At 40.9% G+C, this 63,992-nt stretch overlaps 2 long non-coding RNA genes across 2 annotated transcripts; one reads left to right on the top strand and one right to left on the bottom strand.

Moving 5' to 3' along the window:
* The first annotated feature begins 7,739 nt into the window (after nt 1-7,739).
* On the top strand, nt 7,740-12,765 carry LOC129651592 (uncharacterized). The gene is made up of 3 exons (XR_008714225.1): nt 7,740-7,845; nt 8,622-8,665; nt 12,389-12,765. It is a non-coding gene; the product is annotated as an uncharacterized LOC129651592 (long non-coding RNA).
* A 24,429-nt stretch (nt 12,766-37,194) lies between these two features.
* Nucleotides 37,195-43,768, bottom strand: LOC129651591 (uncharacterized). The gene is made up of 3 exons (XR_008714224.1): nt 43,677-43,768; nt 38,055-38,166; nt 37,195-37,703 (listed from the first exon to the last, which is right to left on the bottom strand). It is a non-coding gene; the product is annotated as an uncharacterized LOC129651591 (long non-coding RNA).
* Nucleotides 43,769-63,992: the final 20,224 nt, after the last annotated feature.

The following is a 63,992-nucleotide window of genomic DNA, read 5'->3' as shown; positions in this document are numbered from 1 at the left end:
AGTAGGGAAAACCACTAGACCATTCAGATATGACCTAAATCAGATCCCTTATGATTATACAGTAGAAGTGAGAAATAGACATAAGGGACTAGATCTGATAAAAAGAGTGCCTAATGAACTATGGACGGAGGTTTGTGACATTGTACAGGAGACAGGGATCAAGATCATGAGACAGCAAAAGAGACACAGATGTATAGAACAGTCTTTTGGACTCTGTGGGAGAGGGAGAGGGTGGGATGATTTGGGAGAATGGCATTGAAACATGTATAATATCATATATGAAACGAGTCGCCAGTCCAGGTTCGATGCATGATACTGGATGCTTGGGGCTGGTGCACTGGGATGACCCAGATCAATGGTATGGGGAGGGAGGAGGGAGGGGGTTTCGGGATGGGGAACACGTGTATACCTGTGGCGGATTCATGTTGATGTATGGCAAAACCAATACAATATTGTAAAGTAATTAACCTCCAATTAAAATAAATAAATTTATATTTTAAAAAAAAGATCATCCCCATGGAAAAGAAATGTAAAAAAGCAAAATGGCTGTCTGGGGAGGCCTTACAAATAGCTGTGAAAAGAAGAGAAGCGAAAAGCAAAGGAGAAAAGGAAAGATATAAGCATCTGAATGCAGAGTTCCAAAGAATAGCAACGAGAGATAAGAAAGCCTTCCTCAGCGATCAATGCAAAGAAACAGAGGAAAACAACAGAATGGGAAAGACTAGAGATGTCTTCAAGAAAATTAGAGATACCAAGGGAACATTTCATTCAAAGATGGGCTCAATAAAGGACAGAAATGGTATGGACCTAACAGAAGCAGAAGATATTAAGAAGAGGTGGCAAGAATACATGGAAGAACCGTACAAAAAAAAATCTTCACGACCCAGATAATCACGATGGTGTGATCACAAATGTTACAGCTGTTATCAAAAAGACGAAGCACAGACTGCCAAAAGAGCACATGAGAGAGGCACCAAATTCATCCCCAGGTAATCAGAGAACGGTGAGTATCAGTAGAAATCAACTTGGCAAGGCTAAGGCCAGGGAGATAGGTAGGCAAAGAAAGAGAAAATAGTTCAGAGCAGAAACATTTGCAAAGGCCCAGAGTCAAACAAGGTCAAGGCGTATTGATGAACTGCATGTCACTCAGGAAGGCTGAGACTAGAAAGTAGAGTGGTGGCAAAATTCAAGAGTCGAGCTCTAAAGAGAATCTAGATCATGATGGGCCTCAGCACCAGCATGGAGAATTCGGAGGACTTTGGCAGGACCAACACAAAGGAGGTGGTGGTGAAGTGGGGATGATGATTAGGGCATGCCAGAGATGAGTTTGGAAACAGGGAGAAGCCCAATCAGAGAGGGCTTAGGATGTCATGTTTAGGAGTTAGACTTTTTACTACAGGTGGTATGGAGCTACTAAAGAGCTTTAAGTGGGCCAATGGCCACTCCAGCATGGAGGAAAAATGGAGGAAGACAAAATAAGGGACTCAGAGTTGTTTATGAAACTGAGAGAAATAATGGGTGGCTTGAATTAAGAGTAATGAAGTTGATGAATCAAAGAGATGCTTAGGAGAGAGAACTGATTGAGTGTCAAACCATGTTTGGAGAGGGGCAGGGATCAGCATGTTGAGGGATTCCACTGTTAAGTGTTTAGTAATAGCAGTCTTTCTAACTCAGAAAAAAGAGAATTAATAGGGCAGATTTCCTTAATATTAAGATGGTCTATACATTTTCCCTAAATTTTAGATTCTGTCTCCGATTATTTGTAAATACCTGGCTCAATAGAATTGTATGCTTAGTGATTGTTTGAGATGGGTTGTCCAGGAAGCAGACTCTAAGACAGTTTAGTGTGCAGGATGTTTATTAAGGAGTGTCCTTGGGATTAACACCTGTGGAAGGGAAGTGGACTCAGGACTGAATGAGGCAGAAATCAAGCACAATATAGGCTCCATGACAACCTTGGATAATCTCACAAGGAACTCTGGAGCTAAACTGGCCTTCCAGAGTTGTCCCATGTTGGACTGAAATGGCCAGACCTTTATGTCTGTCTCAATCAGTCACTGGAATGTTTGCTGCAGGTCAGGTAGTCCCTGAAGCGGTTAGTAACTAAGAGTGGGTGCAGCTGAGCAGCTGAGTCAGTAGGTTCTTCGCTGAAGGGAGACGTGGGCAGGCACCTGCATGTCACAGGTGATTGTAAGTCTGTTATTTCAATCCATCGAGGCCCTCAGAGGATACCCTGACAGCTCAGAAATATGCCACCCTGAGCAAGTATGAGAACTTCTTCCCTTCCTATACTCTTTGAATATGTATTTATTGAAGATATCATTTGTGTCTAGCACAGTGTTAGGCATCGGTTCAGCAAGTGAAAAACACAGGAACAGCCTTCATGGAAGTGATAATGCAATGAGGGAAACAGTTTTTTAGTAAGAAAAATATTGTACAATTAAACAGTGTACTTTTCCAAAGAGAATGGAAATGAAAGAAAGTGGAAAACATGGGTAACTGGAAGGAGTCTCATTACATGGAGGGGCCAGGGAAAGCCCCTCTACAGGCCACCTACGTTCCTTGGTTTGTGGCCCTTTCATCTTGAGTCTCCAGTGTGGCCTTCTTACTTCTCTGACCTCCGCTTCTGTCCTGTTAGCTTCTTACTCTGACTCTGTTTCTGTCCCATTCATATTAAGGCCCTGTTATTACCTCTAGCCCACACAGATAATCCAAGATAACCTTCCCATTGGAAAATTCTTAACCTAATTCCATCTGCAAAGTCTCTTTTGCTATGCAGTGTAACAGATTCACAGGTTCAGGGGTTAGAGTGTGGACAGGCTTGGGTGGGGGGCAGAAAGGGCCATTACTCTGCCTACCATACTCAACTTCCTCACCTTTAAAATGGGTATAATAATAGGACCGCTTTAGACAATTGTTGAGGAAATGAAATTCATATCAAATGTTAAGGGCACTGCCTACAACAAAGAAAACTCTCAATAAATGGGAGTGGCTATTTGAATCATGCAGATTTCCTTATCTATGCTATCTTCTTCCTCCCTAGTATTTCTGCCTTAGTTCAGCCCCTCCTCATTTTTACTTTCCATAATCATTTCCTGTGTTCAGTTCTGCCTTCTTATACATACATCCCAGGCATCCCTTGTGACTCAGACAGTAAATAATCCACCTGCAATGCAGGAGACCTGGGTTCAATACCTGAGTTGAGAACATCCTCTGGAGGAAGGCATGGCAACCCACTCCAGTATTCTTGCCTGGAGAAGCCCCATAGACAGAGGAGCCTGGGGGGCTACAGTCCATGGGATCGCAAGGAGTCAGGCACGATTGAGCGACCAAGCACAGTATACATACATCACTACACACCCACAAATCCAAGCCAGGCTTCAGCAGTACGTGAACTATGAACTTCCAGATGTTCAAGCTGGATTTAGAAAAGGCAGAGGAACCAGAGATCAAATTGCCAGCATCCGTTGGATCATCAAAAAAGCAAGAGAATTCCAGAAAAACATCTACTTCTGCTTTATTAACTACGCCAAAGCCTTTGACTGTGTGGATCACAACAAACTGTGGAAAATTCTTAAAGAGATGGGAATACTGGACCACCTGACCTGTCTCCTGAGAAATCTGTATGCAGGTCAAGAAGCAACAGTGAGAACTGGACATGGAACAAAGATTGGTTCCAAATCTGGAAAAGAGTACGTCAAGGCTGTATATTGTCACCCTGCTTATTTAACTTACATGCAGAGTATATCATGCGAAATTCTGGGCTGCATGAAGCACAAGCTGGAATCAAGATTGCTGGGAGAAATATCAGTAACCTCAGATACGCAGATGACACCACCCTTATGGCAGAAAGCAAATAAGAACTAAAGAGCCTCTTGATGAAAGTGAAAGAGGAGAGTGAAAAAGTTGGCTTAAAACTTAACATTCAGAAAACTAAGTTCATGGCATCTGGTCCCATCACTTCACAGCAAATAGATGGAGAAACAACGGAAACAATGAGAGACTTTATTTTTCTGGGCTCCAAAATCACTGAAGATGGTGACTGCAGCCATGAAATTAAAGGACACTTGCTCCTTGGAAGAAAAGCTATGACCAGCCTAGACAGCATATTGAAAGGCAGAGACATTACTTTGTCATCAAAGGTCTGTCTAGTCAAAGCTATGGTTTTTCCAGTAATCATGTATGGATGTGAGAGTTGGACTATAAAGAAAGCTGAGTGCTGAAGAATTGATGCTTTTGAACAGTGGTGTTGCAGAAGACTCTTGAGAATCCCTTGGACTGCAAGGAGACCCAACCAGTCATTCCTAAAGGAAATCAGCCCTGAATATTATTGAAAGGACTGATATTGAAGTTGAAACTCCAATACTTTGGCCACCTGATGTGAAGAACTGACTCATTGGAAAAGACCCTGATGCTGGGAAAGATTAAGGGCAGGAGGAGAAGCGGACGACAGAGGATGAGATGGTTGGATGGCATCATTGACTCCATGGACATGAGTTTTAGCAAGCTCCGGGAGTTGGTGATGGGAAGGGAACCCAAGCACACTGCTGCAGTCCATTGGGTCACAAAGATTCGGACATGATTGAGTGACTGAACTGAAAACTGACTGACATACCCACACAGACCAGCCTCCATACCACCACCAGAAGGGAACCACAGTGATTGTATTTCATGGACTCAGTCACTTAGTAGAGATGTATGGGGTATCCACTAAGAACCATGCACCTACCATCGTTGTCTCCATGGCCAATTCCTATGTCAGCAGGACATCTTGAGCCAGGTATTGAGTCTTGTTTACCTATTTAATAGTCCTGGGCTGCCACAGGTGCTCCCAAGGCCTGTTGAGTTAATAGGCTCATCTAGTTAAAGCACTCTATAGTTCTATGATTCTATAAGGATAGAAGTCCTATTAAATTCTCATCAGAGGAACATATTTGAATTATTTTTAAAGCTGTTGAGGTGCTGTAAAAATTTATGACTGTAGCTCAGTGCATCCCCAAGAAGCCTATACCTCCCCACCTCCAGAGGCCTCCTTAGCAGAAATGCACTGGGACAGTGGGGCGGAGAGGGCATGGGTAAACTGTCAGATAAGCAGACTTCAGAGCAGATGCTTCTCTGCAGCTTTTAGAAAGGAAAATTAAGTGACCCCGTGATGTGGCTACTATTTTGGTTAAGATATATTTTCTTTCTTTCAGTGTAATCTCATTTCCTCTCCACCACCAAAGGGGGAAATAAAAACCCACACAAGATACCAAGAAGGGCCCTTCTCTATGCTTCCCATTCAAGAGTGTCTGCCAAACCAATTAATACCTTCTGAATGTTATCTCCCTGCTATGTTAATGTTATGTTAATAAATGCAATTAAGATAACATTCAGGAGGTGTTAATTGGTTTGGCAGATGTACATGAATAAGAAGCACAGATATTTTGCTTTCCCTATTTATGGAGGCAGGAAGTGACACAAAGTTGGACAAAAGGAAACTTAATTTGCCTCCGGTCTCTTCTGATGCCACTTAGGCCTTTTCTGTTAAGTAATATATGGGACTCTTAAAATGCTTATTTAGATGGCATTACAAAGATGAAGTGATTGTCAAATGTTGCAAAAACACTGAACTTGTCTTTGGCCACAGGAATTAACTACATGGTATTTACTCTCGGTAAAACATTGAATATGCCATATATGTTATATATATATGTATATATACATACTCTTTGTTTCGTGTGTCTATAGCATATATGCAAATAAGCTCTCATGTTAATCTATAAAGCAGATTGCTCCAGAGGACTAATGCCTAGACTATTCTTGATATAATTAGTTATTTAATATATTTCAGTGACTTAATGTTCTTTTATTCTAATTTACAATAAGATGGTAGCTTTTACTTTCAGTGTTTAGAAATTATATACATATACATACATTAATGTACCTTACTTGGCAAAATAGAGGTTTTCTCTGAAATTTATATTTATATAAATTTATACAAGTATAATCCCTGGTGGCTCAGACCTGGGTTCGATCCCTGGGTTGGGAAGATTCCCTGGAGAAGGAAATGGCAACCCACTCCAGTACTCTTGCCTTGAAAATCCCATGGAAGGAGGAGCTTGGTGCAGGCTAATATCCATGGGGTCACAAAGAGTCAGCACGACTGAGCGACTTCACTTTCACTTTCACACAAATATTTATATTTATTTATAAATTTGTACAGTCTTGAAGCAAAGAGATGTTCCCTTGTGTTACATTATATCACCATCAGGGTCTCTGTGTTCATTTCTGGAGCTTGGCATTTGTCAGCACATCACACGGCCTTTGGCAGACTTAGTCTTCCCAGGACCTTATCAGGACACACCTCAGACAAGAGCCAGCCCTCTAAGAGCTGAGATCTGAGAGGATGTCAAAGCACATTAGGGTTTCCATTAGGGTTCCTTCCGGTCCCGAAGGGCAAATTATCAGAGTCCACTTTGTGAACCAATTGGGCAGAACTAAATTAAAACTAGTCTTCAACCTGGACTTCAAAACAAATTGGAGGTAAATTAACTCCATTCTAAGGCATCATCTATAAAAAGCACCAGCTCGTTAATAAGGATTTTCCAGAGAGGTGGGGGAAGGAAAAGAGGAAAGAAAATGAAAGGAAGGAGAAAGATTCCATGAAATTTTATATTTATTGCAAGACTGAAGTCCAGTTCCAGAAATGCTAAAGTGTGCATCTCAAATTAGAGTGTCAGATAACCTCTTGAAAAACAGGTAACAGTAGGTAGCTAGAACATAGCCACTGCTTTGTTTCCAGTGGATTGTTTAGAGCCAATATCTGTTTCATAATTCCATGATTCTTTGATATGTGCCTATCTATAGTCCTGAATTGTCCCTCATCACTTTTCTCAATGTAATTTTCTTGGATCTTACATATGGAATAATGGGACTGTTCCTAGCTTTCAATCTGTGAGTATGGGTAATTTCTTAAGCAATAAAGGGTCATGACTGTTCTCCAGTGAAAATAACTGAAGATTGTTATGAAATATGCATCTAACCTGTGTGCATGTTGCAAAAATATGTTTGTGATAGAATCAGTGTGGCTCAAATTCTCTAGGTTTTAAAATCTTGCCCCCTGCCCCCGTCCTAAGGCTAAGGAGGTGGAGGAACTCTCCTGACTGCGGTGGCACTGACTGAGTGATGTGGGACAGTCTGGTGAGGCCCTAGGCTTTGGGTGACTCTGGAGTGGCAGTGAAGCCTCGACACAGATTTAACTAAGAAGTGATTTCTGGATGATTCTGCTGTACCTTTAAGGTGAGGGTTGCTCACAGTGGGCACCTTCAGGCACACTGCCTGAAGAGCTCAGAAGGCCACTCAAAGATGGGATCCTGCAATAAAATCTCATTCTCAAAGCAGTGTACTCTGGTCCAGGGTTGACAAACATTTTCAGTTAAAAAAATAAAAGCAGATTATACTCACTTTAAATTATTTCTGGGTAAAATTATTGCATTTATACTATGTGGCAGAGATTGCAAATACATTCTATCTGAGGATAATAGGCTGAATTGTGTCCTTCCAAAATTCATACTTTGAAGCCTAACCCCCGATATCTCAAAATGTGACTATTATTTGAAGATAGGGTCTTTAAAGAGATAATTAAGCTAAAATGAGGCCATTAGGGTAGACCCTAATCCAATCTGACTAGTGTCCCTGTAAAAGAGGAAATCTGAACCCACAAAAGAAGTACCAGGGATGTACATGCACAGATGGAAGGCCACATGAGGACACAGAAAGAAGGTAGCCATATGTGAGCCAAGGCAAGAGGTCTCAGAAGAAACCAAACTTGGACTTCATCTTGGACTTGCATTCTCCAGAACTGTGAGAAATAAACTTCTGTTGCTTAAGTCATGAAGTCAGTGGAATTTGTGATGGCTGCTCTAGCAAACTAACACGCTGAATGATTGCTATTGGCTGCCTTAAGCACAAAGTTAAAAAGGATTCTGTTGTGGCAAACATGGGCATGGGAAAGGGAAGAGTGGAACACATGCTAGATTTTTAGCCATCCTTACTCCATGGGGAGGAATTGAGACATTTGACTACCTGTAAAATGCTTATCATCACTCACGACACATGGTAACCAATGAATAATTTTAACTATAATCATTATTATTTTAAGTTTAAACATTTCTTTAATGAATAGGTCATTCAATGAATAGCATGTAAATCTTCAACTCCAAGGCTACTTGGTCAGTGAGAAAAAAATCACACACACAGGCACACACTCATTCCTGCAGGCTGCCTGCTTTAGTCAACCATTCCACCACTAATCCTGAAAAATCACTGCTCTGTTCTCCATCGCTATAGCTTTAGCTTATAGCTTATCCAGAATGACATATATAAATGGAATCGCATCATATGTAACTTCTTGAATTTGGCTTCTTTCACTTAGCAAAATGACTGCGATCCATCCAAGTTGTTGCATGTATTGCATGTATCAAATAATTCATTGTTTTTATGCTCAGTAGTGTTCCATTGCATGAAATGTACCACAGTTTGATTATCCATTCACTCATTAAAGGATATTTGGGTTGTTTTAGATTTGAGCAATTTTGAATAAGGCTGCAACAGGTTTTTGTGTGAACTTAAGTCTTCAGTTCTCTAGGGTAAATACCCAGGAGTGGGATAGCTGGATCATATGGTAAGTATATGTTTACTTTTATAAGAAACTGCCAAACTGTGTTTCAGAGTGGCTGTATCATTTTGCATTCTCATAGCAATGCAGGAAAGTTTCAGTTGCTCCACATAAGACCTAGTATTGTCAGTTGTTTGTTTTTAATTTTAGTAATTCTAATAGGTGTGCAGTTTATATCATGATTTTAATTTGTCTTTCTCTAATGACTAATGCCTAGTGATGCTGAGACTCTTTCCCTACACTTACCTGCCACCAATGTGTCTCTTTTCTGAAATATCTGTTGAAGTTTTTTGCTCTTTTGAAAACTAGCTTGCTCCTTTCTTATTGTTGACTTTGGAAAGTTCTTTATATATCCTCAGTCCAAGGTCTTTGTCAGACATATGATTTGCAAATATTTTTCTCCCAACCTTGGACTTGTCTTTTCATTCTCTTAACAGCAATTTGATAATGCATAAGTCTCAATTGTGATAAAGTCTAATTTAACAACTTTTCTTATGAAAATCTTGCTTTTAGTATCATATTTAAGAATTCTCTAGCTACCTTAAGCCTACAAAGATTTTTTTCCTAGGTTTTCTTTGAAAAGCTTTATAACTTTATGATTTGCATTCAGTTTTGTTACCCATTTGGGGTTAATTTTGTACAAAACGTGAAGTTTAGGTCAAGATTAAATTTTTTTGCACATGGGATTTCAGCTGTTTGGCACAATTTTTTGAAGAGACTATCTTTTCTCCATGGAATGGCCTTTGTATCTTTTTCAAAACTCAACTGATCACAATTCTATGAGTTCATTTCCAAAGTCTCTATTCCACTCCACTGATTTGTATATTTATATTTTCATCAACATCTCATTGTTTTAATAACAGTAGCTTTACAGTAAGTATTGATATGAACAAAGTCTTCCAACTTTGTTCATTTGCAAATTTCACTGAATATGCTCCTTTGCCTTTCCATATAAAATTTAAAATCACTCTGCCAATAAATGCAAACATGCTTGCTAGGATTTTTTATTGGAATTGCTCCAAATATATAGATCAAATTAAGGAGAATTGACATCTTAAGTATATTGAGTCACTGAATCTTCTAATCCATGAATAGTCTTTTTATTCATTTTATCAGTGTTTTTTAAATTCATTTTATCAGTTTTAAGCATACAGATCCTGATAAATTTATATATAAATATTTACTGATTGATTTGGGGTGCTATTCTAAATGGTACTAATTTTCAATTTTTGTTTATTGTCATTACAGGCATACCTCAGCAATATTGTGGGTTTTGTTCCAGACTAACCAAAGCCAATGTCAAAATAAAGCAAGTCACATCATGGTTTTTTTTTGTTTCCCAGTGTATATAAAAGTTATATTTATATTAAACTGTAATCTATTAGGTTGTCAATAACATTATGTTTAAAAAAAACAAGTATATACCTTAATTTAAAAATATATTTTGCTAAAGAAAGCCAACCATCATCTGAGCCTTCAGCAAGTCTTAACAGTGACATCAAAAATCACTAATCACAGATTACCCTAACAAATGCAATAATGAAAAAGTGTGAAATATTGTGAGAATTACCAAAATGAGACACAGAAACATGAAGTGAGCAAATGTTACTGGAAAATGGAGCTGATAGACTTGCTCAACACAGGGATGCCATAAACCTTCAATCTGTAGAAAACCCATCCATGAAGCACAATTAAGTGAAGCCCAATAAAACAAAGTATTCCTGTATATAGAAATACAATTGTTTTGGTATTTTAATCTCATAGCTTGAGACCTTATCAAATTCACTCTTAAGTTCTAGGAACATTTTTGTAGATTCTTTGAGACCTTCTTCTTGGGCAATAAGTTCATCTAAAAAGTTTTATTTTCCATTCTGAATGCATTTTCTTTTTCTTGCCTTGTTACATAGACTAGGAATTCCATTATGAATGTTCAGTAGAAGTGGCAAGGCAGACATCCTTACCTCATTAAATATAAAGTTAGCTACAAGAACCCATGGCCCAGGTTAATCCCTCATCAGGGAACTAAGATACTGAAAGCCACGTGGTGCAGGAAAAAATTAATTAAAAAAAAAAAATTTTCCCCTTGAAAAAATAAAATCCTGTATTTTACATTATGTAGAGAGGAAAAATGTAATTTCTAAAACCTTTCCACTAGTCAAGTTTAGTGTAATAAAAAAAAATTTAATCTCCAGCACTGGAGACATCATGCTGCTATGCTGCTGTGTATGTGTTCAGTCATGTCTGACTCTTTATAACGCTATGGGCTGTAGCCCACCAGGCTCCTCCATTCATGGGATTTTCCAGGCAAGCATACTGGAGTGCATAGCTATTTCCTTCTCCAGGGGATCTTCCTGACCCAGAGATTGAACCTGCATCTCCTGCATTGGCAGGCAGATTCTTTACCACTAGCACCACCTGAGAAGCCCTGGAGCCATCATATTTTCATTTTGTAGTCAACTGCTTAAATTTTCTTTCATTCCACCTCTCAGAATTTTGTTCTTTTGAAGCAAGCATACAACCCAGGCTTGACAATGTTGTCTCTCATTTAACAATCAATTTCAGACTTATTCTTGGCAGTTAACAATGACCTTGCATTGCTGACACATTTCAGTGTGTGTGGCTGTGTATGAAATATTGCTATTTTCCTATATTGCTCTCCCCTTTGATCATCAACCTTGTCTTGTCTCTTGCTCTGCCTTGCAGCTCTGATTGTTTTTACTCCTTTGAAACCATCTGAGAAAAGTAGGTCCTAAAAGAACAGTCTACCTTTCATTGCCAACTTAGAAAATTTCCAGTTTCTTCCTACCTGAATATTTTTTTTGTTTTGTTAAGATATTATTAATATTTTCTTCCCATCTAGCCTAGACTAATCAAGACAGATCCACCAAATCGTCTTCCAGGAGGAACACCCCAGGGCTTTTGAATGCCATAATGGAAGACAGTGCCTATGAGCTCAGTCATGTCCAATTCTTTGCAATCCCATGGACTATAGCCCACCAGGTTCCTCTGTCCATGGGATTTTCCAGGCAAGAATACTGGAGTGGTTGCCATTTCCTCCTCCAGGGGACCTTCCCAACCCAGGAATCGAAGCTGTCTCTTATGTCTCCTGCATTGACAGGTGGATTCTTTACCACTGTGCCACCTAGGAAGCCCAATGGAAGAGCATGAGGTTTTAAATAAGAACCACTGCTCAACCCTGGCCCCAGCCCACATTTTGCATCTGCCACACTGTGGCAAGCCCTAGAAATGCAAAGAAAAATATCTGGTGTGTGATGGATTTTGCAATGCGCTGCCATACTCCCTTTCAGGAAAGGAGGTGCTGTCCCAGCTGTAGAAAGTGATGTCAGCAAATGGCCTTCAGCTGCCAATCTCTGCAAGGACTGCTGCAGTGATGGATCTGCCTCCTCCAATGTCATGCCCCTTTCTGGGGCAGCCCATGCCCAAAGACCCAAGAATCACCAGCAATTTGCTTCAAATAAAACTTACTAGAACTAAAAGAACCTAAGAGAACTAATAGAACTTAAATTGAAGACTTTTCTTCCTAGCTCTTTGGAACTTGTTCTTTCTTTCCTCCAACAAGGTAAACGATGCTCAGCCACCCCATGCCAATTGAGAACAACTCTGAAAGGGCATTCAGCCCCAGAGCTCTTTGTGGTATTGAATGAGGCAGCTGGGTTTGCAACAGGATTTCTCCCTTGACCCACTCCTGTTTCCTCCTCCTTTCCACAGGTGTTGATCCCAAGGATGCTCCTGAATAAACATCTTGTACACTAAAAAGAAGACTCTTGACAGTCCCTTGGACTGCAAGGAGAGCAGACCAGTCAATCCTAAAGGCAATCAATCCTGAATATTCATTGAAAGGACTGATCCTGCAGCTGAAGCTCCAATACTTTGGCCACCTGATACAAAGAACAGACTCATTGGAAAAGATCCTGATGCTGGGAAAGATTGAGGACAGGAGGAGAAGAGGGTGACAGACAATGAGATGGTTGGATGGCATCATCAACTCAATGGACATGAGTTTGAGCAAACTCCAGGGGATAGTGAAGGACAGGGAAGCCTGGTGTGCTGCAGTCCATGGGATCCCAAAGAGTCAGACACGACTGAGTGACTGAGCAACAACAAAACTAAAAAAAGAAGTCTGTCTCAGAATCTGCTTCTTGGAGAATCCAACCTGTAGCACAATTCTTGAAGCCATGAAACAATTTTTAAGGTACATTAGGTAAACAGATGATTTCAATATCATGTGATAAACACAGGGATAAATATGGGCTTCCCTGGTGGCTCAGTGGTAAAGAATACGCCTGCCAGTGCAGGAGACACAGGAGACGTGGATTCGATCCCTGGGTTGGGAAGATCCCCTGGAGGAGGAAATGGCAATCCATTCCCAGTGTTCTTGCCTGGGAAATTCCATGGAAGAGGAGCCTGGCAGGCTACAGTCCATAGGGTCACAAAGAGTCAGACATGACTTAGTGACTAAACAACACCTACACACAAAAGCTATGGAAAGGAAGGAGGGAAGGGACAGGTAGTTCAACCAAGTGGACTCAAGTCCTACCAGAGCAGAAAATCTCGAGATCATTTATAAAGGCTAATTAGGCTGTAACCAAATATTGAAGAGGGAACAAATATTCCAGGTAGAGAAAGAAAATGCTAAAAGCAAACAGCAGACAGATATCCAAGGAATCTGGATACCCAGGCACCCATGAAGAACCACCAGCAACTTGGATCTAATAAAACTAATAGAACCTAAGAGAACAAACAGAACTTAAATTGTGAACTAGGGATTAGCGTGAGATAAAGTTAGAGAGAAAGTAATTTAAGAGCTTGGTCTTGATCCAGTAGATAATGGAGATTTTTCTTCCTAGCTCTTTGGAACTTGTTCTATTCCTTCAACAAGCTTTACATGTTGGTCCTTCATGAAACTTACTTTCATTCAGTAGGAATGCCTTGAGAAACCTTGTGTCTTATCATAATTCAGAATCTAGATATGAACATCCAACTCAGCATCTCCACTTCAATTGGCCTACAGGAATCACAAACTCAGTGCGTCCAAAATTAAGTTCATTACCTGACATTCCAACACCTCATCTTTCTGAATTCTCTACCTTGGTGAATGTTAGCTCTGTCTACCCAGTTGCCCAAACTAGAGTTCTAGGCATCAGTCTTGATTTCTTTCTCTTCTTCATCCTCCTAGTTCAATTCTTCAATGTCTCCTATAAATAATATCACTTTAATACATTTTGGATCATTCTGTGTCTACCACTACTTCCTGAGTTCAGTAACAACTGGCTAATCTGTCTCCAATCTTACCCCTTTCAAATCTATTTTCAAACAACTACAAGAGTAATCATTCCAAAACGCAAATCTGCTCATGCCAATCCTTGGCTTAAAGTTCTCCAGGGTCCCCATAATCTTTGAGATGAAGTTCAAAGTCCTTAAAACTCTTCATCATCTGACCAGTGATTTCACAGTTTCTGCTTCACCCACACTAAGTTACTTTAAATTCTTCCAGCTCTTATACTCCGACTTGCTTTCAGAATGTGCACTGGGTTTCACTCAGAGCCTGTCTTATTTTCCTGTCTGTCTCTCCTCTTCTCCTTCCTTTTACCTGACCATCTTCTATCAGGTCTTTGGGGCTAAGCTAGGTGTTAATTTCTCCATGGACTTTCCTCTGCCACTCTTATTCCTATCATGAGATAAGTGCCTGGTTCACAATTTTATTAATTTGGTTCACAATTCTATCAACTCATACTTCTCTCTATCACGAAATTATACTGAAGGCAGAGAACATGTTTTATTCATTTCTGAATTCCCAACGTTTAGCATAATATATAGCACACAATGGGACTTCCTGGGTGGCTTAACTGGTAAAGAGTCCACCTGCAATGTGGGAGACTCTGGTTTGATTCCTAGGTTGGGAAGCTCCTCTGGGAAGGGATAGGCTACCCACTCCAGTATTCTTGGGCTTCCTGGTGACTCAGATGGTAAAGAATATGCCTCCAATGTGGAAGACCTGGGCTCCATCCCTGGGTTAGGAAGATCCCCTGGAGGAGGGCATGGCAACCCACTCCAGTATTCTTGCCTGGAGAATCCCCATGGACAGAGGAACCTGGCGGCTTACAGTCCATGGGATCACAAAGAGTTGGACCCTACTGAGTCATTAAGCACAGCACAGCATGACACATAATAGTTCACAATAAATATTTTTCAAATGAGTGAATGAAACAGAATTTGATTTTTAAATACACATTCTGATGGCAATGTGGGTTACAGTTTCAAGAGGGAACTTACTGGAGGCTAGGAGACAGGTTTCAAGAAGTAGTAATGACCTAAACCCGAAAAGTGGGAGCAGAAATAAAGAAAAAAGAAGCTAGAGAGAGAAACACCTTGGAGGCAGAATCAGGAGAATTGGTGATGGGGTGTTGGGGGTGAGAGAAAGAGTATGGTACAAAATGATGTCTAGATTTCTGACGTGGCCATTAAAATAGTGATATGTTAACTGATTTTATAAGATAATAAAGGGCATAAAGATGTGAGTGTGATAAATTCATTTAGGGTATGTTGAGGGTGAGGTATCTAGGGGAGATTCAGGTGGAGTGGTGGAGTTATTTGGACATCAACCTATAGGATGAAGGGAGGAGTAGAAAGCATACATGGGATGGCACATAGGAACAGTGCGGGCAAGGAGGTGGAGCAGAGTAGGAACTCCCATTTTGCTACAGTTTGTGCCGAATCTCTTCCTTTTGCCCTTTCAGATCCACTCTCTGCCCAGTCCCAGGAGACTGACTTATATTGAGGACTCTAGTGGGCTTCTATGTCCTCTGGTTTTGTTTGGATTTAGTCAATATGGGAGCCCAGTAGTATATACAAGGTGAGACGAGTGAAGGCTGGATGTTCATTCTCCAGCTCGCTCCTTGCTTCATCACTCCACTAAATGTCACAGCAGCTTTCAGGGAGCTTCCTTATGCAACTAACTCACCAGGATCTAGGAGGTGCCCCTCACCCCATCAGACCCAGGAGTGCTAATAAGTCACATGTTCTTAGCAAGGGCCATTCCTAGGCCACACACACTTTGTAAACAGCCCCTTCATTAAATTCTCCTCAATTACCAGCTTGAATGTGTCATCCATTTCCCAAACAGACCCTGAGTAATACACAGGAGATCCTAGGAAAGAAAAGGACAAATGAACTAATCTGATAAACTAACTAAATGCAAGTGATTTAGTGGATTACCTTTCTGAAAGAGTCTTCTCTGAAAACTAAGGGAATAACCCTAACAGCAGAAATTCAGGTACCTAAGGCAAATGAGTAAGTGGTTGGTAGCTAGGATGACTGGAATGGGAAAATAAGTCAGAGAGTCCCCCAAATTAAATTTCAAGGAGGCACCTTTCAAACGGCTAAACAGCTGTATAGATGCATCACTTGTAGGTATCCCTGGTGACATGGGATCATATTATAATAAACTGTGAGACTTAATAATGGCAGGGGTTACAAATAAATGGGTATAAAATGCTGGTGGGTTAGGGAATGGATCTAAATGCACTACATTCTTGCCAACTTAGTGACACCCACCCAACCTGAGTCCAATAGCTGGGCATCAAAATAGAGCAAAAGAAATGTAGAAATTTTAGGAGCAATTCAGCTGTCTACTCCTGTGGAACCACAGATTAATAACACATATACCTTGCATTAAAGAAGGGATTTTGATAAATACATATGGCTTCAACATTATTTTTTTGAAAGCCAGACAATGGCCTTTCTTGAGGCTCCTCAAATGTATAATACAGGCCACTGCCAACTCTGCCTCAGTTCTGTGGCATCTTCTTTCGCGTCTGAGTGCTCTTGGCCATCTTCACTGCTCCACAGTTCATGAGAACCCTCTGAAGCAATTCCACGTGACTCAAGGCAGCTATTGTCAAAACTGCAACCACTCAGCAGTCCTTACATGGCTAGCTTATTTACACAAAGTGGCCAGATTGCAAATTTAATTTTTTTTCTATAGTTTATCCAATCAATCCTGCCAAAATGCAGGGAGAAAGAAATAATGGCGGCTACTCAAGAACAATTAAAACATTAACAGGTTTGGAAAGAGACCTATTAGTAACACAAATATGAAATACTTTTGATATTGACATTCAGGTCATTAGAACCTAGTGTTAATCAGGCCATTAGAACTTTACATCAACTTACTAGTTAGGCAAAGAGGGACAGTAGACCCAGGGCTGTGGGCTGATTATCTCAAATCAACAATCTAAATAAAAAAGAAAAATTCCAAACTCAGCAATAACCCAAGAGTTCATCTCTTCTAAATAGGAAAAGGAGTAAGTCAAGGCTGTATATTGTCACCCTGCTTATTTAACTTATATGCAGAGTACATCATGAGAAACTCTGGGCTGGAAGAAGCACAAGCTGGAATCAAGTTTCCCAGGAGAAATATCAATAACCTCAGATATGCAGATGATACCACCTTTATGGCAGAAAGTGAAGAGGAACTAAAAAGCCTCTTGATGAAGGTGAAAAAGAAGAGTGAAAAAGTTGGCTTAAAACTCAACATTCAGAAAACTAAGATCATGGCATCTGGTCCCATCACTTCATGGGAAATAAATGGGTAAATAGTGGAAACAGTGTCAGACTTTGTTTTTTCTAGGCTCCAAAATCACTGCAGATGGTGACTGCAGCCATGAAATTCAAAGACGCTTACTCCTTGGAAGGAAAGTTATGACCAACCTAGATAGCATATTCAAAAGCAGAGACATTACTTTGCCAACAAAGGTTCGTCTAGTCAAGGCTATGGTTTTTCCAGTGGTCATGTATGGATGTGAGAGTTGGACTGTGAAGAAAGCTGAGCGCCAAAGAATTGATGCTTTTGAACTGTGGTGTTGGAGAAGACTCTTGAGAGTCCCTTGGACTGCAAGGAGATCCAACCAGTCCATCCTAAAGGAGATCAGCCCTGGGATTTCTTTGGAAGGAATGATGCTAAAGCTGAAACTCCAATACTTTGGCCACCTCATGCGAAGAGTTGACTCATTGGAAAAGACTCTGATGCTGGGAGGGATTGGGTGCAGGAGGAAAAGGGGACGACAGAGGATGAGATGGCTGGATGGCATCACTGACTCGATGGACATGAGTCTCAGTGAACTCTGGGAGTTGGTGATGGACAGGGAGGCCTGGCATGCTGCAATTCATGGGGTTGCAAAGAGTCGGACATGACTGAGCGACTGAACTGAACTGAACTGAAACTGCTTCTTAATTCACTAATTTCTTATATGATGTCCCTGACAAAGTCACTTGTTAGCACAGTCAACATAAACAAATTGAGCACCTGCCAAGCATCATTTAATTCCAAAGAACTTTGGTTGCTACTTCCAAGGAACTCACAACACACCTGTTCTTGAATGCTGACTTTCTAACATAAATCATTAACATCAAGGTCTCTTGAATAGGTGGCGCTAGTGGTAAAGAACCTGCCTGGCAAAGCAGGAGACATAAGAGACACAGGTTTGATCCCTGGGTTGGGAGGATCTCCTGGAAAAGGAAATGACAACTCCCTCCAGTATTCTTGCCTGGAGAATCCCATGAACTGCAGAGCCCTGCAGCTATGGTCCATAGGGTTGCAAAGAGTCAGACACGATTGAAGCGACTTAGCACACACTCTTGAACAAATCTGCCTCCATACAAGTTCCAGAAGAGAGAATAGTTCTGTTTTCGAATATTTTTCATAAGTAGTTATACTTCTGTGCCACCCATTTCAATCTAAGTCTCTCTTAGGCAAAATATACCAAGTTTTTTCCATCACTTCTATGCCTTAGTGTCCAAACCACTCATGACCCTGGTGATACTCCTCTGTGCACGTTTGTTTATCATATCCCCACTTGGGACTTCCTTGGTAGTCCGGTGGTTAAGAGTCTGTGCTTCCATTGGAGGGAGCATGGGTTCAATCCTTGGTTGGGGGATTAGGATCTCACATACCTCAGGGTGCTGGAAAAAAAAAATCCCCTCTAATGTGAAGAGCTCAAACTGGGAGATACATCCAAGGTTTCTTCTGCTACAGCATGGGCACTGTATTTTCACTAATGCAGCTACAACCCCTTGACTTTTAAAAAATTCTCCTGTGATTCTATTATATGAGTATGGCTTTGGAGTCAGACCCCAATTTATATTGATAGATAATTTTACAATCTTAGATAAGTTACTTCACATCTCTAAACCCTAAAAAAAAAAAATCATCTGTGAGACATACACAAGGTACTTTTTTGTGGGTGAAAATGTATGACATATGTAAAGTCCCTGGCACGGTATCCAATACCTAATAAATGCTCAAAAACCATTAACTAGCGCTTTTAACATGACTTCTACTTTCACAGGTGCATTCACTGTTTTCCTTTTTCCCCCTAATAAATTGACACCAAATCTAGTGCCATCTATCCTGTATTTAACTGATTTTCTTCCTGTAATTTGACTTCACAATTTCCCATCATAACAATTCATGTTTTCATCTTCTTGTCCCAGTTTATTAAGATTTTCTCTAACTTTTGAATTCTATTGTGTTGCACACAGATTCGATAAGCCTGACCTTTAAGTCCTCATCCAAGTCACTGATAAAGCTGTGACTAAAGAAGGACCAAGGACAAAAAGCCCTGTGACACGCGAGATGCCTTTCATCCAGGTTTACATCCATTTCCACTTTTCATCAGTTGTTTAATGAGTTGTGAATAGAGCTTACTGCACTGACATCTGACACACATTCCTTCATCTTTCCACAAGAACATCCTGAGAGAAAAACTGAGCTGATAAATTTGTGCCTGGCATCCCCACATCTATTTGCCGAGTAACTCCATTAAATAAGAAAATGAAATTTGCTATGACTTAGTGAATTATTACTGGCTCTTGATGCTCATTTTCTTTCCCAATTATCTGTAAGTCATCTCTTTAATAATCCATAATTTTTCTTTTTCTCTTTCTCCCTCTTTGTGGTAGGCCAAATAATGCCCTTCCCCACAAGTATGTGTGTGCGTGTTGTTACTCAGTGGTGTCAGTTACTCAGCGGTGTCCAGTTCTTTGTGACCGCATGGACTATAGCCCGCCAGGCTCCTCTGTCCATGGAATTCTCCAGGCTAGAATACTGGAATGGGTAGCCATTCCCCTCTCTAGGGGACCTTCCTGACCCAGGGATCGAAATCAGGTCTCCTGCATTGCAGGCAGATTTTTACCATCTGAGCCACCAGGGAATCCCCTGCCCCCCAACCACCCGCTCCCCTGCCCCAATCCCCCAAGTATGTCCATGTCCTAATCCCAGAACCTGTGAATTTGTTACTATACATGGCAAAGGTGTGATTAAGGTTAAGGATCTTGAGATAAAGAGATAATCCTAGATTGACCCGGGTGCACCCAATCTAATCACATAAGTCCTTAAAAGCAGAGAACCTCTTTTTCTGGGTGTGGTCAGAGGGAGATCAGATTTTCTAATAATTAGATAAAGAGTCAGAGGGGTGCAGTGTTGCTGGTTTTGAATATGGAGGAATGGGGCCACAAGGCAAGAGAACAAGGCAGCCTCCAGAAGCTAGAAAAAGCAGGAAACAAGTGCTTCTCTGGAGTCTCCAAAAAGGATTTTTAGTTTAGCTAACACCTTGATTTTAGCCCATTGAGAACTGTGTTGGACTTCAGACCTTGAGAAGTTTAAAACAGTACACTTGGTACTGTTTTAAGTCAGATGTGTGTGGGAATTCATTACAGCTACAATAGGAAGTGAATACCTCCTTCTTCTCTGTTGTAAATGTATACTTTGAGTCAACATAAATTTTTCTTCAGATTCACTTTTGGCCAGTTGGGGCTTAATCTGTCCAAGGCATTGGAGCTCAGTATGTTTGGTGAATTACAGGAAATCATCAATCTCCTAATAATGAACTATCTTTATAGCTTTATTAATGCAGGTAACAATGAAATGTCTCCACATCAAAACCCAGAATGCTTATCATCACCATGACTAGCAACTGTATCTCTTGTTGAAAAAAACCTAAAGTTCTTCTTGTCTTTACTCCCTTGCTCCTCTAATGTAATTTAATAAAATCAGGTGCAGTTTTACTGAACATATTCTATCCTTAAAACATGTATAATAGTGTTATCATGGAAACTACCTTTGTGAGCCATAGCCCAACTCTCACTTAAGAGTTTTGTGACTTCCAGGAAATTCCCTAGTGGTCTGACAGTTAGGACTCCATGCTTTCACTATGGAGGGCCCGGGTTGGATCCCTGGTTGGGAAACTAAGATTCCACAGACCACACCACCTAAAAAGAGTTTTGTAACTTTCAATAGTCACTTCCATCTCTCTGCACTCTGGTTCTCATATCTAGAAAAATAAGGACATTAGACAGGATAGTCTCTGAGGTCTCTTTCTTCCTCTCAATTGCTATGTTCTATCAGAGTACAGACCCCCCAAAAAAGAAGTCCCTGTTTCTTTGCTGAAGGATAAACTAATTGAAGTTCAGTACTTCAATCCTTTGTTCATGCCAGTCCTCTACATGAAATGCACTCTTTTCTCCTTTATTTTCTCTTACCATTTATATCTCCAGCTAGTACCATCCTACTCTGCTTTCAAGTTCCAAATCAAATGCCACTTCTCCTGAAGTCTTCCTTGATCACAGCATCAGGAGCTCATCTCACTCTCCTCCCAAACGCCACAGCACTCATTGCCTGCCAGCTTATCACAGAGTATTATTCTTTTCTGTTGCAATGTCTTGCCACTCCAACTGGACTGTCGCTTCTCGAGGATGGGGATCATGCTCCTTGTTGTTTCCTCACAGCAGGTGTTGAGTATATATCCTGCCTTCTCTCCTATCAGAATAGAAGCAGTAGCCTACTCTTTCTGAACCCTTTCTCCCCATCTCCCAATTCCACCCCTCTGACTTCTCACAGACTTAGTGACATCCATTATCCTCCATCTCTCTTTTTCCTTCAACTTCTCTCCCAGCCTCAGTCCATTAGCTCAACTATCTTCTATTTAAAAAAAAGAAAAAGTTCTTTTCTCAGCTCCATATCCAACTCTAGCTACATCCTTGCCGAATTTCAGGAAGGAGTTAAGTCATTCACAATTACTGCTTCAGCTTCTTCCTCTCTCATGACTCTCTGTGTCCACTCCAGGCTTGTTTCCATCCCATCATTTCAATGAAGCACACTTCCCCCAAGATTACCAGTGTCCTCCAAGTCATTACAACCATTAGATACTATATTTATCTTCTAGGCAGCATTTATACTATTCACTCTGACCTCCTTTTTAAAACACTATCTTCCAATATCTTCCCATGATTTTATACTCCTCTTTCTGCTTAGATGTTCCTTTGGTCTGCACTACCAGCTTCCTTCTACTATTCACCTCTTAAATACTTAACTCTCTTAGAGTTATGTCCTACACCCTCTTATGGACTTTGTCTACAAGGTCTCTGTAAATTCTTTCAATCCCCAAGATTCCAAATGTCATGAAAAAGCAAATTATAGAGAAGCCAAGTCTTTGCTCTCCAGAAGTTTATATTCTATTGTGAAAAAAAAACAAAAAACAAAAAACAGATAATAGATAAGCAGACTAATAAATTAGAAGATAATTTCATATGGTGAAAAACTAGACATAAAGAATGTTTGCTTACAGAGATTATACAACAATAATTTTGTGTGTGCATGTGTGGCCATGTCCCATGGCTTGTGGGATCATAGTTCCCCCACCAGGGATCAAACCTGGGGCCCTGGAAATGGAAGTATGGAATCCTACCCACTGGACCACCAGGGAATACCCATAAAAAAATAAAATTAAAATTAAGTTGCTAATCAACAAATGTAGGACTCTTAAAATTCAAATTGACAATTTTAATTTAATGGGACATGTACAGATCTCCACTCTATCCCACAACCTGAATGCGTTCTTGTTGTGCAGGCTCCTCTGAGTCCACTGTGTTGATGACCACATGCTGTGTAATGACTCAGTGCTTCCGCCTCTTGTCTCCATTCAACTACGCAGAGCCTTCCTTCATACATCCTGTGATGAAGTCATCTGGCCTTCACTTGGTGAGAACAATCTTCACATATTAACTGCCTCTGTGTTTTCCAAATCATTTGTCTCCAACAATTAAAGTGGCACTCCCTGGCACCTACAGAAATCTCAAACATAGACAAAAATACAGGCCCTGATAGCACACAGCAGCTCTCTGTTAAGTTGATCATCTAGAGGAATGAAAATATGTTGATAGTCATTTATTATTATTACCAAAATGAAAACACAAAATTAAATTCTTGCAGAGAACTCAAGGCCCCTTGAAAATACAACTGCAGACTTTCAAGGATCTTCAGACCCTAATTTCAGAAATATGAATGATGAGAAAGGTCCTTGACTTAAAATCAAAAATTGCAAATACATATTCCAGCCTTGTCATTTATAACGAGTGGGCCTAGGCTATTTACATTACAGATTTGTTAGAAAGATTAGATAAAATCATAGTGCCAAGATTATTTGTGAAACCATGTTTACAGCATTTTAGAAAATATCTTAGCCAGGTCTTCTGAAGACAGGATGAGAGTAAGCAGTGGGCTAACACTTTACGGGGAGTGATGGAAAGCAGAGGAGGAAAGTAAAGCAGAAAGGTTATAGCCGTTGTTTTGCAATAACTTTAAATAGAGTATCACCTATAAAAATACTGAATCACAATGTTGTACACTTGAAACTAATATAATAGTAAATCAACTATTCTTCAATTTAAAAAAATAAAGAAAAGCAGAAAGGTCTGTTGTTCAGCAATCACAGATAGGAATCCTGCAACCTTCTTTGTCTTGTTAGCTGTTTAGGTTACAATCAGAAAATATTATACTACATTTTTGCATTTAAATTATTTATTTTTGGCTGCACTGAGTCTTCGTTGCTGTGTGGGGGCTACTCTCTGGTTTCAGTGCACAGGCTTCTCATTGCAGTGGCTTTTCTTGTTGAGGAGCACAGGCTCTAGAGCTTGATGGCTCTGTAGTTTCATCACACGGGCTTAACTGCGCAGTGACACGTAGGATCTTCCCAGACCAGGGATTGAACCTGTGTACCCCGCATTGGCAGGTGGATTTTTAACCACTGGGCCATCAGGGAAGTCTGCTATATACTGAATTTTATTATTTTAAAAATAAAGCTATTCTCTCCCTCTCCCCAAATTCTTCCTATAAATAGAAAGCATAAAACCTTTTACTCTTAAAGACTATTTGGGGGGTTTGTTTTAGTATAGTCTTATATTTCAATTATGGTCATGTGTACACGAAAGTGTATTTGCTGGAATTTGTTGCCTGACTTGACAGGCAAACCTTGAGAAATGCAAACATGCAAACACGATGGCACACACGTAATGCAAGACATCTTATGCAAATGGCCCCAATCAAGGCGAAGCCCCGTTAAATTAAAGAAATAAAACAGATTTTGGAAAAAGCTAAAAAATATAACATCTGACGTGTCTAATTGCCCTTGGTTCACCATGTGTATTAATCTTATTTAACCTGGAAAAGATAACCACAGTGAAAAATATCAAAAGGCCTGGTCTGTGTCCCATCATTTTTTCCACCCAGCCATTTTGCAATTTTCACTTCCAGGCTCTGTGCCTATTTTTAGACATTTAATAACACCTAGTATAAGCCACTGCATGTTAGGCATGAATTAATGAACAGTAATATCTAGGCTGCTGGCAACATATTGTGGCAGGGAGAGTCAGGCAAGATGGGTGGTGGAAAGAAAGGAGTATTTTGTGCAGAAGACTACACCAGAGACCTGCGTAAAGGAGCAATCTCTTAATGTGATTTTCAGACACCAGTCAGGAGAAGAAGGCTCATCCTGCCTAAGGGGCTTAGAACATTCCACCCACCATCAGCACCTGGAGAGGCAGTCACTTCAGCAGGATGATAATGGTGCCCTTGAGCCTGTACAGAGGGAACTGCATCAGGCCAGGGGCCACTGTGAACACAACTGTCCTAGTGGGTTAGCAGAGGCAACATTCAGAAATAAGAGCTTTAAGGTAAAAAGTGGATGTCTCACACCAAACCAAATAAAATGAAAACATTGGAGAGTATGCAGAAAAAAATCCAGTCCAGACAAGCACAGAAAATTCCCTTAGACACATGAATTTACAGTGGTCACAGCGTCTTCTAGGAGGAACCAGAGGTAAACAAAAAATTCACTAAAATCCCTTACACAATACTGTATATAAATAAGAGTGTAAACTACTATGTATTTGGTTTACTTAAGAATGTGAGTTGAGTCATTCTCAATATTTTGCATTCTTAGAAGTCCCAAGTTAAAATGAATGAATGAATGAATCCTATAGTTTTTGCCATATGTCCATATCTGGATTAGGTTTTTAATTTCTGGCTTATATCAAGACTCTGGTTGCCAAGAATCAGATAAGGATTCTTTTCAGATCTCTGTGGAGTTATATTATATATAATATAATTATATATATTATATATATATATAATTGTAGGAGGGAGGCAACAGCATGGAAGACCCCTCTGCTGGGTTCCTTCCTGCCTCCCACCACCAAACCCACATATAATTAATTATATTATTGATTATAACAATGTTATATTAATATTATATAATATTAACCCCCCCTTCCTCCTTCCAAGAAAGAAACTCCCTTCTTGAAACTGCTGCTTTACACATTCCAAACATGGGGTTCAAGAGAGCTGAACCATGTTCTTAGCTGATCCCATCCCACTGACACAATTAACTGGACCAGGCTGGGTCCCTGCCTAAAGTCAGGACAATCCTCTCCTTCCCTAAAATATTTCTATCTGGAATTAAGAAATAAAGTCAAGGCCCCTTTCGTGCTCTATCCGACAACACTGAAACTCAAGGTCTACTCAGAGAGAGGGATATGGACACAACCACAAGGAGCAGAGAGGAAGGCAGAGGGAGAGAATCCCCATAGCGCTTTGGCTCCCAGTTTTATTGTTTTGTTTTGCATTAAATTTGACTGCTTCCTTGTCTTTCCCAAAGGTTGACTTTTGATCCTGCCTTCAATTTACTTAAAACACCTCAATATTCTCCCAATAAACCCTTCCTTTCTGCTATACAAGTTCAATTTGGATTTCGGTTGCCAGTAACCAAGGGGATCCTGAGTAACAAGACAATATATTATTATCTCACTCTTCAAAGGGTGAACATGAAAATGTACAATAGCTAAAGGACTGGTGGTATTCCCAGTTACACCTTTCTTTTCTCTAACCTTGATAGGTGGCTTGCCGTAAGCTTAATCTCAAGAATTAGGCTGATATCAAAGTGAAAAAAAAAACCCTTCACATTGTTATAGCACACTAATGAAAGGACAATCGCTGGAGGCAATAGCAGGAAACAGTAAGGGCTTTCAGAGGTCTTCTTTCTTTCATTCTTTTTATATCATTATATTTTTAAAAATCCTTTGCTTCTGAACTTTTTGCTCCACAGGCAGTGCAGCTGGGAAGCCATGGGTGGTCCCTTCCCCTCTCCCCAGGACAGCCACAGATGACTTGTCTCTTGGTCAGTGCCCCTAACGAAGCAGGGTCCGAGGCTGGGAGAAATCAAAGGAGCTATTTTTACAAAACAGGGGGTTTTTGTGCATGCTGTGCAGAGACAATCTAGGACTGTCTGGCTGGAGCTGGGACATCTGAAACAATTGTAGGAGGGAGGCAACAGCATGGAAGACCCCTCTGCTGAGTTCCTTCCTGCCTCCCACTACCAAACCCACAAATCAGAGGAGCACAGAGACATCAGTGCCCAGCTGGTTCAGAACAGCCTTTGGATCTTCCCTGGGAGACAGATTTGGGAAGCAGAAAGTTTTCGCTTTATTGGTGGTAGCTGTTATTGTTGCTGTTGTTTTTAGGAAACCTTAAGACAACACAGCACCACTTGACACTCCGCACTGGGTCAGTGCTTGGGAGGTAAGGACAAAGCACCAATCAAGGTGAAAGTGCTAGTTGCTTAGTTGTGTCCAATTCTGACTCCTCCGGACGGTGGCCCGCCAGGCTCCTCTGTCCATGGGATTTCCCAGGCTAGAATACTGGGGTGAATAGCCATTCCCTTCTCCAGGGAATCTTCCTGACCAAGGGATTGAACCCAGGTCTCCTGCATTGCAAGCGGATTCTTCACCGTCTGAGCCACCAGGGAAGATTTGGTTGACCTAACATCCCCTGACCTGGCTCCTAACACAGAGACCCATCCATGGTGAATGGGTCTGTGGGACTAAGTGCCACCCAGCAGGGCAGGCACCACCCTATCTGCTACTGAGGCCCACACAGCAAACTATTATTTTAAAAAAGAAAATCTGAAATCTTCACCACTTCTCTCGCCAAGCCAGTCACATGCACCCCACCTCCTCCTCACAATCTATACCATTGTCCCTCCCTCGCTGTTTGGTGGGGAAGAAGTATAAAGGCATTGCAATTCAGGGCCTGTTCCCCTTTCTTTGTCGTTGCTGGTGGGCGTTAGCGGCAGTCTGAAGACTGGCCTGAGGTTAGCCAAGTGAACTCTAGTGGGTGAGATTTCTAGCTATTGTGTGTGTGTGTGTTGGGGTGGGGTGGGGGGGGTGGTTGGGGGTGGGGTGGGGCGGGGTGGTCCTTAACAAATACACACTAAGAATCATGGAAAGAAATGCCCAGAAAGAGCCCCTTCACAAGCAGGCCCTCTCTTCTGCACACTGGCAGAAAGCATCATGCCTACACAGACAGCGTGGCTGCGTTTACGGTTACACAAGCCAGGCTAATTTTACAATGTGTCACTGAGTTAGTAGAGTGAGGATTATGATTATTTTTTATCATTAAAAATACTTTTGCTGAGTATGAAAATCAGTGAAGGTGTTTTATGACTTGAGCTGTAGTTAGATCCACTGTGTATTGCTTTTCACTGCTTTTAAACCCTTAATCAAAGATTTCATAGCCTTTGGGCAGAATCTTGTGGGTTATTTCACAAATGGGCTCCTGGATATGTTAACTGTGACTTTTAAAAGCTGGAATTTATAGTCAGGTGTATATTGTTTCCCTTAAAGCAGTTTCCTGAGGAGACAACAGTAATGCTGAAATTGTTTAAAGTCTTCTGGTTCCTCCCTAAGCACTGCCTAGAGGAAGAGCGTGTGCTTTAGAGAGAACTAGAGCTAGGTTTGAATTCTCACTTTACCGCTCACGTGCTGTCTTATCTGATAATTAACTTTTCAGCCTGCGCTTTCATCTGTAAAACAAGGTTACTAAAACCTACCTTTCAGGATTGTTGAGAGATTTAAAGAAGATAGTTAATGCAAAGCCCTGGTATAACTTGGGAAACGTATAAAAGCTAAATAAATAGTTACTCTAAAGCTTGCCTTTAGAGCTGGCAATGCTTTTAAAAATATCCCCAGTGGTTACAAGCTTGGTTTTCTGGATTTTGAAATGGACAAAACTTCTTTAAATTTTTTATTTAATTCCAAGTCTGTTCCCATGTGGAAGGTGATCACCCTCCATACTGATTTTGGTCAGACATAAAGTTGACCTCTTATGTAATAAGGCTGCCTTGGTTGTATTACTTGGAAATTGGTTCTGAAGAAAACTGCCAAAGAGAATTTCTAAAAGTGGTGGCATGGCATGTCCTTCCATGGTGATTATTAGCTTCTACTTCAAGTCTACACGGCTTCATCTGCTACGGCCCCTTGATCCCACCTAGAGTCTCAGATGCACAGTCAGTCCCAATCAAGGCCACTTGGCTTACCATTCATTTGGAGGCCTAACATTCCATATCCACATTTACAAGGGTTGGATTCCTGAATGGGCCCTGCAGTCACTCTGCTGGCAACCAGATCAGGTGCCCAAGAGTGATAAATGTTCCCTTCTTAAGAAGCTGCTCTTACCTTCCTCTCAACATTGACCCAATTTCAACCAGATTCTTCCCAGTTCCCTGTCCTGAGAACTCAACTTGCTGAGACCTTTCTGTTCCCCCCAGTCCCCTGATCTCCCTCATGCATGTCAATTCTCCTGCCATTTGAAATAGGTCCTGCTATATAAAGGGGAGAATTCCTGCATGGAAATTTACCAAGTTCTTTTTTTGCAAGCAGTAGAATCAAACTCTGGCTTGTTTCAACAGAGTAATTTATTAAAGGATATCGAGACTTGACAGGGGATCAGAGAAGGCTGGACAAACAGGCTCAAGAAATGGGAAAGAATAAGACATTGACCAGACAGAGCCCTCCTGGTGGGAACACTGCTGCCACCATCACCGAATGCTGGGCGTCATGGCTTGAGCCCACCTCAGCACAGAGTATCAGAGGCTGACTTGCTCTAGGTGACTGTCACTATACACCCCAGAAGGATCTCCACTCTGCCCAATTCTTTTCATAAATGATTTCAGTCTCAGAGTCTGAAGGTGGTCAATTTGACAGTTAATCCCTGGTTACAAGCTGATGGCTTAGCTTGGAAGAAGCCCGAGAAGGTATCTTTGGCATTTTCACTTTTTACCACAGGTGCTGCTGCTGCTGCTAAGTTGCTTCAGTCGTGTCCGACTCTGTGCGACCCCATAGACGGCAGCCCACCAGGGTCCCCCATCCCTGGGATTCTCCAGGCAAGAACACTGGAGTGGGTTGCCATTTCCTTCTCCAATGCATGAAAGTGACAAGTGAAAGTGAAATCACTCAGTCGTGTCCGACTCTTAGCAACCCTGTGGACTGCAGCCTATCAGGCTCCTCCATACATGGGATTTTCCAGGCAAGAGTACTGGAGTGGGGTGCCATTGCCTGCAAAGGACAATTATCCACTATAGGTGTATGGTAACTAATTATCCATAATAACTAAATATCTACAATAAGTAATTACCCATGCACTGTCTGCTTTGAAGAAGACATCCTTTCTAATGCCATAAGCTTTGACACACTGGGATTATTAACATTTGAAACACATTCCTGGAAAGCCTTAAAAGAGTTTATACCTTTAGTCTTAGAATGTTCATTTCTCAGCCACTATAATGAGCACATAATGTGAAACAGACTAAGATTTCTTCAAAATTCAGAAATAGATAAATATAACAGGAAGGTAGTAATGCTCACAATTGGTAGAAGGCAGAAAAGTATTTTTTCATTTCTACTTTCTAGCTTTTTCAGATTATTATTACAAATGAGATGTATTACTATATATTATATATATGTGTATATATATATATATAGTCATGTACATATACATATATATATGTAACCCTTAAAATATCCATTTCATTTCCTTATGGTCACTCATAATATAAGAGTATATCAATTAAGTTAGCTCATTCTAGATTTTGAAAGACTAAGAGCCACATAGTCAAATGCAATGACCCACACAGTTATCAAAGTCACCTTAGAAATAACTGTGGGTCTTAGAGTATGGGCTGGGTATTAAATGATATTAGGTGATTATTTGGAGAAATGTATACTGAAGTCACAATGTCTACAATTTAATTTTAAAAGATGAGCAAAAATTGTGTAAAGGAAATATAGCAAAATATTAAGGGGAGACATAAGTGAAGTATTAAAAAGATCAAGAATAATCAGACAGAAAAGGGAAAAGGATGATATAAGGATGTGAATATTAACCAGAAGAAACACAGCGTAGCTATATTAGTATCAAAGTAGTCTCTGAAGCTGGAGAAGGAAATGGCAACCCACTCCAGTATTCTTGCCTGGAGAACCCCGTGGACAGAGGAGCCTGCTGGGCTGCTGTCCTTGGGGTCGCACAGAATTGGACACAACTGAAGCGACTTAGCATGCATGCATGCATTGTAGAAGGAAGTGGTAACCCACTCCAGTATTCTCGCCTGGAGAATCCCAGGGACAGAGGAGCCTGGTGGGCTGCCATCTATGAGGTCGCACAGAGTTGGACACGACTGAAGCGACTTAGCAGCAGCAGCAGCATTCTCTGAAGCAGAAAGAATTCCTAGAGACAAATGACACTTCATTATGAGAAAAAGGTTACATTCACAAAACAGAACAATTCTAAGTTTGTATACACCTAATAACTTTGCCTCCAAAAATATATACATAGCAAAAACTGAAGAGAGAAATGAATCCATACTTTTAGTGAGAGATTTTAGCACACATTTTAACCCTCGGGAAATAACAGGGTAAGCAAACAGTCAAACCAAAAAAAAATCAGCATATCAGCAAATACATATGATTTGAGCAAGATTAACACACAGTGTGACTGATATACAAGGAACATTCCCACCAACAGCTACAGAAAACGTTTCCTTCTTCAAGTGCACTTGTAGCACTTGTAAAATCAATGAATGCTGGACAGCAAAGCAAGTCTCAGCTGCTTTCCCAAGGCTGAAATCTCACAGAATCTGTTCCCTGGATGTTGCAAAGTTGTGCTAAAACACCAGTAAGACTGTGGACATAGAGGGGGAAGGAGAAAGTGGGACAAATTGAGAGAGTAGCATTGAAATATATACATTACCACGTATAAAATAGATAGCTAGTGGGAAGCTGTTGCATAACGCAGGGAGCTCAGCCCAGTGCTCTGTGATGACCTAGAGGGGTGGGATGGGGGAGGGGGGTGGTGGGATAGAGACTCAAGAGGGAGGGGATATATGTTTACTTACAGCTGATTCATACGTTGTATGGCAGAAACCAATACAACACTGTAAAGTAATTATCCTCCAACAAAAAAAGAAAAACATTAATATGAATAGAAATATAGATACCATTAATAAGTTAACTAGAAAGTCCACAAATATTGGAAATTAAAAAATACAACTCTAACTATCTTGGGATATGAAGAAGAAATCACAAAAGAAACTAGAAAATACCTTGAACTGAATAATAAAGAATAAATCAACTCCTCTAAGATGTTTCATGCCACACTAGGCTGCTAAACAAAAGATAGTCAGTTTTTGTTTAGAACAGTAATATTTCTCTTATCCGAAAGAGAGATATACATGACCAGGTAAAAAATATCAAGGTCAACACTAAGAAACATGAATTCAAACTGCTTCAAAAAACAAGGGCCTAAAATTTAAAAAAAAAAAAAAAAAAGGGCCGGGGGGAGACTATCTTTGGACAAGTCTTTAATTTGCCTAATGTCAAACAGTACCAAAGAGGTGGACATGATTTAGTGACTAAACAGCAACAAGACAGTATTAGGAAGGAAATTAGTCTGGCTGAAAGGTTCAAATGCATTTTTAATATGCATCTGATGGTGTTAATTCAGATTCACTAACCAGTACTTCTCTCTGTCAGAGCAAAGAGCAAGGAATAACTAAAGCTCTCTGGCTGAGTAACAACACACAACAGTACCGGAAATGTCACCCAGTGTAGATAAAATACGACAGAAGAGGCTGTAAGTCTGAAATAGACTCAGAGAGCTTTAAACTAAGCATTTCAATAACCTGCACCATAAGGAATGAGTCCCTTGGTCAGGAATTTAGAAAAGAGACATTTGGTGTCTGTTTCAGGCTGCACATTTTCAGGGAAGAAGTCTGTTCTACAATCAGAACTCCTAATTTGAGCTCCCCCACAGATTACATGGCTTCCCTTGTGGCTCAGCTGGTAAAGAATCTACCTGCAATGTGGGAGACCTGGGTTCGACCCCTCGGTTGGGAAGATCCCCTGGAGAAGGGAAGGGCTTACCCTCTCCAGTATTCTACCCTAGAGAATTCTATGGACTACAGTCTATGGGGTCGCAAAGAGTTGGACATGACTGAGCGACTTTCACTTTCACTTTCACAGATTACACTGTGTCCTTGGGCAAAGCATTACACATAGCTGATCTTCGTGAAAGAGGATGTATATCAAACATAATAACATATGTGGATGTGCTTTGTAAACTGTAAAGGGCTGCATAAATGTTAGTGATTACTCTGTTATAGTACTGTCCCAGCTGAACTTTTATTTAGGTCACTGCACAAGCACAAACATTCTTAGAAAGTTTTTTGAAGTAACCGCTTGGAAACTGAACACTCCTCTCTTCTGTACTATACCACTTCCTGTCCCTTTTCAAATTCTCTCTCTCTCTTCTTTGCATTACTTCTAATGACACTAACATGGTGGGTGAACGGAGCATATAATAATGTTGCAGACTCTGTGCTGTGTACTTTATACATATTATTATCTTTATATACATTAAACATACATAATATTATATATCTCCAACTCTTAAGATAATCTTTCAAGATAGAGACTTCAATTGGTAGCATTTAAGCCTGGGGTAGGGGTGAGAAGGGTGGCCTGAGGAAAAGAGGTGGTGTAAACTACTCCTCTTTTTAAAAAAATACCAGGGAGTGGAGAGGTGGGACAAGCACACACATTTCAAGAAGGTTCCTGGAGTAATCTGTCTTCTCTGGTCTTTTGTGAAAGGTTAAATTACTAGGTTAGTTAATCTGGTCAAACTGCTAGAGAGAATCGAATTTGCACTCATATCCAGGCCTCTGCTAGCAAACTCATGCTTTCTGTACTATGTCTCAACAAATTATATAATATAAATTTAAATTTATTTCTACTTCTTCATCATTAGGTAAATGATCTTTGTAGAAAACTTCAACTAGATAGCATAATTCCATCTGTAAATCAAACGTTAAGATCTAACTCCCAGATTACAATAAATAGGCAGAATAACAGAAATAAGTTACATGACATCATAAGGAATCAGACAAATCTATCAATAGAATTTTATATGTTCTATAAGATGATGAGCCTCTGCTTTTCAAAAAGTCAATGTCATTAAAAAAGAAAAATTAGGGGAATAGTTCTATATTAAAAGAGACATGGGGGAATTCTTTGGTGGTCCAGAGGTCAGGACTCCTCACTCTCACTGCCGAGGGCCCAGGCTTACATACACCCTGATGTGGGAACTAAGATCCCACAAGACGTGCATCGAGGCCAAAAAAAAAGAAAGACAAAAATCAAATTAATGTGTGAACCTTTGTCTGAAGAACCAGGATTTGGTGAAGAGGGCATTAAAAGACATTCTTGGGGTAATTAAAGCAACCTGAATGTGAAGCAGACATTGTATGATTCTATAGGATTGGTACTAATTTGGGGGCAGCTCAACTAAGTTAGGTGTGATAATGGTGTTATGGTATCTATGAGAGTGCACTGATTCTTGGAGATGCACGTTCAGTTACTTAGAGGCGAAGCATGAAGTCTGCAACTTTTAAATGGTGCAGAAAAATGCATGTGTGTATACATAAACATATGCACATATACACACACAGACATAATCACACAGAACAAAAAATGTTAACAGTTGGTAAATCTAGTAGATATGAACGTTCATGCTACTGTTCATTCATGTTCTATTGTAATTAGCCTCTAATTAAAATAAATAAATTTAAATTTTTTTAAAAAAGGAAAAAATAAATAGACAAAAAGACTATTAGCTTCATCAATGCAGGACTGAAATATGCCAGTGCCCAGGTAGAGTGACTGGCTCATGGAAGATGCTATAAATAATTGTTGAAAGAAGAAGTAAGTGGGGAAGGAAGGAAAGAAGGGAAGGAGATGGGGAAGGAAGAAAAGAGGGAGAGACGGGGGAGAAAAGAATGCCCTCCCTCCTACCATCACCCTGGCACCCCCAGCATGAGTGTGATGGTATACATCTTTCAGGACTTTCTTCATCCCAGGGATAAATCCATTTTTTAAAGTGCTACATTTGTAGAATCATCAGATTTTAAAACCCAAAGCACCCTGGAGGCCATCCACACCCTAGTACAGTTGAATAAACTGAAGCCTCAAAGCAAAGTCACTAAGGTCACCTGGCAGGGCAGTCACCGAGCCAGAGTCCTTTGTCTCACAACCAAATTCACACTGGGCTGTCTTGCTCCCATCATTGGCAAGACTCTTAATCTACCTATTACAATTTAAATGCAAACCCTACAAAGAGCCGTACTTATTTACCCATAGGCTTTCATTTCACTAAAGGAGAAGTTTTACACAGAATAGCAGTTTTGAGGGCCTATCAAGCTTGTGGAGGGCTTCCCAGGTAACCCTAATGGTAAAGAACCTGCCTGCCAATGCAGGAAACAAAAGAGACGTAAGTTCGATCCCTGGGTCAGGAAGACCCCCTGGAGGAGGTTATGGCAACTCATTCCAGTATTCTTGCCTAGAGAATCCCACGGACAGAGGAGCCTGGCAGGCCATAGTCCATAGGGTCTCACAGAGTCAGACACGATGGAAGCAACTTAGCAGGAGCAGCAGCAAGCTTGTGGAAGTACAATTTCTTAAATGTTTAAAAAGTAAAAACTGATGTCATGCAGTGTGCTAAGAGCTTCCATATGCATTTTATTGTGTTTAGTTCTCCTAATCGTGCCATGAGGCAGGCATTATATTTTATAAAATTTATTCCCTATGACCTGCCTCTTAGGTTAAAAGGTAAAGATAATCTCAAAGTAGAAAAAGCAAGAAAAGAGAAGAGAAAGGAAAAAAAGAATAACAAACAATTGGATATGTCCATGAACCTATGAGCATTTAATAACTGTATCTTGGTAAAACAGAATAATTATGCATATAGTCTTGTGATGATGAAAATTAATAAAAAGAAAGGCAAATTCACATGTCCAATAATAAACTGGCTTAGTAAAGTGACAAATCCTATGATAAATTATTTGATATGAAAAGAAGTTTGGAACGCCAGTTAGAATGTAAGTATTCAGAAGTTAAAACTTTCTAATAGATAAGCATATATATGCACCATAATTTATTAGATAAAAGATAGCAATGCTAATGTAATTCATTTTAGGCTCAATAATAATATGTGTTTCATTCATTATGTTTAGCACGTCCTTTAAAAAAAAAAAAAGAAAAACTCTCGCAAAATGAGCAAAAGGGGAAAAATGACAATAAAAATTGAGAGGAATGCTTTCTAACTGGTTTCCTTTTTTAAAATACAAATATTGGGGCTTCTCTGGAGCACCAGTGGTTAAGACTCCATGCTTCCACTGCAGGGGGCAGCGGCTGAATCCCTGGTCAGGGAACTAAGATCTTGCATGCCATGCAGCATGGCCATGGCCAAAGAGATAATAATAATAAATAAAATAAAATGCAAGCATTCCTAAGAAAGGTAATGCAATGCAATCCTTCCCAAACAACTTTAAGGCAGATGAATTTATCAGAATTTCCTAACTACAGATACTAAAAATCATGGTTTCAGTAGGGACTCATAGGACAAGTTACTAAAAGGTGAAGAGAAAGGGGGAGGGGCAGACACAAAAGATAAATTTGATTTTCTTAGCAAAATTCACCTGGGGGCTCATGGGAGAAATGGTTAATTCCAGGGAGGGGGCAGAGGAAGCACAAGATGAGTCATTTGCTATAGAAAGTAAGGTAGTACTTCAAAACATCATAAAAACATGTCAAAAAAATAAAATAAAAACAGATCGAAGGGGCTGGCCAAATCAGAAAATTTGAGCATCAAAATCCAAAAGGACAGAAATAGATCATAACCCATTGAATACCATAAGAATCCATGAATTTGGACTTAAATAAGGAAAAAAATAAAATGTGAAGAAGGAAAGCTCTTCTTTATAGCAAAATGACAACTAATAAATCTAGAAGTAACATCACTAAACAGTGCAAAGTAGTCAAAGAGAAATTTTACAGACAGAATATTGACATAGTCTCAAAATACCTCCCCACAAAACACTTGTAATTTACCAGGAGAAAAGCTGTAACTTCACAGTGGAGAAAGCACCTGAACCAAGTGATCCAAGTTAACATTAATGGACTTCGGGTACCCCTGTTATGGTACATTGACAAGGACAGGGCTTCTTCACCTCAGTGGTATCTCTGCCAAAAATATATAACACAGGTCTAAACATGAAGATAAACCCAGTCAAACCCAGAATGAAGAGCCTTCCCCTGCACCCTAACAAGAAGGACAAAGAAAAATAATGAGGTATTGATCTGCTCTTTTTAAAAGTGTCAAGTTAGGAAGACAAAGGCTTAGAAACTTTCCCAGACTACAGGAAACAAAGGAGATATTACAACTCAGTACAATGCACTCTCCTGGACTGGATCTTGGTCTGGGGAAAAAAAAATTAACTTGTAAAAAATTATTGGGACATCACTGAGATAATTGAGAAAATCTGAATTAAAATTTGGACTATGGCTTATATCATGTTAAAATATCTTATTTTGATAGCAACCATAGTTATTAAAGAGAATGTTATTCTTAGACAAATACCAAAATGTTTCAGAGTAAAGGGTAGGGTGTCTTCAATTTACTCTCAAATGGGTCAGGAAAGAAACAGAGTGTGCAATATAAATAGATCTGTAGAAACAGAGGTAGTGAGTGCAGCAAGATATAAATAAATATGAATCTCAGTAAAGGGGATTTCTTGTACAATTCTTGAAACTTTTATAGAAATTTGAAACTATGTCAAAATAAAAGTTACCAAAATGCTAAAATAAAAAGTTTTCTGGGATTGACTTGACCATCCACAATTCCCTAAATCTCAACTTAAGTGACTGATAGGACCAAGTAGGAACTTGTTGTTGTTTAGTCACTAAGTTGTGTCCAAATCTTTTGTGACCCGATGGACTGTAGCCTGCCAGGTTCTTCTGTCCATAGGATTTCTCAGGCAAGAATACTGGATGGGTTGCCATTTCCTTCTCTAGGGGATATTCCTGAACCAGGGATTGAACCTGCATCTCCTGCATTGGCAGGTGGATTCTTTACCACTGATCTACCAGGGAAGCCCAAGTAGGAAGCACAGGATGTAAAAATAATGTCAGTTCAGTTCAGTCTCTCAGTCATGTCTGACTCTTTGCGACCCCATGAATTACAGCATGCCAGGCCTCCCTGTCCATCACCAACTCCCGGAGTTCACTGAGACTCACGTCCATCGAGTCAGTGATGCCATCCAGCCATCTCATCCTCTGTCGTCCCCTTCTCATCCTGCCCCCAATCCCTCCCAGCATCAGAGTCTTTTCCAAGGAGTCAACTCTTCACATGAGGTGGCCAAAGTACTGGAGTTTCAGCTTCAGCATCATTCCTTCCAAAGAAATCCCAGGGCTGATCTCCTTCAGAATGGACTGGTTGGATCTCCTTGCAGTCCACCTGCCAAACCAAACACTGCTTGACAGATAAGGTAAAGCTGATGTTAACAGAAATACTGTTAAAAGTTCTAAGGTAGAACTTTAATAAAGTTAAAAGTTCTTTTAAGGTAAAAGTTCTGTACTAACTTTTTAGACCCAGGTTTTCTTGACATGAAAGGGAATAACTGTTCCCGAACCATCACAATGAAATGGGTAGGAATAAACTCAGCCATGTTTCTTTTTGGCCTTTTAATTTAAAGTCAATAGTTTAATAACTTCTTTGACTCTCCAGTTGGTTGCTCTCAAGCTACAAATGGATCACCACCAATATGTAATTAAAGGAGAATAACAAATAGTTTGAATCTAGATTACACAGGTGCTGACTTACAAAAGCAAATGTTGTAGCAGAAGATTAAGCTCCCAGGAGGCTGGAGGTGTGCGTCTCTGCTTATTGTCATCATAATTCATTAGTGGTCAAAGTAACACTGAGATCAATATTCCTGCAGTCACAGGAATGAGAAAAAATGATTAGCACCAAAATAAGCAACAAAGACAGTCTCAAAATATTTCTCCTTACATAATTAACTAACCAGTCATTGTCATGAATTTTAAAACTGAGATTTTCTTAGCTGTTCCATGTTTAAGAAGTGGCACAGCTTAAGGGATCTTGAAAAGAACTATTATTCCCCTAGATAAGATCATATGCAAAAAGAATGTGTGAGGTCATCTTTTATCCCTTCATCTTCGTGGTACAGAAATGGAAGGGAGGATGCTGGGATATGGTAAATAGCACAGAAGGCCATACAGCATGTGATGGTTTCACAACAAGTTCAGTCCTGAAATACACCTGAAGAAGATGTACAAGTAAGCCTTTGGTAAGATCTGTGTCTCGACCACTGGTTCCAATGCAGATTCCTGGGTCCCAGTTGAGGGGCTCAACTTCATTAGGACTGTGTTTGGAACCAGGGACTCTGCATTTGTAACAAGTATTGCAGGGACCAGTCCTTGAGAAATATTAAGAGAGACAACTAAAAGAAAAAAGAGAGAGAGAGAGAACTGTAACTGTTTTTATGAATTTAATTACTGTAAACCAATACTTACCGTGTTAGGGTAGTAAATACACCTTCAATAAATTGACCAGTATAGATAAAACGATACAGAGAAGCTTATGGTGATTCCTAACCCCCACCCCCAATTCCACCTCTTATGAAAGTTGTTCTAAAGATTTTTAAAAATTTATTTATTTATTTATTTATCTATTTTTACTTTTGGCTGTGCTAGGCTTTTATTGCAGTGTGGGCTTCTCATTGCAGTGGCTTCTCTTGTAGCAGAACATAGGCTCTAGGGTGTGGAGTTTCGTTGCTCTGTGGTATGTGAAATCTTCCTGGACAAGGAATCGAATATGTGTCCCTTGCACTGGCAGGCGGATTCTTAACTACTGGACCACCATGGAAGTCCTAAAGACTTTTGCTTTTCGTTCCTCTGGTTGTAAACACCCCCCTGACTTCCCCTAATTTAAAAAAGTAAATACTGTTCTTTTACAATAAACTCATATTTTAGAAAAATTAGAATAATGCATATTTGAAGTAGTGTAATTGGCCTATTAGGTAAGTATCAATTTTGTGCAAAATTTGAAAAAGTTTAACTCTTGCCAAGAGTAATCAAGAATTGCATAATTTAAAGCTAGCAAGCAACGTGTATGGCAACTGTGTTTATCTGTGTGGCCATGTGGCATGCCACTCTAGCCAGTAATCAGAAGTACAGTGGAACTTGTAATTACACACTCCTTGATAATGGAAATTTGTATATGACAATTTTGGTGATTGGCTCCTGTCTTTCTGCAGCCGGCTCACGTTGGTCATTTCATTAACTCTGCACTAAGTTGGTCCCACGCATTACAAGACTGGATGTTTTGTACCTCAGTTACGAAGTTACAGCAGAGTTTTACTTGCATCTGCCATGTTTTAACAGGAGCCTGTAAACCATGCTGCTATACAAGCGTCTAGAAGTAATTCAAGGGATTTTATATTATTTTTAAGGATTAATTTTAAAATAGTTTTTATCCTATAACAAGGTCATCTAAGCTTTCATCTAATGGGAGCAAAATCCCAATTCTGAGAATATATTCTTGGGGAAGAGAAATTAGATATAATAAAATACCATCAAGAGACCACATGGCCATATACTATGCTATGACTTTTGGAAAGAGTACTCTGTGGAATAATAGAGATAATTCTGAGAAAAAATTTAAAAAGCATTAAAGCAGATATGACTTTGTTTGCAAATAAAATCTTATAACTGGGCATGGATAATGGAATGGGAAAAAATGCCATGACTACAAGATCATCGGCACTATAATGTGTCCTTAACATTGTTGATGCCTATGAAAAATCACTCCTGAATTACTCATTCTTTGAATATATGGGGTATTTGGAAATTGATTCCTGTTTTCAATTTCTTGGTTATGAATGGCCTCCAGTTACAAAAGATAATCATTTAGCTCATTCACATTATCGTCTTCCTCCTGCCAACTCCTCCCAGTTTGGGGCAGTTGTCATTATTTTTAAGTTTTGTTTTGGTTACCCTTGTAACTTTAAATATTATGTCATGCCTCAATTTCTCTTTCTAAAAACTTGAATATCTTTGTCTTATTCCTGATCTTAGGGGGAATGCTTTCAGTTTTTCACCATTGAGAATAATGTTTGCTGTAGGCTTATCATATTCTTCAGCAATATTTGAACCGTGAACTTCCTGATGTTCAAGCTGGTTTTAGAAAAGGCAGAGGAACCAGAGATCAAATTGCCAACATTCGCTGGATCACGGAAAAAGCAAGAAGTTCCAGAAAAACATCTATTTCTGCTTTATTGACTATGCCAAAGCCTTTGACCGTGTGGATCACAATAAACTGTGGAAAATTCTGAAAGAGATGGGAATACCAGACCACCTGATCTGCCTCTTGAGAAATTTGTATGCAGGTCAGGAAGCAACAGTTAGAACTGGACATGGAACAACAGACTGGTTCCAAATAGGAAAAGGAGTACGTCAAGGCTGTATATTGTCACCCTGTTTATTTAACTTATATGCAGAGTACATCATGAGAGATGCTGGACTGGAAGAAACACAAGCTGGAATCAAGATTGCCGGGAGAAATATCAATAAACTCAGATATGCATATGACACCACCCTTATGGCAGAAAGTGAAGAGGAACTCAAAAGCCTCTTGATGAAAGTGAAAGTGGAGAGTGAAAAAGTTGGCTTAAAGCTCAACATTCAGAAAACGAAGATCATGGCATCAGGTCCCACCACTTCATGGGAAATAGATGGGGAAACAGTGGAAACAGTGTCAGACTTTATTTTTCTGGACTCCAAAATCACTGCAGATGGTGACTGCAGCCATAAAATTAAAAGATGCTTACTCCTTGGAAGGAAAGTTATGACCAACCTAGACAGCATATTCAAAAGCAGAGACATTACTTTGCCAACAAAGGTTCGTCTAGTCAAGGCTATGGTTTTTCCTGTGGTCATGTATGGATGTGAGAGTTGGACTGTGAAGAAGGCTGAGCGCCGAAGAATGGATGCTTTTGAGCTGTGGTGTTGGGGAAGACTCTTGAGAGTCCCTTGGACTGCAAGGAGATCCCACCAGTCCATTCTGAAGGAGATCAGCCCTGGGTGTTCTTTGGAAGGAATGATGCTAAAGCTGAAACTCCAGTACTTTGGCCACCTCATGCGAAGAGTTGACTCATTGGAAAAGACTCTGATGCTGGGAGGGATTGGGGCAAGAGGAGAAGGGGACGACAGAGGATGAGATGGCTGGATGGCATCACTGACTCGATGGACATGAGTCTGAGTGAACTCCGGGAGTTGGTGATGGACAGGGAGGCCTGGCGTGCTGCGATTCATGGGGTCGCAAAGAGTCGGACATGACAGAGCGACTAATCTGATCTGATCTGATGTTGAGGTAGGTTCCTTCTACCCTTGTCTTGTTATAGAAGACTTGACTTCTCGTTATAGAAGTTGATGATGTCAATGATACTATTCTTCTCTTCATATTTCCTTCAGTTTGCACTTCCCACTTTCTGTGAGCTTCATAGTATAAAGTTTAATGTGCTTTTTTTTTTTTTGGCAACATAACCAAGATCTTCCTTACTCTGTCCTTAGGTTGACCGCAAGGGTTTAAAGCCAAAATACTTATTAAGATTATGTCAACACCGTGCACTGCCAGGCTAAGGAGCATGTTAGAGTTATCAACATTGTCCTCCTGCTCTAAAATGGAAGATTTTGTATTATACTCTAGTTCCATTTCCTGTATTAAGACCCTTGCCACCTTCTTTCTTGGATAATGTCCTCATTCTCTTTAATATATATTCAAGTAACTCTTAAGAAAGGAGTCCTGGGAAGTAAACTTTCCAAATGCTGGTTTATGTGAAATTTCTATATTCTACTCTCACAGTTGAACTACAGGTTGGCCGAATATACAAATTATTTTAAACTCAACTTCCCCCAGAGTTAAAAGGACCACTCTATTGTCTTCTAGCAGCCAGAGATATTAATGAGAATGTGGCTGCTCAATTTTAATTCCTGAGTTGGTGGCCTAATTTTTCTCTCTAGAAACTTTTAGAAATTTAATTTATTCTTAGAGTTCTAAATTTTTACAAAGCTGTGTCCAAGTAGGTAATCTTCTCCGTTGGCTGCAGTTGGTCCTCAGTGGGCTCTTTTAATGTAAACATATATGTCCTTTTATGGGAAAATTTTAAATATTTTATCTCTAGTCATTTCCCTGTTATCATTTTCTCCATTCCTGAATCTTATAATATTTAGCTGCTGTATTTCCTAGACTGGTTTTTATATCTCCTCTTTCTTTCATACTTCCCCTCTGTAGTGGAGAATGTTATTTGTATCTCAACACCTTCTTTACCACAGTCATCTTCTTTGTCCACATCAGCTGATTAAAATAAGAATACCTGTTACTAACAACTGTGTCAGCCTGGAGCAGAACCTTAGTTTTTACGACTCTGAGTGCCTCATTGGAATCGTGTCCACCCAACTGTTGATCTAGGTGGCATCCTCTTGGAGTGTTGATGCTGAAAATGTCAGGGGATGGAATTTTTTAAAAAAGAAAACAAACAAATACAAAAAATCTTAGTAAAGTCCAATTGTAGGTATTGCTTTCCCCTCTTCCGACGGGCTCATCACTCTCTGCTGGTAAAATTAAATTGGTCTAGCATAATTTGTAGTTCACAAAATTATGTTGATTACTATGCAGAACCTTGTACTCTTCTAGATGTTTGCAAATTGATTGTTTGATGATTTGCTCCTGTATCTTCCCAGGTATCCAAGATAAACTGAATAGTCTATAATTACTACAGTTGTGCTTTTCTCTGTTTTAAAAAAAAAAAAAAAAAACTCCATCTGCAGATTCCACTTGTTAGGACTTTCTCCTGTCCAACCTTCGTTTTCTAAAATAAAGGCTAGTGGTCTTGCAATTACATTTGCCAATTCCTTAAGTGCCCTGGGTTGTAAGTAATCAGGCCCTGCTGATTTGAATGTACTGAGCTTTCTGAAGAGCTCTTCAATCACTTCTTTCCCCTTGTTTGCCTTTGTATCTCCAATAAGATAGCACTTAATCTGGTGTAGTTTTCTTATCATTGCTGATTAAAAAGGGAAAAAAAAGACTAAAAGCACAGTGAAAGCCTCTGCTATTACAGTTAGTTGTTAATAGATTTTGTTTAGCAGTACTTGTTAATAATTTTGCTAATAGTTCAGTGGTCCAATTTGCATCCTATACATTCCTTCTGTATTCTTCCTTCCTTTCAACCCTCCTTCCCTTGCTATTTCTTTCCTTCTTTCCTCCCTCTCTCTTCCCACCCTTTCATTAAACTCTCTTTTTCTTAAATTTCTTATAGAGGGTGAGGTAGGGGAAAGGAAAGGGAGGAAAAACAAAAAAGGCAAAGAATTCCACATAACTTTATGACAGAGACATTTACTAATCCCCATATATCCATGTGCTTACCCCAAATTTTCCAGCATCCTTATAGTTGGGGCAAGAGGCATACGACTAGTTCTGGCCACTAGGTACTTAAAAGTCATGGGTTCCCCTTGCCCTCTCTCCTCCGGCCCAGGTGATCTGGAAGCCAAATGTTCCTAATGACAGACCAACAAAATGCAAGTGGCCTATAAGTCATTGCTTGGTGACCAAGACCGCTGAGTCATCACTGGAAGGCAGCAGTCCTGGAGAGCCATCAGCCCCCCAGAGGCTCACACATTAAGCTGCTAAGACTTGGGGAGGGGGGAGTATTTTTGCAGCACCATCTACCTTATCTTCACTAATACAGTACCAATTTCTGGATTAGTCAGATTAGGTTTTGCCAAGGGAACAAATTAACCCTGAAATCTAAGTGGCTTAACATAACAAAGGCTTACTTCTTACTTGTGGTATGTGATTAGCTAGTCTCCAAAGAGGGCTCCCACTGACTCTTACCTCCTGGTAGTCACACCCTTATCTTAGTCACCTGCTACTCCATCTCTGCACTGATCCCATGACACACTTTAAGCAAGATAATGAAGCAGAAGCCTTAGGAAATCTTGACAGCCTCTGCATTTGAAGTCATTCATGATATAAGAACTCTGAGTATCCCACTGCAAAGAGAGTTCAGGTGTAGACGGCTGGAGAATGCAACTCTATGTGGAGGTGCACTTAGGTGTTAGACCTTAGCAAGAAGTTCATTCTCAGTTCAACCCCAGTCAAGCTTTCCAAGGATTCCAGCCCTAGTCATCCCAGGTGGCACAGTGGTAAAGAATCCTCCTGCCAATGCAGAGACGCAAGAGATGTGTGTTCTATCCCTGGGTTGGGAAGATCCCCTGGAGTAGGAAACGGCAACCTACTCCAATAGTCTTGTCTGGAGAATTCCATGGACAGAGGAGCCTGGCAGGCTACAGTCCATAGTGTCACAAAGAATGAGACACGACAGAGTGACTGAGCACAGCACACATGAAACCCTAAGTGAGAAGAACAGAACTGCCCACTTGGGAAGAATGGAGGGAAGAGACAGGGAGTTTGGGATAGACATGTATACATTTCTATGTTTAAAATGGATAACCAACAAGGTCCTACTGTATAGCACATGGAACTCTGCTCAATGTTATATGGCAGCCTGGATCGGAGGGGAGTTTGGGGGAGAATGGATACATGTGTATGTATGGCTGACTCCCTTTGCTATCCACCTGATACCATCACAACATTGTTAACTGACTGCAGTGCTCTGTTACTCAGTTGTGTCCAACCCTTGCAACCCGGGGACTTGTAGCCCACCAGGCTCCTCTGTCCATGGAAATTTCCAGGCAAGAATACTGGAGTGGGTTGCCATTTCATCCTTCAGGGGATTTTCTGGACCCAGGGATAGAACCCTTGCTTCCTGTGTCTCCTGCATTGGCAGGCCAATATTTTACCACTGAGCCATGTGGGAAGTCCATACTCCAATGCAAAATAAAAAGTTTAAAAAAAAAAAAAAACAAGAACTACCCACTGGAGCCCAACCAACTCATAGAAATGTGAGATACAACAATAAATTGTTTTAAGTCATCGTGTATAGGATGGTTTGTTGGGCATTAGTCACTAACAGAAGCAGGGCACACATCCAAGGTTGGTGTACAGGGGTTGAGCTCCACACAGTCCCTCATGGAACCATGTGGATACAGGTTCTACCGTCTTGTATCTGTATCACTGGGAACATGTGACCTTTACCAGAGAGGTGCAGAGGCAAGGGAAGAGAGGACTGCGGATTGCATACCAACTTTTAAATGCTGCTTCGATCTCTTTTCCCAGTCCATTAGTCAATGACGAATGTGGAAGAGTAAATGGAGAGTCAAAGGGCATTAAATGTCTCTGCTGCAGATCTTACCACCAATATTTTTTAATGGATTTTATTGGAGTATAGTTGATTTACAATGTTGTGTTGGTTTTTGCTGTACAGCAAAATGAATCAATTATACATATATATATGTTGTTCTGGAGAAGGCCCTGGCACCCCACTCCAGTACTCTTGCCTGGAAACTCCCATGGACAGAGGAGCCTGGTGGGCTACAGTCCATTGGGTCGCTAGGAGTCGGACACGACTGAGTGACTTCACTTTCACTTTTCACTTTCATGCATTGGAGAAGGAAATGGCAATCCACTCCAGTGTTCTTGCCTGGAGAATCCCAGGGATGGTGGAGCCTAGTGGGCTGCCGTCTATGGGGTCACACAGAGTCGGACACGACTGAAGTGACTTAGCATATGTTGTTCTTCAGTCACTAAGTCGTCTCCAATTCTTTGTGACCTCATAGACTGCAGCAAGCCAGGCCTCTCTGTCTATCACCAACTCTCAGAGTTTGCTCAGATTCACGTTCACTGAGTTGGTGATGCTGTCTAACCATCTTATCCTCTGTCACTATCTTTCCCAGCATCAGAGTTTTTTCCCGTGAGTCAGCCCTTATCATCAGGTGGCCAAAGTATTGGAGTTTCAGCTTCAGCCTTAGTCCTTCAAATGAATATTTAGGCTTGATTTCCTTTAGCATTGAATGCTTTGATCTCCTTGCTGTCCAAGGGACTCTCAGAGTGTACTCACACCACAATTTGAAAGTATCAGTTCTTCAGTGCTCAGCCTTCTTTTTTGTCCAGCTCTCACATCCATACACGACTAGTGGAGAAACCATAGGTTTGACTATACAGACCTTTGTTGGCAAAGTGATGTCTCTACTTTTTAATACTGTCTAGGTTTGTCATAACATTCCTTCCAAGGAGCAAGCGTCTTTTAATTTCATGGTTGCAGTCACCATTTACAGTGATTTTGGAGCCCAGGAAAAGAAAATCTATTACTGCTTCCAGTTTTTTGCCATCTATTTGCCATGAAGTGATGGGACCAGATGCCATGATCTTAGTTTTGTGAATGCTGAGTTTTAAGCCAGCTTTTTCACTCTCCTCGTTCACCATCATCAAGAGGCTGTTTAGTTCCTCCTCACTTTTTATCATTAGAGTGGTATCATCTGCATATCTGAGGTTATTGATATTTCTCCCAGCAATCTTTTTTTAATTAATTTTTTTTTTATTGAAGGATAATTACTTTACAGAACTTTGTCCTTTTCTGTCAAACCTCAACATGGTTCAGTTCAGTCGCTCAGTCGTGTCCGACTCTTTGTGACCCCATGAACCGCAGCATGCCAGGCCTCCCTGTCCATCACCAACTCCTGGAGTCCACCCAAACCCATGTCCATTGAGTCGGTGATGCCATCCAACCATCTCATCCTCTGTCATCTCCTTCTCCTCCTGCCCTCAATGTTTCCCAGAATCAGGGTCTTTTCAAATGAGTCTGCTCTTCACATCATGTGGCCCAAGTATTGGAGTTTCAGTTTCAACATCAGTCCTTCCAATGAACACCCAGGACTGATCTCCTTTAGGATGAACTGGTTGGATCTCCTCGCAGTCCAAGGGACTCTCAGGAGTCTTCTCCAACACCACAGTGCAAAAGCATCAATTCTTCAGCACTCAGCTATCTTTATAGTCCAACTCTCACATCCATACATGACCACTGGAAAAACCATAGCCTTGACTAGACGGACCTTTGTTGACAAACAAATGTCTCTGCTTTTTAATATGTTGTCTAGGTTGGTCATAACTTTCCTTCTAAGGAGTGAGAATCTTTTAATTTCATGGCTGCAGTCACCATCTGCAGTGATTTTGGAGCCCAGAAAAATAAAGTTAGCCACTGTTTCCACATCTATTTGCCATTAAGTGATGGGACCGGATGCCATGATCTTAGTTTTCTGAATGTTGAGCTTTAAGTCAACTTTTCCACTCTCCTCTTTCACTTTCATCAAGAGGCTCTTTAGTTCTTCTTCACTTTCTGCCATAAGGGTGGTGTCATATGCATATCTGAGGTTATTGATATTTCTCCCGGCAGTCTTGTTTCCAGCTTGTGCTTCCTCCAGCCCAGCATTTTTCATGATGTACTCTGCATTTAAGTTAAATAAACAGGGTGACAATATACAGCCTTGGCGTACTCCTTTTCCTATTTGGAACCAGTCTGTTGTTCCATGTCCAGTTCTAACTGTTGCTTCCTGACCTGCACACAGGTTTCTCAAGAGGCAGATCAGGTGGTCTGGTATTCCCATCTCTTTCATATGAATTCTATGAATTTTCTTATGATTTTATGAATCAGACATAGGTATACATATATCCCCTTCCTTTTGAACCTCCCTCCCATCTCCTGCCCCATCCCACCCCTCTAGGTTGATACAGAGCCCCTGTTGAGTTCCCTGAGCCATACAGCAAACTCCCACATGTTACGCTTTTCATATATCTTACCCTCTTGTCCCCTCTCCCCATGTTCATAAATCTATCCTCAATGTCTGTTTCTCCATTGCTGCCCTGCAAATAAATTCTTCAGTGCCATTTTTCTAGATTCCATATGCGTACATTAGAATACAATATTTATCTTTCTCTTTCTGACTCACTTCACTCTGTATAATAGGTTCTAGGTTTATCCACCTCATCAGAACTGACACAGGAGTGGGATTGCTGGGTCATATGGTGGTTTTATTCCTAGTTTTTAAAGGAATCTCCATACTGTCTTCCATAGGGGCTGTATCAATTTACATTCCTACCAACAGTGCAAGAGCGTTCCCTTTGCTCCACATCCTCTCCAGCATTTATTGTTTGTAGACTTTTTGATGAGGGCCATTCTGACCAGTGAGAGGTGATATCTCATTGTAGCTTTGATTTGCATTTCTAAGCTAGTGGAGGTGATGGAATTCCAGTTGAGCTATTTCAAATCCTGAAAGATGATGCTGTGAAAGTGCTGCACTCAATATGCCAGCAAATTTGGAAAACTCAGCAGTGACCACAGGACTGGAAAAGGTCAGTTTTCATTCCAATCCCAAAGAAAGGCAATGCCAAAGAATGCTCAAACTACCGCACAATTGCACTTGTCTCAAATGCTAGTAAAGTAATGCTCAAAATTCTCCAAGCCAGGCTTCAGCAATATGTGAACCGTGAACTTCCAGATGTTCAAGCTGGTTTTAGAAAAGGCAGAGGAACCAGAGATCAAATTGCCAACATCCACTGGATCATCGAAAAAGCAAGAGAGTTCCAGAAAAACATCTATTTCTGCTTTATTGACTATGCCAAAGCCTTTGACTGGGTGGATCACAATAAACTATGGAAAATTCTTCAAGAGATGGGAATACCAGACCACCTGACCTGCCTCTTGAGAAATCTGTATGCAGGTTAGGAAGCAACAGTTAGAACTGGACATGGAACAACAGACTGGTTCCAATAGGATATGGAGTACGTCAAGGCTGTATATTGTCACCCTGCTTATTTAACTTCTATGCAGAGTACATCATGAGAAACACTGGTCTGGAAGAAGCACAAGCTGGAATCAAGATTGCCGGGAGAAATATCAAAAACCTCAGATATGCATATGACACCACCCTTATGGCAGAAAGTGAAGAGGAACTAAAAAGCCTCTTGATGAAGGTGAAAAAGGAGCGTGAAAAAGTTGGCTTAAAACTCAACATGCAGAAAATTAAGATCATGGCATCTGGTCCCATCACTTCTGAGAAATAGATGGGGAAACAGTGGAAAGACTATTTTGGGGGGCTCCAAAATCACTGCAGTTGGTGACTGCAGCATGAAATTAAAAGACGCTTACTCCTTGGAAGAAAAGTTATGACCAACCTAGAGAGCATATTCAAAAGCAGAGACATTACTTTGCCAACAAAGGTCCGTCTAGTCAAGGCTATGGTGTTTCCAGTGGTCGTGTATGGATGTAAGAGTTGGACTGTGAAGAAAGCTGAGCGCCAAAGAATTGATGCTTTTGCACTGTGGTGTTGGAGAAGACTCTTGAGAGTCCCTTGGATTGCAAGGAGATCCAACCAGTCCATCCTAAAGGAGATCAGCCCTGGGATTTCTTTGGAAGGAATGATGCTAAAGCTGAAACTCCAGTACTTTGGCCACCTCATTCGAAGAGTTGACTCCTTGGAAAAGACTCTGATGCTGGGAGGGATTGGGGGCAGGAGGAGAAGGGGACGACAGAGGATGAGATGGCATCACTGAGTCGATGGACGTGAGTCTGAGTGAACTCCTGGAGTTGGTGATGGACAGGGAGGCCTTGCATGCTGCGATTCATGGGGCTGCAAAGAGTCGGACACAACTGAGTGACTGAACTGAACTGAACTGAATAATGAGAGATGTTGAGCATCTTTTCATGTGTTTATTAGCCATCTGTATGTCTTCTTTGGAGAAATGTCTATATAGGTCTTTTCCCCATTTTTTGACAGGGTTGTTTGTTTTTCTGGCATTGAGTTGTATGAGCTGCTTGTATATTTTGGAAATTAATCCTTTGTCAGTTCTTTCATTTGCTATTATTTTCTCCCATTCTGAGGGTTGTCCTTTCTGGTCTTACACTTAGGTCTTTAATCCATTTTGAGTTTATCTTTGTGTATGGTGTTAGGAAGTGTTCTAATTTCATTCTTTTACATGTAGCTTTTCAGTTTTCCCAGCACAATTTATTGAAGAGGTTGTCTTTGCCCATTGTATATTCTTGCCTCCTTTATCAAAAGTAATGTACCCATGGGTGCATGGGTCTATCTCTGGGCTTTCTATCTTGTTCCATTGCTCTATATTTCTGTTTTTGTGCCAGTACTATACTGTCTTGATGACTGTAGCTTTGTAGTATAATATGAAGTCAGGAAGGTTGATTCCTCTGGCTCCGTTCTTCTTTCTCAAGACTGCTTTGGCTATTCAGGGTCTTTTGTGCTTCCATATGAATTGTGAATTTTTTTGTTCTAGTTCTGTGAAAAATGACATTCGTAATTTGATAGGGGTTACTGACTCTGTAGATTGCTTTTGTTAGTACAGTCTTTCTCACAATATTGATTCTTCATACCCAGGAACATGGAATATCTCTCCATCTGTTTATGTCATCTTTGATTTCTTTCATTAGTGTCGTAATTTTCTGTGTACAGTTCTTTTGTTGCCTTAGGTAAGTTTATTCCTACATATTTTATTCTTTTTGTTGCAATGGTGAGTGGGATTGATTCCTTGATTTCTCTTTCTGATTTTTCATTGTTCAGTTCAGTTCAGTTGCTCAGTCGTGTCCGACTCTTTGCGACCCCATAAATCACAGCACGCCAGGCCTCCCTGTCCATCACCAACTCCCGGAGTTTCATTGTTAGTTTATAGAAATGCAAGTGATTTGTGTGTATTGATTTTATATCTTGCAACTTTACTAAATTCACTGATTAGCTCTAATTCTCCCAGCAATCTTGATTCCGGCTTGTGATTCATCCAGGCTGGCATTTCACATAATGTACTCTGCATGATCCATGAAGGGGATATAGACATATATTCACAATTTTTTTAGATTCTTTTCCCATATAGGTCATTACAGAGTACTGAGTAGAGTTCCCTGTGCTTAACAGTAGGTCCTTATTATCCCCCTAGGATTATAACAAGGTTTATCCAGGAGTCAGCCAACTGGCTTTCCCAAAATTGTAACCAAGGGTGTGCAAGGCCAGCTCATACAGCTCAGAGTGTGTGCTCACAATTCTGCATTCGTTGATGCCATGTTGGTAGCTTGAAATCAGCCATGGTGGAAATACTTACATCATAGAAATTGGCAAGTGCTATAAGTCAAAATCCTCCTACCCCCTGGTTGAGCTAGTTGTTAAATATTTACCAGACCACTGGTCGTACATAATTCAAAACATACCTATTATTCAGGCTGCCCTATATTCACTTGTTATAGGAAGAAGTTTGAAAACTCACCATCAATGGTCTTATCATTTTATTTCACATATCAAATAACAGACTGAACCTATAAAGATTTTTGTACAAACCTCAGTAACCTTCATCAACAATAAAAAAGAAGACAGCTTGAAGTTGTCTATATGTAATCAGAATGTGCATATTTTTATAGTTAACTTCATTCTGGTCCAGTATTGAAAATGCTGCTATGTAGTAGGCATAGAACATACCTATTTTCAGCTAGCATCAACAGGATTTTATCATTCCAGTAATTACTGTATCTAATAACACTATCTTAGGTACTGACTCATTCTGAAAGCTTCAGTATCTTTTAGGCTTTAGAGATTATAAGACCAAAATCTTTTAAGTCTTGCTGAAAGAGTTAATTCAGCTTCCTGTTCCAGGTCATTGACCCATTCTCTCCCAGCCTTCACCCTGCACACGCACAAAGAAAGGCCATCAATAAGGTTCAAGCTTCTATTATGGAATATAAAGCAATAACATTTGAAATAGCACCTTGGAGGCCTGAAGGAGTTAACACATCTTTCAATAGTGCCTACTTTACAGCTCTGGAGTATTTTGGACCCTGAAAACCTGGATTATTACTCATTCAAAAAAAAAAAGAAGAGTCCAGTTGGAGGAAAAACCTCATTCACTAAGCAATAAAGCATATGCTTGCAAATAACATTTGAAAATAAGATAACCGGAAACTTTTTGCTACAAACAGCAGGGATTTGAACTTAATCCTCACCTAATTATGGGGCAAAATAAAAGATAAGATGGTTCCAGAATCAAGGACACAAGTCAACTTCAAAATGCTATTTCCTGGGCAAAACCCAGTGAGATCCCCTATGGAAAAATTCGATCTTTGTTAATCAGAACAGGAAGAAAAAGAAAGAAGTCTCACTGTATCTACCAACCAGTGTATTTTTCATCACAACCCTGAGAATTTTCTGGGAACTCTGAAACCTTTCTGAGTTTTAGAGATTATTCCATATGTTAATCAAGGTTCTTTTGATTATAGGTATGACTGATTTTGTTTTCTAAAAATGTCCACATTAATATACATTCTGCTAACTGCTAAGTCACTTCAGTCGTGTCCGACTCTGTGCGACCCCAAAGACAGCAGCCCACCAGGCTTCCCCGTCCCTGGGACTCTCCAGGCAAGAACACTGGAGTGGGTTGCCATTTCCTTCTCCAATGCATGAAAGTGAAAAGTGAAAGTGAAGTCACTCAGCCGTGTCCGACTCTAGCGACCTCATGGACTGCAGCCTACCAGGCTCCTCCGTCCATGGGATTTTCTAGGCAAAAGTACTGGAGTCTGGTCACATGTTATTCTCACAATGTGATGGTAACATTCCTTCATTGAGAGGCAGCAGCCTTTTGAGCCTGGGTGGATCTTTGTATTGATAACTTCCTCCACAAATATTAATATGATAAGGTGGAAATAACACCACATGACTTGGGAAACTAGGTTATAAAAAGTGATACAGCCTCCACCTGGTCCTCTCTCCTTGGGTCTGTGCCTTTGGAGCCCTAAGCCTCCAGGGGAAAGTCCACATACCTTGAAGCTACCATGATAAAGAGACCACAGATGGATAGAGAGATTTCTACATAGCTCCAACTCTTGTAGTCCCTAGCTGCTTGAGTCTTCCTAGGCCAAGCAGTGAAGAGTTAGGGCAATTTTAGCCCCTGGCCTTCAAGCTGCACTCACTGAAACCAAACTGTAGCGGAAACAAGCTGTCCATGCTAAGCTCTGCTCAAAGTGCAGGTTTTTAGGCAAAATAAGTGTTCTTATTTTAAGCCACTAAATTTGGGAATGTGTTTTAAATCAATTATTTATTTATTTTTGGCTGTGTTGGGTCTTCATTGCTGTGTGGGCTTTTCTCTAGTCGTGGCGAGTGAGGGCTGCTCTTCATTACAGTGCATGGCCTTCTTATTGTGGTGGTTTCCCTTGTTGTGGAGCACAGGCTCTAAAGTGCGAGGGCTTCAGTAGTGGCAGCATGTGGGCTCAGCAGTTGTGGCACACAGGTTTTGGTTCTCTAAGGCATGTGGGATCTTCCCAGATTAGGGATCGAACTTGGTGTCTCCTGCATTGACAGGTAGATTCTTTACCACTGAACCACACGGAAGCCCCTGGGGTACTTTTTGTTACACAGCCATTGTAGCCAGAACAGCAAGTAAGAGAAGCCCCTCGAGTTAGCGTTATCAAAATAGTGGAGGTTAGAGTATAAAGGTTCCAGAGCAGCCAATGGCTGCCCAGAGGCATGGCAGGGTCTCTGGATGGGTTGAATAGGAACTCAATTAGAAAAGCAGCAGAAGCCAATCAGCTACTTTGCTCCAGCGTCATCTCTTTTTCTCCTTCTGTCTTCTTCTCTGGTCTCATACTTCAGGGCCCTTACCTGTCGCCCAGAACATCCGCTTCCTTCTCTCTGCAGTCAGAGTTCTGACTGCCTATGGTGCAATAGCACAGCTCTTGAGTTGTATGTCCTTGATTTAAGAGACCAGCCCATGCTAACTAGCATCCTTTCATTCCAGTGGTAAATTCCTGGAGAGAGGATCTAATTGGCTGGCCTTGAGTCACATGTCTGCTTCTGGTGCCTTCTGTCAACTGGGGAAGAGCAACATTGTACCAACGTGGCTGCTACTCCCAATCCCCAACCTCCTGGAGAATTCTTAGAAGGGAGGCTCAGAGGTTTCCACATATAATAGGCCTTTTTAAATTCTTGAGTCTTAGAAGGCATTTTGGATGTTTTTTTAGTTGTTGCTGTTTAGTCACTATTTTTAGCTGTACATAAAACTCTACCATGGACTCCCTTTTAATTTGCTTGTTATTTCTTTACAGACCTGCTTAAACAGCCTCCTCCCCATTCTCATCCCAACCTCATGGTGATCTGAAAGGGTCCTTCCAAATCTCTACAACAACAAAGGAAGTGGAGGAGGTTGATGTGACCTCAAGGAGACAGGATTCAATAATTAATCTTTTCTATTTCATTTTTATTTTTTGAGGCACAATTTCTAATGTGAACTTAACTCCTTGCTTTCCTACTTTTAGCTGTTAGGCCTCTGAGCAACTGGGCTGATTAGACATTATGGAGGCACTCAGGGAAACTGAGGATACTTGATGAACTTGAAAAAGTTTCCTCCCATTAACAATTTCCCTTTGCCAACTATGGTGTTAAAAAGTCAGGATTAAAAAAAGAAAAAAAAAAAAAAGTCAGGATAGAGGTTATCCCCAAGGAAAGGAGAGACTCCTTGGAACAGAGCCTGGCCCATAGGACACAATGTTAACTCTTATTGCTCTCACTACCATTACTATAAGTGCTATTAGGCTGTAACAAAATAAAATGAAAAAGCATCTCTATTCCTGCCTTTTACTATTCCATCCACTCCAGCTCAACAGCACCTACAACAATTCAGCAGGCGTTGGCTGATGGCCTCTATGAGTCAGATCCACACACAGAGACCCTGGAGGCATATTTCTGGCCATTCTGGGTCCCCCACTGCAGAGACTGACAATGTCTGATGGCCGCATCCTTGAAAGGTTCTGTGGTTCGTTTCTTCCCTGGGTCACTGCTGGTGCTGTTCAGAGTTTTACACATTCCAATCCTGAGCCAGGGTGAACCTAGGGAACTCCCCTGGCTGGGTTTCCTTGGTGGAGCTTGGCCAGGCGGGGAGGTGAAGCAGGACTGATTTGCTCCGTGTTTGTGTTCTGCGGCAGTGGTTGTGTTGTGTTTTCTTTCACCGCGGCAGCAGTCAACTTTACCTGAATAGAAACACCCTGTGCGGCCCTTTGTAACACCAGTACTATTTTAAGGAAACATAAGGAGGTGGGACAAAAGAAAATGGCCATTAATCAGAACTCCAGTCCCACACAGCACTCTCCACAACAAGGTGCCTTTAGAACCATCCATGTTGAACAGTTGTCTAGGGGTCATTTGTAACCAAGGCACTGAGCAGTGGACAGGACCAAAAATGATTAGTTACCTCCTTTGGGACTCATGGTCACTGCCGTCCCCAGTAACTCCTGTTCTGCAGCTTGCTTCTGGCGCTGCACGGACAGACGAGCCAGGAACTCACTGAAATGAAATTGGTGAAAAACGTAAGAGAAACACTGCTTCTATGTAGGCACGCCTAATGCTGTAATGACGGTTTAAGCCCAAAATGAAAACAAAACAAAAACACCAAGACACTGAAGCAGTGTTTTTTCATTTATTTTCTCCCTCCCTTCCTGAATAAGCAGCTTCCTGAGGCCACCTTGATATATATTCCTCTTCCCTTTCAGATACACAATTGGGTGTTTCACAGCTTGGTTTCCTCCTGTCCTCACCTGGGCAGGTGCACGGCTAGGGAAAAGGACCAGGAGAGCTGGGAGAATGAGGGCTGCAATTTGGTAGGGAGCAGTAGATCCCCCATCCCCTTCCCGCTGCACTGCAGCCTTGGCATGTGGGGGGAGGAATCTTCCCACTTGGTTACTTCCAGGCAGGGTCATCAAGTGTTTAAGGGCATGAACGCCCAGTCAAAATGCTTGGGTTTGAATCCTGGCTCAGTCACTTTTCTTAAAGTTTGACCCCTCTGTTGCCTCAATTTTCCCATCTATAAAATGGGAATAATAATACCACTATTACAAGTACTTCCTAGACTTGTGGTGAGATTAAATGAGTTAATATCTGTAAAACAAAACAGAGTCTTGCACATATTAACCACCCAATAAATGTGAGCTGTTACTATTCTTATCACCTTGGAATATCTCCAAATCATGGCACAACATCATTATATTATATTATCTCCAAGCTGCATACCATAAAACCACCAATGGGCAATCATCAGCTTGTCCTTTTGCTAGTTTAGTTCCTAAACACTGTCATGTGATCCAAGGTGAGACACCTTGGGCTTAAGTCAGTGAAGACTAACGTGAGGTTCCAGGATTCTATTTTGCCAGGAATCCTAAGAATACTTCCATGGGAATTTTCAGATACACAAATACAGACACTCACTGTAGCATTATTCATATGGTGGAAAACGACACAGGCTACTTGAGGGATGATCTGAGGATGATTAGGTCACGGACAACAAATACTCCAGGTACCACATAGCCATTAAGAGGGGTGCTTTTGATGAATTTTTATGACAAGGAAATGCTCATGAAATAAGTATTAAGTAAAAATGCAGGCTTCAAAACTGTGTGCACAGTAGGATCACATTTGGTAACTATATATGCACATTTGCAGAGAAAACAAATGTCTAGGGAAATGCATGAAGATGCTAACAGCGGGGTTCCCACAGGTGGAAGAACTCAGTACGTGGTTTTTATTTATATTTTTCGGTGTTCCATGTTTTACACACAAATACAAATTATTTTTATATTTGGGGAAAACAGTAAGTCATGAAACCAAAAATTTAATAAAGACTCTTTCAGAAGACACACGGAGGACTAACAGGAACTGAACCCTTGTTTCCTAAACTCCTAATCTATATTATTTTTGTAAGCCCCACACACTACCATATAAAGAGATAGGTGTTGCTAACTCTTTACCTTAGTTTTGCTTTGAAAAGAAGGAAATCTCTCAGTTAAGAAGAGAGAGAGAGAGAGGTGGGTAGGAGCAGTTAGGGAGGATAGCAAGGGCCTCTTAAGGTATAGGATACAACTTGGCATTGACTAATCATGACCACTTATTATCACAACATTGCGTAGAAACATCGTTGGCCCAAAGCAAAATGAGAGAGAGCCATCTATCCTCTTTCGGAAGAAGTTAAAAAGAAAAGAAAGGAAAAAACACCAAACTTCTGCGGTTAAAAAGAAAGAAAGAAAAGGAATACTAATGCAAATAGGACATCAAACAAATCCAAGCAGACGAGTAACAGAATTCCCATGCCTCTGCAGGCAGAACCTTGCCAATAAACCACCCATTTTGAATCCTACACCTAACAAAAGATTATTAAGAAGAGCCTATTCTGCAAGCACTCAGAAAACATCAGGGAATGCCAGGGCATGGGTACTGCCCTCTGTCTGAGGGACCAGGCCCCCGCAGCTGTATTCCCAGGAGAGAGAGTCTTGCAGGAGCTGTGCCTTAGCCTCAGGGGCAAGATTAATAAAATTAGGATTATTTATGATGCAGGAGTGATTTAATAATATTTTTCAAGAACCTGAAGGATTTATGTAGAGGAACTGCTGTTTTAGTAACTAAACCCTTTTGGATGGACTCCAAGATAAACCAGACTTGTCTGGCTTCCTCCCCGAGTCCCTCCACCTCTCCCAGTTTCTCTTGGCAAATAATCTCTTCTACTTCACTGGAGGGTGATGGTCAAGGGGATGACCTTCCTGGCTGCTTTATCAACTCTCACCTCCACCTCAAAATATCTCTTAGCTCCTCTCTTTTGTTCCTTCAAATCTTAGAGGAAGAATCAAGAGGGGAGGGGGTGCCTTCTGCATGCCAGGAGCTGGCAGACACGTTACCTCATTTAATTCCCACAAACACTTTGTGAGGTAGTCATAATTATCCCTATTTTGCTTATTAGTGGATAGAGGAAATTTATCCTCTTAACAGCTGGTAGGAGAATTCCTCTTGGGGACAGAACCAGCTTTGTGAGGAAATGCCCTTGACTAGCCTCTTTTGGCTAAAGGGGGTGTATAGGGAAATGGGTGGAGAATGGTGGTGGGCAGGGGCACTGTGGGCTCTTCACTCAGAAAGAAGGGAGGTAGATGAGAGGAAGAGACTTAGAAAAATACTGTGGGGCACAGAATGACCCTATTCTCAAAAGTATAGCTCTTCAAATCTCCAATAAATTTCCTCAATTCATGAAGTGCTTGCTAAAAGAATTTTCTGAATGTGCTGGGTGGCACAGCATGAAACAGGAGCCCCATGCATTTCACCTGAGATGGTGACAGGTGGCTCCATAAGGAAATGTTTCCTAAATCAAAGAGTAGGAAGGGCCCACTTGACATCTGAGTTACATAAAGGTTGGGGGTGGGGGGTGGGGATGGTGGAACTGAGGCTCAGAGAAGTTAATCAACTTTCCTAGTATCACACAGCAGTAATGCATATATTAGCAGAGACAAAAGTGAACTCAGCTGTTTATCTCTGATGTCTTTTTTTGTTTTTTTTTTTTACACTATTCTACAGGCTGCAATGACATGGTTTCTCCTCACCAAAGCCAACTCTTCCACTGATAAAGTCCATCCACATGTAGGAAGAGTGTTGTTGTTGTCGTTCAGTTGCTCACTTGTGTTTGACTCTTTTCTGACCTCATGGATGGTAGCCCACCAGGCTCCTCTGTCCTTAGGATTTCCCAGGTAAGAATACTGGAGTAGGTAGTCATCCCCTCCTCTAGGAGATCTTCCTGACCCAGGGACTGAACCCACGTTTCTTGCATTGGCAAGCAGATGCTTTACCACTGAGCCACCAAGGAAGCTCACAGTAAGAGTTGTTGTTGCTGTTCAGTTGCTCAGTCATGTCCAACTCTTTGTGACCCCATGGACTGCAGCAGGCCAGGTTTCCCTGTCCTTCACCATCTCCCAGAGCTTGCTCAAACTCATGTCCTTTGAGTCAGTGATGCAAACCAACCCTCTCATCCTCTGTCGTCCCCTTCTCCTCCTGCCTTCAATCTTTCCCAGGATCAGGATGTTTTCTAATGAGTTAGCTCTTTGCATCAGGTGGCCAAAGTACTGGAGTTTCAGCTTCAGCATCAGTCCTTCCCATGAATATTCAGGATTGATTTCCTTTAAGATTGACTGGATGGATCTCCTTGTAGTTCAAGGGACTCTCAAGAGTCTTCTCCAACACCACAGCTCAAAAGCATCCATTATTTGGTACTCAGCCTTCTTTATGGTCCAACTCTCACATCCATACATGACTACTGAAAAAAAACATAGATTTGACTATACAGACCTTTGTTGGCAAAGTAATATCTCTGCTTTTTAATATGCTGTCTAGGTTGGTCATAGCTTTTCTTCTAAGGAGCAAGCATCTTTTAATTTCATGGCAAGAAGTAGTGAGTATTTATTGAGTGTCTACTACATACCAGGCATTGTTGCAGGCATTAGCTCATTTGGTCTTCACCACATCACTGTGCATTTGAGAGTATAATTATTCACATTTTAAAACATGGAAACGGCTGCTTAGAGAAGGTAAGACACTGGCTCAAGCTCCTACTGTGCTATGTGGTGAAACCAGCCTTCGAACCAGACTGTTGTGTTCTCTCATCTCCCATCCCTTCCCACCTCCTTCAGGAACAATTTCTCTAATGAACCCATCTAATTAACCCATTCTCTCCCTGTCACACCCTGGGCTGTACCCTGGGCTGGGATCCGGTAGAGTTTGTAGAGGCCATGCAACACTGAACACAGAAGAGGCTTTGATGAGCTCAGGGTAAAATCACTGTCCACAGCTCAGGCTAATTTCTCTAAAGGGCCAGTCAGTAAAATCCTTGGCTTTACAGTCTCTGATGCCACCTACTCTGCTGCTGTGACATGAAAAGTAACCATAGACGTAAATAAAACACAGCACAGCTGTGTTCCAGTAAGAATTTATTTATGGACACTGAAATTTGGGTTTCATATACTTTTTATGCATCACAAAATATTCTTCTTTTGATTTTTTTCCCCCCAACCATTTAAAAAGGCAAAACCCATTCTTCTTCTCACAGAAGAATGGGAGGCAGGCTGGATTTGGCTCATAGGTGACAGTTTGGTGACCCCAAGTTTTACTAATCCTGCTCCTTTTTGGCTCTGTACCAGCTGGGTCTGTGTTGAGGCTGAACAGCCTGCAGGCTGGGCTTTGATCCCTCCTGCCTCAGAGTCACATGGGTTCAGTTCCCGAGCCCTGTTCATTGCTCTCATGAGGAGCTCTTCTCCAATCCTACAGCTTCTCCTGCCAAAGCAGAAGAGAAGTTGTCTGCTATCCCTGAAGGAGGAGACCATAAAATAAGATGAAACTGCCATCACATAGATGACCCTGGTGAAGCTAAGCCCTGGGGACAGATTAAAGGAGGGTCACCCTAAGCTACAAGGTTTGAGAATAACATGCTTCAAAAAGATGGAACATTGTAGAAGAAAAATCTCTAGGAAGAGTGAAGACATTCCTAAGAATCTGAGACCAAGGAAAGAATCCTGGAGCCAGAAACAGAAGTACATAAGGCAAAAGCCAGAGGGCAAGAGACAGTGGAACTAGTGAAGGACAGGGATGTAACTCAGCCCAGGGCCAGGGGGCAGCTTATAGCCAGACCCCTAGAGAAGACCAACGCGCACTAAAAGACTGAGAATTCATTCACAGTCTGGTATGTTTCAGGCACTATTGCTGGGTTCTTTATATATATTATCCTATTTAACCCTTCCAACACTCTAGTAAAAAAGACATTTTTAAAAAATCTCCTTGCATTTATTATTATTTTCCTTTTTGGCTGTGCTAGGTCTTTATCACTGCACACAGGCTTTCTCTAGTTGTGGTGCTTCTCATTGCAGCGGCGTCTCTTGTTGCAGAGCACAGCCTCTAGCTGTGAAGGCTTCAGAGTGTGGCACACAGGCTAAGTTGCTCTGTGGCATGTAGAATCTTCCACACCAGGGACTGAACCTGTGTTCCCCTGCATTGGCAGGCAGATTCTTAACCACTGGACCACCAGAGGAGTCTGCATTTATTATTATTGATTGATTGTGCATCGTTCATGTAACAGACATTGGGCCAGATGCTGAAGATATGTAACTAAGCAAAAACAGGTCTTGTACCTGCTGTCATGGAGACTCTAGTCAAGTACAGGACTTGGTAAATTTTTTCTATGAAGGGCCACAGTAATTAGGCATTTTGAGCCATAAAGGCTGCTGCAACTCAACTCTGTGGCTGTAGATAATATGTAAATAAGTGGGCATGATTGTGCTTCAATTAAACTTAAAAATGTATATATTTATTTATTTCTTTGGCTGTACTAGGTCTTAGTTGAGGCATGCAGGATCTTTGATCTTCATTGCTGCATGAGGGATATTTTTAGTTTTGGCATGCAAATTAATTGTGGCATGCAGGATCTAGATCCCCCTACCAGGGGTTGAACCTAGGCCCCTGCCCTGGCAGCGCAGAGTCTTAGCCACTGGACCACCAGGGTCCCTCGATAAAACTTAATTTACAAAAACAGACTACAGGCCAAAGCTGGAAATAGTTTGCTGACCCCTGGTTTAGGAAAAGAGAAACATTAAGCAAAGAATGACACAAATAACAATATTAAGTGTTATCATATAAGTTCCTCATAGTAAAAAAAAAAAAAAAAAAAACAAAACAAAAACCTATAAACAGGAGGGATTTTTACTTATTCAGAGAGATCAAGGATTTCCTAGAGGGAGTGGACCTTACATATAGATCTAGGAATTACTGAAGAGGCAGACAAGACTATTCCAGACAGAAGACAGAGTATGTGCAAAGGCCCTGTGATAGAAGGGAGCATGAAAAACAAATTGAAGCAGATTTATGCAGTTGGAGCAGAAAGAGTAAGATCAGTGGACACAAGAGGAAGCTGAAAAAGGCAGGTAGGGGCCAGACTACTAAGATCTATGGATCTCGTCAGGGAATTAGACTCTATTTAAACACAGAAACTGTGGCACAAGAAGTCCATGCAGTACACTGTATAGCTAGTGAAAGACACGCTAGAGGAGTCTGTTTATCTCTAGACCCAAATTCTGTATTCTATTCACTTTGGTTTTATGTTTGCCTAGTGTTAAGGCAATATTCTAAACACCATTATTTGACATGGAATATAAAGAATAATTTAATAAGGCTCCATGAACCTCGGAAATGAGAAGAGAGTACAGAACACAGATATCCCCAATCCTTATACTTCTTTCTCTGTAGTTAGGACTTCTCTACGAGGCTTTCTCTGGTTTGCAGCTGATGTCGAGGACTTGCTAACTTTCTAGTCTGTGTGTGACTAGCCTCTTCCCCACCTAGCCAGAACACTGTGCTCCTGTTTGCTCCCGCAGGTCCCTGTGTTAATGGCTAACATCCTGAACTACTGCTCGTGGTCAGCCTTCCCCACTGGACTCTGCCTGACAGCAAAGAACTTACCTGATAGGCATTTAACATTTTCCATGTAGAGGTTAACTTGCTGTTACTCCACTTGTTCCTGCTTCTTAATTATCCTCATATTTCTCCTTTCGAGTTCCTAGAGTCAACAGTTCTCAAAGTGGGATTCCTGGTCTGACAGCATCAGCATCACCTGGGAACCTGATAGACATGCAAATTCTCCAGTTTTCCTCCTTCTCATGAATCAGAAACTCTGGACGGCCAGCAATCTGGGCTTTTCAGAAGCCTGCAGGTAGGTCTGCTGTGCACTAACATTGGAGAATCACTGCCTTGGAGGAAGTTACTGTTCATTAAGCTGCTGCTGGTTCCCTGAGAATGGCACCCAGTTGTTTTCAATCTGGAAAAGAAAAAGCGGAACTGAGGAAATGACAATTTAAGCTTTTATTAGGCTGGTGTTTTAGAGAAGGAACATTCTGACAGAGCATTTCAAATATGCAACTGGTTGAACGAAGGCTGTCCTTCATATGCCTTTAAAACAAGGCTGATTCTCCTCCAGTCTGGCTCAATCCAGCTTGGGTGTAATCTTGCTGAAGGGCTGGAGTTTGGATGAGATAACCTCACCACCTACCTTCCAGTGCTCAGGTTCTCTGCTTCTAGGATATTCTATACACTATGAATGATAGACAAGTTAGGAAGCAGAGCATTATTGCTAGGGGACTTTAGGCTTTCAATCCACAAGGAAGTATCTGCTTATTTTTCCCCCCTCATAAGGTGAGTCTGCCACTCTACACTCGTAAAAAGAGATGACCGGGACCTTTTGAGAAAGGTAATTGTTTGGTTTTAGGTCATAAAAATGAATCCTTGCTTTGTTTTCAAAGGAACATGCTCTTCATGCAACCTGTACAAACTGAATGACAAGTAGGTGAGGTCTAAGATTGGAAAGATAAAACTTCGTTTGTTGATTTTTGGCCTAGAGCTGAAACAATGGGACAAAGGAGCGGCTTGTTGGTATAAGCCCCATAAAACATAATAATATTAGTCATGTAAACAGAAGAAAACAGGAGAGGCTTAATGAGATAAATTACACCAGTCACCACAGTAGGGATTAAAATATTCTGATAAAGCAAACACTAAAAGGTCCAAAAGAAAGGATAAAGGGAAGAGTGATAACTTCAGATTGGCAAAACAATGGATCCTTCTATCTCTCACAAGAGGAGCTTTCAGAGGCTGCCTCGGCTGACTGGGAGTGCCCATTAAGATCCCACTTTTCATCCAAAAAAGAAAAAAAAAATCTCCCTCTACTCAAACCAATGGCAGACAAAGCCAACATGTTCTTTTCTTCTTTTCTATTCTTTTTTTAACCCCTTCACAATTGTGAAGCAATCCATTTTGTTCTGGAAGTCTGTGAACAGAATAAAGGAGCTCACAGGTTTGCAACTCTCTATTAGTATTCTCGAAATGTGCTGGTCTGACTTCCAAAGCGTTCCCCAGCCTAGGGGAAAACAGACAACTTATGGATGCTTAAGACTGCCCATGTACA

This window comes from Bubalus kerabau, chromosome 4 (genome assembly GCF_029407905.1).
Source record: "Bubalus kerabau isolate K-KA32 ecotype Philippines breed swamp buffalo chromosome 4, PCC_UOA_SB_1v2, whole genome shotgun sequence".
Lineage (NCBI taxonomy): Eukaryota > Metazoa > Chordata > Mammalia > Artiodactyla > Bovidae > Bubalus > Bubalus kerabau.
This window is presented reverse-complemented; position numbering and strand designations above follow the sequence as displayed.